Source organism: Ranitomeya variabilis, chromosome 7, assembly GCF_051348905.1.
Source record: "Ranitomeya variabilis isolate aRanVar5 chromosome 7, aRanVar5.hap1, whole genome shotgun sequence".
Classification (NCBI taxonomy): Eukaryota; Metazoa; Chordata; class Amphibia; order Anura; family Dendrobatidae; genus Ranitomeya; species Ranitomeya variabilis.
The window spans coordinates 48,471,918-48,544,006 of NC_135238.1; the positions used below are offsets into that span (position 1 = coordinate 48,471,918).

At 44.3% G+C, this 72,089-nt stretch overlaps 2 protein-coding genes across 2 annotated transcripts; one reads left to right on the forward strand and one right to left on the reverse strand.

The window, feature by feature from the left end:
- Nucleotides 1–830: 830 nt before the first annotated feature.
- LOC143785884 (uncharacterized) lies at nucleotides 831–58,161 on the forward strand. Its single transcript, XM_077275025.1, has 3 exons — nucleotides 831–957; nucleotides 50,539–50,647; nucleotides 54,283–58,161. Exons 2-3 carry the CDS (start codon nucleotides 50,587–50,589, stop codon nucleotides 55,911–55,913), a joined length of 1,692 nt encoding a protein of 563 aa, XP_077131140.1. The 5' UTR covers nucleotides 831–957; nucleotides 50,539–50,586; the 3' UTR covers nucleotides 55,914–58,161.
- LOC143785892 (uncharacterized) lies at nucleotides 30,014–31,084 on the reverse strand. The gene is made up of 3 exons (XM_077275031.1): nucleotides 31,067–31,084; nucleotides 30,826–30,973; nucleotides 30,014–30,746 (listed from the first exon to the last, which is right to left on the reverse strand). Exon 3 carries the CDS (start codon nucleotides 30,722–30,724, stop codon nucleotides 30,101–30,103), a length of 624 nt encoding a protein of 207 aa, XP_077131146.1. The 5' UTR covers nucleotides 30,725–30,746; nucleotides 30,826–30,973; nucleotides 31,067–31,084; the 3' UTR covers nucleotides 30,014–30,100.
- Nucleotides 58,162–72,089: the final 13,928 nt, after the last annotated feature.

Sequence of the window (72,089 nt, forward strand, 5' to 3'; positions counted from 1 at the left end):
TTCAGATCGCAGCATGTCCGAATACCTTGCGGGGATGCAGGTATATCACAGGGCGCTATGGGAGAGAGCGATCATCCCGGATGTGAAGAGTTAACACATCCGGCATGATCGCGTCCCAGAAAGGGGGCGGGGCTTCGCCGCTGCGGCGATACCGCCGTCCATCCTGACAGTGGAAACATACCCTTATAGTCCGAAAAATACGGTGTGTGTGTATATATATATAAATATATATAAAATAGAGGTCCCATGTGTGGGAAAAAAAAAGTGAAAAATAAGTTAGTGAAAAACAAGCCAGAGATTTCCTTTTTTTTCAACACTTTCCCTTTCCATATCAAAGAAAAAAAATATATAAAAAAGAAAAGAATATAAAAATGACAAAAAAGCATAAAAATAAGGTTCATACAAGGAGTCACGGAAAAAAGAGGCAAAAATTATTTGGATGCTGAAATTAGGAAAATATTTTAGAGCTATTAAAGAAAATATCTAAAAAATAGAAAAAAAAAGTGTCTGGTCGTGAAATGGTTATATAACGAACTTTATGACGACTGCAACCAAGCTTTATTAGCGCTTCCTAACCAGACTCAGCGACAGCCAATGGGATTGTAGTACCTCATTGTCACGCTGCCGTCGCAAACTAAAGACATAAGACAACCATAGTTAATTTCTTAAAAGCAGTATCCCTCCGCTCTACAATATAGTCCCTCTCAATGCAAATAGCTTTACTGCAGCGGTTTCACGTACGAATAACGGAGATGGCGAAGATTATTATCAGCGATCTGGGTTATTATTGCATTGTGAAAGATTAGATTGGAAGGTTTTATGTGGGACGTAGAGAACTCATCGCTCGCGCAAAGGCTTCTGGCATGTGGACTGGGCGGGAGACGGCGGAAGGTTCCACTCCTCGTGTCTGGTGCTGGGGCGGGATGCCGGGCCTGTAGCTGTGCGGTGATCGCCACGGTGAGATTTATGACTGGCGCCTTCTGGGGGTGACGGGGATTTTATGTTTCCCGTCCCCATATGATGTGATAATGCTGAGCGGGCGGGCGTGAGGCCGGAGCTCTCCCCGGGGCTGCAGCACCATCCTGCCCGGCTGTACAGGGGACGTGCTGGGGCCGGTGCCCGGGCCTCCTGGCCGGATCTCCCCCCACACCGCGCTGCTCCCACTAGATGGCGCCTGTGTTCCTCATAGTGTGAAGGAGGAAATGCTGCAGTAATAAGCGCCATAAGCGGGGTCTGGAGGCCTCTCCTCACAGCTGTGGGCGGAGATTAGCAGCGATTTGTTCTGTTTCTGTTGATGTTTCCAGTTGTCACCGTCTGTTCTGTGCCCCATACACTGCGGCCATCTGCTAGTAAAGTATTCTCCATGTGGGGGGCTGGAGCCTGATTATAGGGGTATTCCCGGCTCCGAGATCCTGCCCCAATATGGAATAATATTCGCTAATACCTCCAGACATCTAGTACAGTTCTTCTGATTAGCTATGTCGCAAGGCATCCCTCGTGCAGGCATTGCAGTAGTGTAGCGATTGCTCTCACGTCAGCTGTTGAAAACAGCTGACGTCACGGCCCGCTGGAGTCTGCCGGCTGACGTACTATCCCGTCAGCTGGCAGAAAAGGGGTTAAAGAGAACTTGTTGTTAGATTTATGCTGTATGATTGCAGCCAGGTATGTTTTATTCTAAAATGCTGCTGCGTTTCTGACAAAATCTAGTTTGACCCCACCCGGCTTCAGATGACTGACAGGTCTCTCCCTATGTACGCACATGAGACCTGTCAATCACCTGGATCAGGCTGGGGACCGCATCAAAGTCGGTCTGTGAAATGGCTTCTCAAGCAAAGGAGGCGATTCGTCAAAGTTTTCTCACAAGTCTTTTGCTCAAAAAAAAAATATAATTGTGACTTTTTGGTGTCCTCACTCCATTGTCACCCAGCTCTGAAAAAGTGGCTGCCCCCCACTCATCAAATTCATTACTTGTAGCGGTCGCTTCACCACAAGTCTTAAGGTACCTTCACACTAAACAATTTTACAACGAGAACGACAACGATCCGTGACGTTTCAGCGTCCTGGTTTGCGATATCGTTGTGTTTGACACGCAGCAGCGATCTGGATCCTGCTGTGATATCGCTGGTCGGAGCTGAAAGTTCAGAACTTTATTTGGTCGTCAGATCGGCGTGTATCGTCGTGTTTGACAGCAAAAGCAAGGATGCCAGCAATGATTTACATGGAGCTAACGACCTGTGACGACCTGTGAGAACGATAAGTGAGTCGCCATTACGTCACAGGATCGCTCCTGCATCATTCTGGAGCTGCTGTGTTTGACGTCTCTACAGCGACCTCCAGCGATCGGCTCGTTGTCTATATCGCTGCAGCGTCGCTGAGTGTGACGGTACCTTTACTCCAGCAGGGACTGGAGTTAGATTTGCAGTGAGGTGCACACCGCTACACACCTCGCCTGATATATGAAGTACACCCCTTAACCCTGCTGTTCTGTTAGGTCAAAAATGACCGTTTTTGAAATTCTATAATGTTATAAAAATTCAGCGTGTGATTCTGAGACTTGAGGCTCCCTGACTTTTCGTCATTAGGGGGGTACTCTCTGTGGGAATTTTTTTTTTTTTTTTAATTTTTGTTTACTTTATTTGGTACAATTTTTTTTACACTTGTACTGTTCGGTCAAAAATGACCGATAGGCCTTTATTCAGCTCTCCAGACAATTTTTGACAAAAATAAAGGTGCTATCACCTCATTTTGAACTATATATTGCATCTACTACTATTTATCAATGTATCTGACTACTTTTGGTCAGAACAGATTTACACATACCAACATTTTCAAGTTGCGATACAGCCGACGGATTCGCTTCCAGTATAGCTATGCGCAATTTATTTCACTGGTTTTTATTTACCCTGCTGTTCATATAGATCTAGTTCCATTCAGTTGTCAACATTTCATATTGTAAATCATGATTTTCTGATTTTCCATGTGTTTGCTGGTTGTACAGTATTACACTGTACATAAATGTTAATTTATTTGATTCAAAAAATAAAAGTTTTTGATTTCATTTTTCATCTGATTATTGAAAACCATGTTCACATACAGTAAAACAATGCAACAGGTAATCAAATAACACTTGAATTAGGTACAAATCACAACTTTGTTAGGTCCGGTCAAAAATGACCGGGAACAGTATAAGTGTATAAAAAACAACGTTTTTTGCCATTTTATAGAGAAAAAAGCTTTTTTTTTTTTTTTTTTTTGCCTTTGAAAAAAGTATATCTACATAATGTTTGATATTATTACTTATAGTTAACATTTAGATCAAGATTTTTTTTTTATCTGCAAAAATAATCAATTTTTACAAAAATCGAAAAAATACCATGTTCCCTTTTGGATATAAAAAAAATATAAAACAAGCTTTGTATTTATTTTTTTTCTGGTATTTGAACAACCATCTTCACAAGCAATATAATAGTGCAAAAACTGTTTAAAAAAACCACTTAGATTAGCTAAAAATGATTATTTTATAAGGACGGTCAAAAATGACCGGGAACAGTACAAGTGTATGTGAAATCTAAACAGAACAGCAGGGTTAATGAATCAGGAGGGTTTGCTCCAATTCCCCCATTCATCAAGATCAGTGAGAAAATGGCTGGCTTTGATGAATCAGAGCTAATAATAATCTTTATTTTTTATATAGCGCTAACATATTCCGCAGCACTTTACAGTTTGCACACATTATCATTGCTGTCCCCGATGGGGCTCACAATCTACATTCCCTATCAGTATGTCTTTGGACTGTGGGAGTTCATGCAGCCCAGGAATTTACAGGAACTGGAGGCATTATGCCAAGAAGAGTGGGCAGCTTTACCATCTGAGACATCAAATACTTTGAATTGTATCCTGTAATGAATGGGTAGCCAGTGTAATGACTGGCGAAGAGCGGACTCGTGTGAGTAATGATTAGCTAGATAGACAACCCTGGCTGCTGCAATAAGGATAGACTGGAGAGGGGAAAGTTGAGTGAGGGGGAGGCCAATTAATAGAGCATTGCAGTAGTCCAGGCGGGAGTGGATCAGGACAACAGTGATGGTTTTTGTTGTTTCTATAGTGAGAAAAGGGCGGATTCTAGATATGTTCTTTAGGTGTAAGCGGCATGAGTGGGCAAGAGATTGTATATGGGATGTGAAGGAGAGATCGGAGTCAAACGTAACACCCAGACAGCGCGCCTGCTACCAGGGTGTTATTATGGTGCCACCCACGTAGAGGGAAACGTCAGGTTTAGGGAGGTTAGTAGAAGGCGGGAGCAGAAGAAGTTCAGTTTTGGAGAGGTTGAGTTTCAGATAGAGAGCGGACATGATGTCGGAGACTGCGGACAGTCAGTGGCGTTCTGTAGTACAGCGGGGGTGAGGCCAGGGGATGACGTGTATAGTTGTGTGTCGTCGGCATAAAGATGGTACTGAAAGCCAAATCTGCTGATGGTCTGTCCAATTGGGGCTGTGTAGAGGGAGAAGAGAAGGGGGCCAAGGACTGAGCCCTGGGGTACCCCGACAGTGAGAGGAAGAGGAGATGAAGTGGAGCCAGAGAACAGAACACTGAAGGAGCGGTCAAAAAGATAGGAGGAGAACCAGGAGAGAGCAGTGTCCTTAATGCCTAGAGACTGGAACCTAGAGAGTAGGAGAGGGTGGTCAACAGTGTATATAACAGTAGGTATATGACCGCTACTCTGAGGGAGAGGGGACGGAAGAGCCTGATGGTGTGGACCTCAAAAGAAGGGAATGAGAGTGATGGAGTTGGTGGGATGACCTGGAAGGTGCATTGTGGGGAGAGGAGTATGCCGACCCCACCACCAGGTCTGTTTGTGGGTCTCGGGGAATGGGAGAATTGTAGGCCACCATGGGAGATGGCAGCAGGGGAGACAGTGTGAGAATCCTGGATCCAGGTTTCAGTGAGGGCTAATAGATTTAGAGAGTTGTTCAGAAAGTAGTTGTGCAGGAAAGGAAGCTGGTTACATACAGACCGTGGATTCCAAAGGGCACAATTAAAAGAAGGAGATGAGGGACTGCAAGTAATATTAATAAGGTTAGAATGGTTTTGATGTGAGGTAGGGTAGCAGTTGAGGTTGTGGGATGGTGGACCACTTTTTACCGCACTGATATAAATTTCTATTTTATACCTGGAATTTGGAGGATTTTTTTTCTTTCGGATCTGTACAGCATGGAGTGTAGCAAGAGTGGCTTCCCCTGTACTGAGAATCGTACTCGTATAGCAGGGGTGAGCTGTTTTTTTTTCTATTTTTGCAATTTTAGTGGCAGATGATTTCTGAATATCACATCCATCATCTGCTGGCAGAGATGTGGGCTCAATTATTGAGCTTGTATCAAGGTCATAGTTGTCAACAGTCTGTAAATTTACAAACAGTCCATAAAAACCTGATGCTTTTCTCTGCTGTCCGTTGCCTCTGGCAGAAATAAACACCGTCCAGTGAATTTCCTTCCCCACCCCTGAAGTTTGTACTGTACATGCGCTAAAAAGGCTGCCATGTGCAGTACAAGCAGGACCTGTCCTGGAAGAAGACTAGAGTCATGTGGGAGCCTGAAGGGTGGTGGCAGAAAATGGCGGAATTCTGCTGCAGACCTTCCTGCTGCTGCTCCCGGCTAGGTGAGCTGATGATCTGGGACTCGGTGCACTACAGGTAGGGGGGCCCGAATCCGATGCCAGCGCGCTGGTGTCCACTGCTCCTGTCTGCTTAGCGTCATTCTATCTCAGACGTCTCAGTGCAGAGGTCACGTTGTCACTACAGCGCTCTCTGTGCTGAGACGTCACAGAGAGTCAGAACTTAGAATATACTGAGGAGACCTGACCGGAGCAGTGGACTCTGGAGCTCTGGCAGCGGGGAATACAACAGGGAGAAAGGAGTATTTGTGTTTTTTTTTTTGTTTTTTTTTATAGATGGAGCAATATATGGGGCAATATATGGGGCCCATTATTCTGTGTTGAGAAATATATGGGGCCATTATACTTTAAGGAACATTATATGGGGCCATTATACTGTATGGGGCAATGTATGAGGTCCATTATTCTGTATGGAACATTGTACAGTTGTGGCCAAAAGCATTGACACCCCTGCAATTCTGTCAGATAATACTCAGTTTCTTCCTGAAAATTATTGCAATCACAAATTCTTTGGTATTATTATCTTCATTTAATTTGTCTTAAATGAAAAAACACAAGAGAATGAAGAAAAAAGCAAAACATTGATCATTTCACACAAAACTCCAAAAATGGGCCAGACAATCCATCAATGAGTTTCTTACAATGCTCTGCTGCAATTTTAGACCATTCTTCTTTGGCAAACTGCTCCAGGTCCCTGATATTTGAAGGGTGCCTTCTCCAACTGCCATTTTTAGATCTCTCCACAGGTGTTCTATAGGATTCAGGACTGGGCTCATTGCTGGCCACCTTAGAAGTCTCCAGTGCTTTCTCGCAAACCATTTTCTAGTGCTTTTTGAAGTGTGTTTTGGGGTAATTGTCCTGCTGGAAGACCCATGACCTCTGAGGGAGACCCAGCTTTCTCACACTGGGCCCTACATTATGCTGCAAAATTTGTTGGTAGTCTTCAGACTTCATAATGCCATGCACACGGTCAAGCAGTCCAGTGCCAGAGGCAGCAAAGCAACCCCAAAACATCAGGGAACCTCCGCCATGTTTGACTGTAGGGACCGTGTTCTTTTCTTTGAATGCCTCTTTTTTTCTTCTGTAAACTCTATGTTGATGCCTTTGCCCAAAAAGCTCTACTTTTGTCTCATCTGACCAGAGAACATAATTCCAAAACGTTTTAGGCTTTTTTCAGGTAAGTTTTGGCAAACTCCAGCCTGGTTTTTTTATGTCTCGGGGTAAGAAATGGGGTCTTCCTGGGTCTCCTGCCATACAGTCCCTTTTCATTCAGACGCCGACGGATAGTACGGGTTGACACTGTTGTATCCTCGGACTGCAAGGCAGCTTGAACTTGTTTGGATGTTAGTCGAGGTTCTTTATCCAACATCCGCACAATCTTGCGTTGAAATCTCTTGTCAATTTTTCTTTTCCGTCCACATCTAGGGAGGTTAGCCACAGTGCCATGGGCTTTAAACTTCTTGATTACACTGCGCACGGTAGACAGAGGAACATTCAGGTCTTTGGAAATGGACTTAAGGTAGCTTCACACTCAGCGACGCTGCAGCGATACAGACAACGATGCCGATCGCTGCAGCGTCGCTGGAGAGCTTTCACACAGACCGCTCTCCAGCGACCAACGATGCCGAGGTCCCCGGGTAACCAGGGTAAACATCGGGTTGCTAAGCGCAGGGCCGTGCTTAGTAACCCGATGTTTACCCTGGTTACCAGTGTAAAATGTAAAAATACAAACAGTACACACTCACCTTCGCGTCCCCCGGCGTCCGCTTCCTGCACTGACTGTGAGTGCTGGCCCTAACAGCAGAGCGGTGACGTCTCCGCTGTGCTGTGCTTTCACTTTACGGCCGGCATTCAGTCAGTGCAGGAAGCGGACGCCGGGGGACGCGAAGATCAGTATGTACTGTTTGTTTTTTTACATTTTACACTGGTAACCAGGGTAAACATCGGGTTACTAAGCACGGCCCTGCGCTTAGTAACCCGATATTTACCCTGGTTACCAGTGTAAAACATCGCTGGTATCGTTGCATTTGCTGTCAAACACGACGATACACGGCGATCTGACGACCAAATAAAGTTCTGAACTTTAATCAACGACCAGCGATATCACAGCAGGATCCTGATCGCTGCTGCCTGTCAAACTAAACGATATCGCTAGCCAGGACGCTGCAACGTCACGGATCGCTAGCGATATCGTTTAGTGTGAAGGTACCTTTATAGCCTTGAGATTGCTCATGCTTCCTCACAATTTGGTTTCTCAAGTCCTCAGACAGTTCTTTGGTCTTCTTTCTTTTCTCCATGCTCAATGTGGTACACACAAGGACACAGGACAGAGGTTGAGTCAACTTTAATCCATGTCAACTGGCTGCAAGTGTGATTTAGTTATTGCCAACACCTTTTAGGTGCCACAGGTAAGGTACAGGCGCTGTTAATTACATAAATTAGAGAAGCATCAAATGATTTTTCGAACAGTGCCAATACTTTTGTCCACCCCCTTTTTTATGTTTGGTGTGGAATTATATCCAATTTGGCTTTAGGACAATTCTTTTTGTGTTTTTTCATTTAAGACAAATTAAATGAAGATAATAATAGCAAAGAATTTGTGTTTGCAATCATTTTCAGGAAGAAACTGAGCATTATCAGACAGAATTGCAAGGGTGTCAATACTTTTGGCCACAACTGTATGAGGCCATTATTCTCTATGGAACATTATACGAGACCATTATTCTGTATAGAACATTATATGTGACCCATGGGGATTGAGAATTCATAATACCAAATTACCCAGAGGGTAAATAAGCCCTAATTAAGGAGGCATTAAAACATGGATTTTATTATACTTTGTTAAAAAAAATAGTGGTACATAAATTAATAAACACCCAGCAGTGTGCCTGTGCAATCTCACTATTATAATCTCTATAAAAAAATGTATAGCCCCAACCCTATCAGGAAGCATGTTGGGCATAACTAGTTTTAGATAGCAGATGTGATGCCTGTTTATCCTAGGGATAGAGACTCTAACCCATAAACTGCAGTCATGGTGGATATAGTATTGCTCTGAATAGGGATTATATATATATGGGCATATAGCCCACTAACAACAAACATAACAAAAGTTAAAATTGAGGAAGGAAAAGGAAACCAGGCATCACTACAACCAGGAGACCTCCATAACAACATGCAAATATAGCAAATGAGGTTTAAGCTGAATAACGAACCCTGTGCGTGTGTAGTAAAACTCTGCAGAAAGAAGTATTGTCGCACAGGGAAAAATGTCACAAAAAGAACTTACCCCAATCAGATATCGTAAAGATCATATGGACATGTAAGGGGTATGAATCAATCCCATTTACCATATGCTTGACACGATCAGGGAAGGAAACAGCTGCTCACATTGCATGAGATGCTATAGTGCTTACCCATGTGGGGAGGAGGAGTCGAGTGAGGAGTGCACGCTAACCCTGACGTGTGTTTCACGTAGTTGGCTTCCTCTTGGCGGTATAGATCACCTGTGCATGCGAGATATATATAGTCACAAGTGTTCAAAATTAGCACCGCATTAATTGCGGTGCATGTGCAGTGTGGTCGCAGCTGAAAAGCGCGTCGCCTCCGGCCGTCTTGGCTATAGAGCAGGTAAGGAGAAAACTTCCTGTGACGTCATCTACCCGCACCGAGCCAACAGGACGCCTTCAATGACGCGAGGCGGCAAGGGACCCACCGCGCATGCGCTCAATGCCGCGCCATTTTGAATGTGGGCAATAAATTAAAGCATGCCTGGTAAGTATATTAATGCAGTATGCAAAGGATATTTATGAAAAAGATAAAAAGCAATTAATGAAGGAACAACAATATAATGAACATAGATGATGAAAGACAGAAGATAGTCTTCAGCACATAAATTAATAAATATCTTCACTATTCCATACGATGTCCGTCCACTACATGATACTGAAGTCCATTCATTAAATAGGAATAGAGAACCATCTAATGAAGTGGTGAAGATCCACTAGATGTTCCTAGTGATATAACACTTTTAAAAAGATCATAAAAAGAGAAGAAAAAAAACATACAACGTTAGTGGGGGAGAAAAGAAAATGCAAAAACCATTTATAAACCAAAAACAGAAAGAGGTACATAGGTGAGCATAAATAATGCTAACTAGTGACTCCTAATATAGGCCATGAAGGAAATGCAGCAGTGTATTCATAAAAAAAGGAACAAAGGATAATTTCTCATTGAGACCAAGCATGGACATCGTGCCCAAAGTAACAATCCAATGGCATTCAAGCTGCGCCAGGACCCGCTTCAAATCCCCACCTCTCGTACCACAATGCCCCTTATCTATCCCACGGATCTTTAATGCGGTCAGGTCAGAGTAATTGCACAGTTTGAAATGCCTAGGAATGGTTTTGAGCTCAACATCTCCATTGAACTGTTTGGCCGCCACGGTGTCACGGGGAGACTAGGTTCACAAGAGCTAAATAACCCGGGCCCCTTCAATTTCCCTCAGACTAGGGAAATCCTGACTGACCCTCTACCTGAAGTTTACACTGAAGGTGTGCATGTCCAGGCCTTGAACCTCACCCTGTCTCCTGGACTCAACCCTAGGCTGAGACCCCCGCCCACAACCCAGTGAAGAGACAATACACAAATACCCACAGATATCACAGACAAGGATAACAGAAAATATATGCCATGCTGCAGTCACTCAGGAATACACTATAAATGTGCAGGGCAAAATAAATACAAATATAGGAAGGAGTAAATAAGACAAAGGAAGATACACCACCAGCAACGAATCTCCAACTACCAGCTCACCACTCCAGACCGAGATAACAACGCACAAGACTGAAGCTATAATCGGCGACGCCCAAAGTTCAAGAAAACTATTTAAAGGCAATGGGCATGGCCCAGCTTCCAATCCGAGCATGAGGTAAATTAACCCCAGAACAGCTAGATAAAATCTAGCCGACGCCAATTAGCACATAGTGGTCAAAAGCGGAATTACCGCTGTCTGTCGAACGACCTGGTCTGAACAGCGTTCGACATGACAGTACCCCGCCTTCTACGAGGGACCCCAGGGCCCTCACGGCTTATAGGACCCGGCTTGTCTGGATGGCGACGATGAAAAACCCTGACCAGCCGATCCGCATGAATGTCCGAGGCTGGTACCCAGGACCTCTCCTTAGGCCTATAACCACGCCAGTGTACCAAGTACTGTAAAGTGCGGCACACTACACGAGAGTCAACCACCCTGGAGACCTCAAATTGCAAATTACCATCCACCAAGACTGGAGGTGGCATAGGTGCCGCATCCACAGAACCCACCACCTTCTTAAGAAGAGACCTGTGGAACACGTTGTGTATCTTATACACTGTAGGGAGCTCCAATCGGTACGCTACAGGGTTAATGACGGCGGTGACCCTAAATGGACCAATAAACTGTGGACCCAATTTAAGGGATGGTATTTTGAGTCTTATGTTTTTTGTGGATAACCACACCCAGTCATCCACACTCCGGTCCGGACCTGGCACACGCCTACTGTCAGCCACACGTTTGTACCTGGCACCCACACTCAACAGACGCTGTTTAACTCTCCTCCAGACTGATGACAATTGTGCTCCTAACTGGTCCTCCTCCGGAACGCCGGAAGAGCCCCTCTGACTCAAAGTACAAAATTGAGGATGTAGCCCGTAAACACAAAAAAACGGAGACTCCCCAGATGACTCCTGGCGGTGATTATTGATGGCAAACTCAGCCAAAGGAAGAACGGTAGACCACTCCCCCTGATTATCAGAGACAAAGCAGCGCAGGTACTGTTCCAAATTTTGGTTCATACGCTCAGTCTGACCATTTGACTGAGGATGAAACGCCAAAGAATGAGACAACTTGATCCCCATCCGTGAGCAAAAATGCTTTCCAAAACTTTGCCACAAACTGAGTACCCCTATCAGACACGATGTCAGACGGAACCCCATGAAGTCTGACCACCTCCTGCACAAATACCTGAGCCAGAGTCTTAGCGTTAGGCAACGAAGGCAAAGATACAAAGTGCGACATTTTTGAAAACCGATCAACAATCACCAAGATGACCGTGTTCCCAGCTGATGAGGGCAAATCAGTGCTGAAATCCATGGAGTTTTCCGTCCATAGTTTACTAGGTACCTCAAGAGGAAGTAGTGTGCCCACAGGACGAGAGCAGGGCGTCTTATCCCTAGTGCACGTGGTACAAGCTGACACGTATGAGACCACGTCCTGTCGGATCTTGGGCCACCAAAACCGACGTGACACCAACTCCAAAGTACCTCTAACCCCTGGGTGGCCAGCCAGGACAGCATCATGATGCACCTCCAACACCTTTAAGCGCAGATGCAGCGGTACAAAAGATTTGTTGATTGGAAGCTCAGATGGTACCTCCTCCTGAGCCTCAGCAATCTCTGCCTCAACCTCGGTAGTGAGAGCTGAAACCACGACACCCTTTTGGAGGATGGGTACCGGATCCTCCAGAGGTTCTCCCCTAGGAAAACACCTGGACAGAGCATCCGCCTTAGTGTTTTTAGAACCAGGTCTGTAAGTGACAACAAAGTTGAACCGTGTGAAAAACAATGCCCAGCGAGCCTGCCTGGGGGACAGACGCTTGGCTGACTCCCAATACAGCAGATTCTTATGATCGGTAATAACAGTAACCTGATGTACCGACCCCTCCAAGAAGTGTCGCCATTCCTCAAAGGCCAACTTAATAGCCAACAACTCCCTGTTGCCGATATCGTAGTTACGTTCGGCGGATGACAGTTTCTTGGAGAAATAGGCGCACGGACGCAAACCACTCAAAGATGAGCCTTGAGATAGTACTTCCCCTACACCAACCTCAGACGCATCGACTTCCACCACAAAAGGTTTTGATACGTCTGGCTGCACAAGAATGGGGGCTGAAACAAAACTGTTCTTAAGAAATTCAAATGCGCGCACAGCAGCCTCAGGCCAAACGGAGAAATTGGTACCCTTTTTAGTCATGTCAGTTAGCGGTTTAGCAATGATGGAAAAATCCTTGCTAAATTTCCTATAGTAGTTAGAAAACCCAAGGAACCGCTGAAGTGCTTTCAGGTTATCAGGACCTTCCCAATGCAACACCACTTGCACCTTAGCGGCGTCCATTTTAAACCCAGAAGCAGACACCATATAACCCAAGAAAGGCAACTCTTGAACAGAAAATACACATTTCTCAAGTTTGGCATATTGCTTATTCTCTCTGAGAAGCTGTAACACCTGCCTGACATGATCTAAATGAGTCTCACGGTCGCGAGAATATATGAGAATGTCATCTAGGTACACGATAACGAATTTTCCCAAAACATGCGAGAACACATCATTAATGAAATGTTGGAACACTGCAGGTGTGTTAGTCAACCCAAAAGGCATCACCAAATTTTCAAAATGACCCTCAGGGGTATTAAAAGCTGTCTTCCACTCATCACCTTGACGAACTCTTGTGAGGTTGTACGCCCCCCTAAGGTCAAGCTTGGTAAACCACTTAGCACCTGCCACCTGGTTGAACAAATCTGGTATCAGTGGCATAGGGTATGGATCACGAACCGTAATCTGGTTCAACTCCCTGAAATCCAGACACGGGCGTAGTCCGCCATCTTTCTTAACAAAGAAGAACCCCGCTGCCACAGGCGAGGATGAAGGCCTGATGTGCCCTTTGCTCAAACTTTCAGCAATGTAATCCTTTAACGCTTGTCTCTCCGGACTGGAGATGTTAAACATCCTTGCTTTAGGCAATTTGGCCCCTGGTTTAAACCTGATAGAACAGTCATAGGGGCGATGTGGCGGTAACTCTGAACAACCCTTCTCAGAGAACACATCCGCATAATCCTGAAGTGACTCCGGGACACTTGAAGTCACAGCGGCCACACATGTGGCCAGGCAATTCTCCTGACAGAACTCGCTCCACTGAATTATGTCCTGAGTTTTCCAGTCAATTACCGGGTTGTGCGTAGACAACCATGGAAAACCCAAAACCACCTGTGCAGGAAGATTCCTGAGCACCTTACATGTAACCTGCTCAGAATGTAGAACCCCAATGTGGAGTTTCACCTCAGCCACAAATTCAGTAATCTCCCCCTGAGAAAGAGGAGCAGCATTGATGGTGACCACTCGGATAGGATGAGGCAGTTTTTCAATCCTAAAACCTGCTGTGCGCGCAAACTCCTCATCAATGAGATTTGTGTTGTGAATTCCGTTCTCAGGCTCCCTCCTGTGGTCATGAGTGGTACTGTGTGAGTTCTGTTCTTGGGCTCCCTCTGGTGGCTTTTAGCGATACGGCTGGTCTGTAGCTGGGCTCCAGCTGCCTCGTTTCTGGCTCCTATTTAACTCCACCTGGACCTTTACTTGTTGCCTGCTGTCGTTGTATTCAGTACTGGTTCTGGTCTCTCTTGGACATCCCTTGTGACCTGCCTCCTCCAGGAGAAGCTAAGTCTTGCTAGTTCATGTTTGCTCATTGTTTCCTTGAAAATGTTTCTCACTATATGATGAGTTCAGTCCAGCTTGCTTATATGTGATTTTCTCGCTTGCTGGAAGCTCTGGGGTGCAGAGTTGCTCCCCTCACATCGTGAGTCGGTGTGGGGGTTCTTGTATTCTCTGCGTGGATAATTTTTGATAGCATTTTATACTGACCGCACAGATTCCTTGCTATCTTCTGACTATTTAGTGTTAGCTGGCCTCATTTGCTAAAACCTGTTTTCATTTCTACGTTTGTGTTTTCCCCTTAACTCACCGTTATTATTTGTGGGGGGCTGTCTAAACTTTGGGGTAATTTCTCTGAGGCAAGTGAGGCTTTGCTTTCTCTCTAGGGGTAGCTAGTTTCTCAGGCTGTGAAGAGGCGTCTAGGATTTTAGGAACGCTCCACGGCTGCCTTTAGTGTGTGTTGATAGGATCAGGGTTGCGGTCAGTAAAGTTCCCACATCCCCAGAGCTTGTCCTAATTTCTGTTTACTTATCAGGTCAGTTTTGTGATCCTAACCACCAGGATCATAACAGTACAGCAGGCCGTAAAGTGTTAATGCATCGCAAAAGAGGGATAAGAGAACTCCTGAGTTCTTTTTTTTTTTCCTCTGCAGTGTGTCTAGCCTCTCTCCTCCCCTTAATCTCTGGGTGGTTCAGAATTCAGCTGCAGATATGGACATTCAGAGTTTGTCCTCTAGTGTTGATCATCTCACTGCAAGGGTACAAAGCATTCAGGATTATGTAGTTCACAGTCCTATGTCAGAGCCTAAAATACCAATTCCTGAGTTCTTCTCTGGAGATAGATCTAGGTTTTTGAACTTTAAAAATAATTGCAAACAATTCCTTTCTCTGAGACCTCGTTCCTCTGGTGATCCTGTTCAGCAAGTTAAAATTATTATTTCTTTGTTACGTGGTGACCCTCAAGATTGGGCATTCTCCCTGACGCCAGGAGATCCTGCATTGCTGAATGTGGATGCGTTTTTTCTGGCGCTTGGATTGCTTTATGAGGAACCTATTCTAGTAGACCAAGCAGAAAAGGTTTTGCTGGCTCTCAGGGTCAGGATGTAGCTGAGGTTTACTGTCAGAAGTTTAGGAAATGGTCTGTGCTCACTCAATGGAATGAGTGTGCCCTGGCAGCGATTTTCAGAAAGGGTCTTTCTGAAGCCCTTAAGGATGTTATGGTGGGGTTCCCCACGCCTGCGGGTCTGAATGAGTCCATGTCTTTGGCCATTCAGATTGATCGGCGTTTGCGGGAGCGCAAACCTGTGCACCATCTGGCGGTATTTTCTGAGCAGAAGCCTGAGTCTATGCAATGTGACAGGATTCTGACCAGAATTGAACGGCAAAATCACAGACGTCAGAATGGGTTGTGCTTTTACTGTGGTGATTCTGCTCATGTTATCTCAGATTGTCCTAAGCGCACAAAAAGGTTCGCAAAGTCTCACCATTGGTACTGTACAGCCTAAATTCATTTTGTCTGTTACTTTGATTTGCTCTCTGTCATCCTACTCAGTTATGGCTTTTGTGGATTGGGGTGCTGCCCTGAATTTGATGGATTTGTCATTTGCCAGGCGCTGTGGTTTTGTCTTGGAGCCTTTGCAGTTTCCTATTCCACTAAAGGGAATTGATGCTACGCCATTGGCCAAGAATAAGCCTCAGTACTGGACTCAAGTGACCATGTGCATGACTCCTGCACATCAGGAGGTGATTTGCTTTCTTGTGTTACTTAATTTTCATGACGTTGTCGTGTTGGGTCTGCCATGGCTGCAGGTCCATAATCCAGTCCTGGATTGGAAAGCGATGTCTGTGTCAAGTTGGGGTTGCCAGGGGATTCATGGCGATGCTCCTTTGGTGTCAATTGCTTCTTCTACTCCTTCTGAAGTCCCTGATTTTTTGTCGGACTACCAGGATGTATTTGATGAGCCCAAATCCAGTGCCCTACCTCCTCATAGGGATTGTGATTGTGCTATAAATTTGATTCCTGGTAGTAAGTTCCCTAAGGGACGACTTTTTAATTTATCTGTACCAGAACATGCCGCTATGCGGAGTTATATAAAGGAGTCTTTGGAGAAAGGGCATATTCGCCCGTCCTCGTCCCCTTTGGGTGCGGGGTTCTTTTTTGTGGCCAAGAAGGATGGTTCTCTGAGACCCTGTATAGATTATCGCCTTCTAAATAAAATCACGGTCAAATTTCAGTATCCTTTGCCACTGCTGTCCGATCTGTTTGCTCGGATTAGGGGGGCTAGTTGGTTCACCAAGATAGATCTTCGAGGAGCTTATAATCTTGTGCGTATAAAGCAGGGCGATGAATGGAAAACAGCATTTAATACGCCCGAAGGCCATTTTGAGTACTTGGTGATGCCTTTTGGGCTTTCTAATGCCCCTTCCGTGTTTCAGTCCTTCATGCATGACATCTTCCGAGAGTATCTGGATAGATTTATGATTGTGTACCTGGATGATATTTTGGTCTTTTCTGATGATTGGGAATCTCATGTGAAGCAGGTCAGGATGGTATTTCAGGTCCTGCGTGCCAATGCCTTGTTTGTGAAGGGCTCTAAATGTCTCTTCGGAGTCCAGAAGGTTTCCTTTTTGGGCTTTATATTTTCTCCTTCTACTATTGAGATGGATCCAGTCAAGGTCCAGGCTATTTATGACTGGACTCAACCTACATCAGTGAAGAGTCTTCAGAAGTTCTTGGGCTTTGCTAATTTTTACCGTCGCTTCATCACTAATTTTTCTAGTGTGGTTAAGCCTTTGACAGATTTGACCAAGAAGGGTTCTGATGTGACGAATTGGTCTCCTGCGGCCGTGGAGGCCTTTCAGGAGCTGAAACGTCGGTTTTCTTCGGCTCCTGTCTTGCGTCAGCCGGATGTCTCTCTTCCTTTTCAGGTCGAGGTTGATGCTTCTGAGATTGGAGCAGGGGCTGTCTTGTCGCAGAGAAGCTCTGATGGCTCTGTGATGAGGCCATGTGCTTTCTTTTCAAGAAAGTTTTCGCCTGCCGAGCGGAATTATGATGTTGGTAATCGGGAGTTGTTGGCAATGAAGTGGGCATTTGAGGAGTGGCGACATTGGCTTGAGGGGGCCAAACATCGTGTGGTGGTCTTGATGGATCACAAGAATTTGACTTATCTCGAGTCTGCCAAACGGTTACCGTATTTTCCGGCGTATAAGACGACTGGGCGTATAAGACGACCCCCCAACTTTACCAGTTAAAATATAAAATCTTCTTAAAAGTCGGGGGTCTTCTTATACACCGTATGTCGTCTTATAGGGCCGGTGAATATGTGCCTTTTGGGGGGGGGGTGATCCTGATGATGACGAGGGGGCGTCTCACAGGAAAGTGAGTATCCCCCATTACCTTATCGTAGCGCTGCAGCGTGGGGGTCTCTGTGCTGGGAGCGGCGGCTGCTGTGCTGTGGTGCGGCGGCTCCTCTTCTGTGTGGGGCCTCTGTGCTGTGGTGCGGCGGCTCCTCTTCTGTGTGGGGCCTCTGTGGTGTGGGATGGCGGCGGCGTATCTTTATGCAGTCGGGGCTCCTCCGGCATCTCCTTAAGCCCTGGAGGCCCCGCCGGCAACTCCATCGGTGCAATGCAGCGGCCATTTTCCCGGAGGCAGCTCAATAGGTGCGATGCGGTGGCCTCCGGGAAAATGGCCGCTGGGGGCTGCGCATGCTCAGATTCAGATCTCGTCCCGAAATCTCGGGACACGAGATCTGAATCGGAGCAGCGGCCATCTTCCCGGAGGCCACCACATTGCACCGATGGAGTTGCCGGCGGGGCCTCCAGGGCTTAATGAGATGCCGGAGGAGCCCCAACTGCATAAAGATACGCCGCCGCTCCACAGCACAGAGGCCCCACACAGAAGAGGAGCCGCCGCACCACAGCACAGCAGCCGCCGCCGCTCCCAGCACAGCCGCCGCCGCTCCCAGCACAGAGACCCCCACGCTGCAGCGCTACGATACGGTAATGGGGGATACTCACTTTCCTGTGAGACGCCCCCTCGTCATCAGGATCACTCCCCCTCCCCACCCACCATATACACCCGGCGTACAAGACGATTCCCGGCGTATAAGACGACCCCCGACTTTTAAGAAGATTTTCAGGGGTTAAAAAGTCGTCTTATACGCCGGAAAATACGGTAAATCCTAGACAGGCTCGATGGTTGCTGTTTTTCTCCCGTTTCGATTTCGTGGTTTCATACCTTCCGGGTTCGAAAAACGTGAAGGCTGATGCCCTTTCTAGGAGTTTTGTGCCTGACTCTCCGGGAGTTTCTGAACCGGCTGGTATCCTCAGAGAGGGGGTGATTTTGTCTGCCATCTCCCCTGATTTGCGACGGGTGCTGCAGGAATTTCAAGCCAATAGACCTGACCGTTGTCCACCGGAGAGACTGTTTGTCCCGGATAGATGGACCAGTAGAGTTATTTCCAAGGTTCATTCTTCGGTGTTGGCGGGTCATCCTGGGATTTTTGGTACCAGGGATTTGGTGGCTAGGTCCTTTTGGTGGCCTTCCTTGTCGCGGGATGTGTTGTGATCCTAATGGCAGAGGATCTCAGGGTCTTCAGCAAAGTCTGCAAACATAAAAACTAGCTCTTAGGGAGGTGGTAACTGAGCTGACCACATACCTGATCCTAGCCCACAACTAATAGCAGCCGGGGAACGTACCTACGTTGGTTCTAGACGTCTCGCGCCAGCCGGAGATCTAACTAACCCTTTCAGAGAAAATACAGACCTCACTTGCCTCCAGAGAAAGGTACCCCCAAGTAGATACAGGCCCCCAACAAATAATAACGGTGAGGTAAGAGGAAAGGACAAACGTAAGTATGAACTAGATTCAGCAAAGAGAGGCCCACTAAATAATAGCAGAAATATAGAAAGCGGACTTATGTGGTCAGCGAAAAACCCTACAAAAATATCCACGCTGAATATCCAAGAACCCCCGTACCGACTAACGGTATGGGGGGAGAATATCAGCCCCCTTAGAGCTTCCAGCAAAATCAGGAATCACATTATAAACAAGCTGGACAAAAAACAGAATAATACAAATAACAAAAAAACAAGAAAGCAGGACTTAGCTTATGTTGCAAAAATCAGGACCAGTAGACAAGAGCAACCAGACAAGGACTGATTACATGGATGCCAGGCAATGGACTAAGACTCCAGGAAGTTTAAATAGAAACACCCAGAGTGTTAACGAACCAGGTGACTACCAACCTGGGGAAAGAGTATACAAGAGCCATACCGCGAGTGACCACAAGAGGGAGCCCAAAAGTATAGTTCATAACAGGGATGTGCGTTCCTTTGTGCAGTCCTGTGGGATTTGTGCTCGGGCCAAGCCTTGCTGTTCTCGTGCCAGTGGATTGCTTTTGCCGTTGCCTGTCCCGAAGAGGCCCTGGATGCATATTTCCATGGATTTTATTTCGGATCTTCCAGTCTCTCAGAGGATGTCTGTCATCTGGGTGGTTTGTGATCGTTTTTCTAAAATGGTCCATTTGGTGCCCTTGCCTAAGCTGCCTTCCTCCGATTTGGTTCCGCTGTTTTTTCATAATGTGGTTCGTTTGCATGGTATTCCGGAGAACATTGTGTCTGACAGAGGATCCCAGTTTGTGTCCAGATTTTGGCGGTCCTTTTGTGCTAAGATGGGCATTGATTTATCTTTTTCGTCGGCATTCCATCCTCAGACGAATGGCCAAACCGAACGAACTAATCAGACCTTGGAGACTTATCTGAGATGTTTTGTTTCTGCTGATCAGGATGATTGGGTGACATTTTTTGCCATTGGCTGAGTTCGTCCTCAATAATCGGGCTAGTTCTGCTACTTTGGTTTCACCTTTTTTTTGTAATTCTGGTTTTCATACTCGTTTTTCCTCAGGTCAGGTTGAGCCTTCCGACTGTCCTGGGGTGGATTCTGTGGTGGATAGGTTGCAGCAGATTTGGAACCACGTAGTGGACAATTTGACGTTGTCACAAGAGAAGGCTCAGCGCTTTGCTAACCGCCGTCGCTGTGTGGGTCCCCAACTTCGTGTGGGGGATTTGGTATGGTTGTCTTCTCGTTATGTTCCTATGAAGGTTTCCTCTCCTAAGTTCAAGCCTCGTTTCATCGGTCCTTATAAGATTTTAGACATTCTTAACCCTGTGTCATTCCGTTTGGACCTCCCAGCATCGTTTGCCATTCATAATGTGTTCCATAGGTCATGGTTGCGGAGGTATGTGGTGCCTGTGGTTCCTTCTGTTGATCTTCCTGCTCCGGTGTTGGTCGAGGGAGAATTGGAGTATGTGGTGGAGAAGATCTTGGATTCTCGTATTTCGAGACGGAGGCTTCAGTACTTAGTTAAATGGAAGGGCTATGGTCAGGAGTACAATTCCTGGGTTGTCGCCTCTGATGTCCATGCGGCCGATTTGGTTCGTGCCTTTCATTTGGCTTGTCCTGATCGGCCTGGGGGCTCTGGTGAGGGTTCGGTGACCCCTCCTAAAGGGGGGGTACTGTTGTGAATTCCGTTCTCGGGCTCCCTCCTGTGGTCATGAGTGGTACTGTGTGAGTTCTGTTCTTGGGCTCCCTCTGGTGGCTTTTAGCGATACGGCTGGTCTGTAGCTGGGCTCCAGCTGCCTCGTTTCTGGCTCCTATTTAACTCCACCTGGACCTTTACTTGTTGCCTGCTGTCGTTGTATTCAGTACTGGTTCTGGTCTCTCTTGGACATCCCTTGTGACCTGCCTCCTCCAGGAGAAGCTAAGTCTTGCTAGTTCATGTTTGCTCATTGTTTCCTTGAAAATGTTTCTCACTATATGATGAGTTCAGTCCAGCTTGCTTATATGTGATTTTCTCGCTTGCTGGAAGCTCTGGGGTGCAGAGTTGCTCCCCTCACATCGTGAGTCGGTGTGGGGGTTCTTGTATTCTCTGCGTGGATAATTTTTGATAGCATTTTATACTGACCGCACAGATTCCTTGCTATCTTCTGACTATTTAGTGTTAGCGGGCCTCATTTGCTAAAACCTGTTTTCATTTCTACGTTTGTGTTTTCCCCTTAACTCACCGTTATTATTTGTGGGGGGCTGTCTAAACTTTGGGGTAATTTCTCTGATGCAAGTGAGGCTTTGCTTTCTCTCTAGGGGTAGCTAGTTTCTCAGGCTGTGAAGAGGCGTCTAGGATTTTAGGAACGCTCCACGGCTGCCTTTAGTGTGTGCTGATAGGATCAGGGTTGCGGTCAGTAAAGTTCCCACATCCCCAGAGCTTGTCCTAATTTCTGTTTACTTATCAGGTCAGTTTTGTGATCCTAACCACCAGGATCATAACAGATTTGTGGCTGAACCACTATCCACAAAGACAGTGAGGCTATGTTCACACGATCCTTTTTTTGATCCTTTTTTTATCCTTTTTTTTTCAGGTCCTGATTTGGAAAACCCGCAGTGCAAAACTGCACTGCTGATTTTCCTGCAGTTTCTTCTGCAGATTCCTCTGCGGGTTTTCAACAGCACTTTCCTATTGGTGCCTGTTGAAAACAGGAGCTGAATCCGCAGAAAGAAGTGACATGGTACTTCTTTTTTTCTGCAGGCAAATCCGCGCAGATTTGCCTGAGAAAAAAAGGATAGTGGGCACAGCAGCTTTTGTTTTCCATAGGGTAACATTGTACTGTACCCTGCACAGCGGGTTTTCCAAATCAGGACCTGAAAAAAAAAAGGATCAAAAAAAGGATCGTGTGAACATGGCCTAATTGGCAGCTCACTGCCAGAGATAAAAACCTTAGCAGGAAGCATGCATTGAGAAACCACCATGGAGGATATACATAAGCTCAGACTGGTCTCCTCCACACCCTCTGAGCTTAGAAGTTTTCCGCCGTTGCGTTTTTCTTAGACAGCAGAGGACAGATGTTAATAAAATGACCAGTTTTACCGCAGTAAAAACAGGGTCCCTGCTTCCTGAGCTCAGGGGCTCGACGCTTCACATGTGACACCCCTGCAATTTGCATAGGTTCCGTGGGCTCATCTGCAGCAAACTCAATTGAACCTAAACCTTCTCCCATAGGCGGTGTCTCATGCTCCCCCTGACGCAAACAGCGAACAATGCGGACAACCAGACTCATAGCGGAATCTAGAGAAGCAGGAGTCTCGTACATCAGAAGGGCTTTTTTAACCCTTCCAGAAATCCCATGAATAAACTGACTCCGCAACTCCGCAATGCTGGATCATTCCATTGTGTATCGATCGCCCAGCGACGAAATTCAGAACAGTAGTCTTCTGCTACACGCTCCCCTGGCGAACAGTGCGTATCTTAGATTCTGCTAGAGCCATTCTGTCAGGCTCGTCATAAATATTTCCATGAGAGGAAAAATCCAGCGAGTCAAATGCAGCAGAATCGGATGGCAACGAAAATGCCCATGCTTGGGGATCTCCGCTTACCAATGACAACACCAGGCCCACACGCTGAGCCTCATTACCCGAGGAGATCGGGCGCATACGGAAATATAGTTTGCAAGCTTCACGAAAGGAAACAAATTTACTGCGTTCCCCAGCAAATTTTTCAGGCAAAGGAAATTTCGGCTCAGCAACTTTACCTGTAACTCCGGCTTGCACATTAGACACTGCTAGTCCCTGTTGCTGCACTGCCCCCCTCAACTCAGTGACCTGTAGGGACAGCGCCTCCAACTGGCTGGTTATGTATCCCACCTCCAATTGGCGGGTTATGGAAGTCATGGGATCCATGACTAAAAAAAAAAAAAGAAACACTTTTTTTTTTTTTTTTTTATTAGACCGATTATAATGTCACGGGGAGACTAGGTGGACAAGAGCTAAATAACCCGGGCCCCTTCAATTTCCCTCAGACTAGGGAAATCCTGACTGACCCTCTACCTGAAGTTTACACTGAAGGTGTGCATGTCCAGGCCTCGAACCTCACCCTGTCTCCTGGACTCAACCCTAGGCTGAGACCCCCGCCCACAACCCAGTGAAGAGACAATACGCCAATACCCACAGGTATCACAGACAAGGATAACAGAAAATATGCCACGCTGCAGTCACTCAGGAATACACTATAAATGTGTAGGGCAAAATAAATACAAATATAGGAAGGATATATAAACATAATCCAATAGCACCCTAGTATGATAGAATGGAGAGAGATAATCCCTCCCTAGATGCCTCAAGGGCATCCACTCTCCGGAACAACTCCCAAAATAGTATGACAAGAACAAATGGAGTAAAACAGTCCCAAGCACCATAGTAATAAAGGACAAGATTTTATTTAAACAATAACCATAAAATCAAACAAACATATATAGATATATGTATGTCTGCTGTATGCAGCATACATTTAAACAGGAATATGAAAAATGAAGGACATAGCAGTACAACAGGTACGGCGATATGGCAGGAAAACCATCCCTATGGTGTGCATAATAATAGGTAGTCAAATGCCAGGCTTAGAGGGACGGCAATTAGTAGCTCCAGGAGCAGTGACCCAACATATTGAGCCGTTCCTCCATCAATAGCCCTACAGCAAAATGTAAACCAAAATAAATGCACACTTACCCATGTAGATAAGGGGTACCCTGCCTCACGCCACCTGGAGACCCTGGACGCGCGTTTCGCGTTGAGCTTTTTCAACAGGGAACGTTATGTTATGCGTCTTTGGTGTTTATATATAGATTATACCGGAAATGGGGTCGGAGGAGATCGCGCATGCGTGGTCGTAACTCACACGCTAAACTCCTCCCCCTGCACGGCCGTCAAAAGCAAAGCGCCCATGGGCGGAATGCCGCCTGATGACGTCAAGGTAATATGGGCGCGCCGCCTCTATGATAGCCGCTAGAGGGGGGTGAGTATCAAGCGCAAACAACCGCGCATGCGCACCTCCGGTCGCCATTTTACCGGAGACCAGGAGCGCGATCATTGAAAATGCTACAATACAGGTGCATTCTAGTGACTAAAAAACAGAAATTACCAAATAGTACCTAAAAGTACAAAGTGCCACCATATGTAATAATACAATTATAGAATAAAGTGCAATTAGTGCAATATCAGTGCAATATGACAAAAGATTCCATAAAAAGACATATGAATCAAGACAATATACAAATAAAGGTTTTAAGCGTGCCAACAATATAATATATGTGAATAAATTAAGTAGAGTATCTCGATTGTTCATGATAAATACACCGTCTTCAGGTGTGGGGTGAGCAGCCAAATGAATAAAAAAACTCCGTTTGTAGCCTGCAACCTCTGGACACCGTAAGTTAATGAAGAAAGGGAGAAGAATACTAGAAAACACAAAAAGACAACATAAATACAAATATAAAAAAACTGATTAAAATTGAGTGGAAATGAGGAGACACATTAACAGGGAGAGGAGCACCATTCTAAAATGAATTTAAATAAATTTACTTAACATGGAATGCTGCACAGAAGAACAAACAGGGCGGAAAAATATGGAATCCATACTATATTTGTTAACAAATTGAGTTATAAAAATGGGCTAAAACTAAGTTGTTCATTCAATCCTTTTGGGGTTAGGGTGTCAAGGATGACAATCCACCTGCACTCACGTTGTGCCAAAATCTTGGTTAGATTGCCACCCCTGACACCCCCATGGACTCTGTCTATACCCCTCACCCTCAGGCCGCTAGGGTCAGATCCGTGATGTATCCGAAAATGTCTCGGCAAAGTTTTTAGACTAGACAGATCTGTGGCCCCCTTGGCGGCAGCAATATCACGAACATGCTCGCGTGTCCTAACTTTGAGCTCTCTTGACGTGAGACCAACATATATTAGGGAGCAGGGGCATGTGGCATAATATACCACAAATGTGGAACTGCACGAAATATATTCGCGGATCTTATACTCCCTGCTCCCATCCGATGTTCTAAAGGTCCCACATCTCAGAATGTTAGGACACGCGACACAGTCACCACAGGGGAAACACCCCTGTCTAGGTTTGCCGACGCCAAGGAAGCCCTTGTTTTTAGCCACATAATGACTCCTCACTAAGTCATCTTTAAGGTTTCTACCTCTCCGCTGTGTCATCAGGGGGAATTTAGGGAGTTGTGCTGCCAAGACTTTGTCAGTCAGCAGCACAGGCCAGTGTCTATCAAGGCTCTCCCGGATCCGACCCCAGTGGCAATTAGATGCAGAGATGAACCTAACTCCAGACTCACTGGATGCCTCCATTTTCTTGGAATACGACAGTAAATCCTCCCTGCGTGTAGTTTTAGCCCGTTTATATCCTGCCCTGATACAACGATGACTGTACCCACGGTCTTCAAACCGCCTTGTGAGGATGGCCGACTGCCTCTCAAAGCGGGCCTCAGTGGAGCAGACCCGCCTGTTCCTCAAAAATTGTCCAACTGGGATGGCCTTAATAACTGAATAATTATGTGCCGATGATGCGTGCAAAAACGAATTAACTGATGTTTCTTTTCTAAATAAATCAGTTTCAATAAACCCATCCCTACCAACATGTAATGTGATGTCCAAAAAATTAATTTGACTCTTGTCCCATGTGTAAGTGAATTTTAAATTGAAATCATTATTATTGAGTCCCTGCATGAAACTGGATAGGCTGGTCTCGCTACCATTCCAAATCATGAATACATCGTCGATGTAGCGAAACCAGCCCACCACCTGGTCTGCGGCATGTGCCCCGTCCCCCTGAAAAATGTGTCTCTCCCAATAACCTAAAAATAAATTTGCATACGACGGAGCACATGCCGCACCCATTGCAGTACCCTGCAACTGTAAATAAAATCTATCTCTAAACACAAAATAATTGTGCGTCAAAATAAATTCTAATAACTCCAAAATAAACTCAGAAAAATGACCATCCCAGTTGGTACAATCGAGGAAAAAACGGGCCGCCCTCAATCCATCAGTGTGTCTTATTGATGTGTATAATGATTCGATGTCAATAGTTACCAAAAGCATACCCGCCTCAAGAGACAGCCCATCCACCCTCCTCAAGACGTCGGTTGTGTCTCTGACATAGGAGGGCAATGTCTCCACCAAGGTTTTAAGGTTAAAATCAATGAATTTGCATACATTTTCACAGAGCCCCCCCATGCCAGAGACAATGGGCCGACCTGGTGGGTTAACAGCATCTTTGTGTATCTTGGGCAGGATATAAAATGTGGCGACCCTGGGAGAACTGGGAAGAAGGCCATCCCTAATTTTTCTGGGGATGAGACCTGATTCATAAGCTGCCTCTATCAGCCGCTCCAGATCATTTTGGAACGTCTGAGTGGGATTTTCGGACAAGACCCGGTATGGAAAAGGATTGAATGAACAACTTAGTTTTAGCCCATTTTTATAACTCAATTTGTTAACAAATATAGTATGGATTCCATATTTTTCCGCCCTGTTTGTTCTTCTGTGCAGCATTCCATGTTAAGTAAATTTATTTAAATTCATTTTAGAATGGTGCTCCTCTCCCTGTTAATGTGTCTCCTCATTTCCACTCAATTTTAATCAGTTTTTTTTTATATTTGTATTTATGTTGTCTTTTTGTGTTTTCTAGTATTCTTCTCCCTTTCTTCATTAACTTACGGTGTCCAGAGGTTGCAGGCTACAAACGGAGTTTTTTTATTCATTTGGCTGCTCACCCCACACCTGAAGACGGTGTATTTATCATGAACAATCGAGATACTCTACTTAATTTATTCACATATATTATATTGTTGGCACGCTTAAAACCTTTATTTGTATATTGTCTTGATTCATATGTCTTTTTATGGAATCTTTTGTCATATTGCACTGATATTGCACTAATTGCACTTTATTCTATAATTGTATTATTACATATGGTGGCACTTTGTACTTTTAGGTACTATTTGGTAATTTCTGTTTTTTAGTCACTAGAATGCACCTGTATTGTAGCATTTTCAATGATCGCGCTCCTGGTCTCCGGTAAAATGGCGACCGGAGGTGCGCATGCGCGGTTGTTTGCGCTTGATACTCACCCCCCTCTAGCGGCTATCATAGAGGCGGCGCGCCCATATTACCTTGACGTCATCAGGCGGCATTCCGCCCATGGGCGCTTTGCTTTTGACGGCCGTGCAGGGGGAGGAGTTTAGCATGTGAGTTACGACCACGCATGCGCGATCTCCTCCGACCCCATTTCCGGTATAATCTATATATAAACACCAAAGACGCATAACATAACGTTCCCTGTTGAAAAAGCTCAACGCGAAACGCGCGTCCAGGGTCTCCAGGTGGCGTGAGGCAGGGTACCCCTTATCTACATGGGTAAGTGTGCATTTATTTTGGTTTACATTTTGCTGTAGGGCTATTGATGGAGGAACGGCTCAATATGTTGGGTCACTGCTCCTGGAGCTACTAATTGCCGTCCCTCTAAGCCTGGCATTTGACTACCTATTATTATGCACACCATAGGGATGGTTTTCCTGCCATATCGCCGTACCTGTTGTACTGCTATGTCCTTCATTTTTCATATTCCTGTTTAAATGTATGCTGCATACAGCAGACATACATATATCTATATATGTTTGTTTGATTTTATGGTTATTGTTTAAATAAAATCTTGTCCTTTATTACTATGGTGCTTGGGACTGTTTTACTCCATTTGTTCTTGTCAAAATATAGGAAGGAGTAAATAAGACAAAGGAAGATACACCACCAGCAACGAATCTCCAACTACCAGCTCACCACTCCAGACCGAGATAACAACGCACAAGACAGAAGCTATAATCGGCGACGCCCAAAGTTCAAGAGAACTATTTAAAGGCAATGGGCATGGCCCAGCTTCCAATCCGAGCATGAGGTAAATTAACCCCAGAACAGCTAGATAAAATCTAGCTGACGCCAATGAGCACATAGTGGTCAAAAGCGGAATTACCGCTGTCTGTCGAACGACCTGGTCTGAACAGCGTCCGACATGACAGGTGTCCCTCATGCTCCCGTGTCCTAATCTTAGGCTACTTTCACACACAGCATATTTGCTGCGTATTTTTACGCGCGCGTATTTTGCTGCTGCTATACCTGCGTTTTTTTACGCAGGCAAAAAACGCAGCTGCTTTCACACACTGCGTTTTTTGCTGCGTTTTTTGCAGCTGCGTTTTTTTCAGCATTGTGTACTGAAATTAAAGTTTGTTTGAAAAAAAAAAAAAGGGGAAAAAAAAGAGTCATTGAGGTCATTTCCTGTCTTTATGACTCAGAATACAATACACACTGGAGTTAACACTGGAGTTTTCCGGTACTCCACATTGTTTGCTGTACGTTATTCCTGACACTCCTGTGAGTTCTTCTACCATAGATATAGAGTGCCTTCTATTCAGCAGTTCCCCTCGTAGTATATCTGATTTCTAGGGGGTGTCCTCTATTCATGGCAAGTGGGTGTTATGTAATGTGTATTTTTTGCCATGGTCGACAAATCAAAGAAGCAGACTACATCATAGTTAAAAGTTCAAATATTTATTTGTAGTAACTGTCAAAATTGAAAAACTTTTCTAATAAAATTGAGAATAGAATGATTTGTTGTTTTTTTTTGTTATTAACAAAATTCCACACGTAAACACTGTAAACATCCCCAAAATGGGATTATAAACCTGTGGATGTCCAAGTCCACTCATTAATTGCCGCCAGGAGGGCATGCTTCCAGCTTTCATTAGTATTGCGCAAGGCCCTTTCCTCGTCACCACTGACGGTGAGTCATTCGGCACTTGCGCAACACTAATCAGAGCTGGAAACATGCCCTCTTGGCGGAAACTGAGGAGTGGACTTGGACATCATGGCGTTTTAAACATGAAAAGCAACATTATGCCTACTGGTCCTCATATAGGCTTTGTGAATATGAGTAGTAGCTCCAGTCTGGATAACATCCCCAAAATGGGATTATAAACCTGTGGATGTCCAAGTCCACTCATTAATTGCCGCCAGGAGGGCATGCTTCCAGCTTTCATTAGTATTGCGCAAGGCCCTTTCCTCGTCACCACTGACGGTGAGTCATTCGGCACTTGCGCAACACTAATCAGAGCTGGAAACATGCCCTCTTGGCGGAAACTGAGGAGTGGACTTGGACATCATGGCGTTTTAAACATGAAAAGCAACATTATGCCTACTGGTCCTCATATAGGCTTTGTGAATATGAGTAGTAGCTCCAGTCTGGATAACATCCCCAAAATGGGATTATAAACCTGTGGATGTCCAAGTCCACTCATTAATTGCCGCCAGGAGGGCATGCTTCCAGCTTTCATTAGTATTGCGCAAGGCCCTTTCCTCGTCACCACTGACGGTGAGTCATTCGGCACTTGCGCAACACTAATCAGAGCTGGAAACATGCCCTCTTGGCGGAAACTGAGGAGTGGACTTGGACATCATGGCGTTTTAAACATGAAAAGCAACATTATGCCTACTGGTCCTCATATAGGCTTTGTGAATATGAGTAGTAGCTCCAGTCTGGATAACATCCCCAAAATAGGATTATAAACCTGTGGATGTCCAAGTCCACTCATTGCTGCCAGGAGGGCATGCTTCCAGCTTTCATTAGTATTGCGCAAGGCCCTTTCCTCGTCACCACTGACGGTGAGTCATTCGGCACTTGCGCAACACTAATCAGAGCTGGAAACATGCCCTCTTGGCGGAAACTGAGGAGTGGACTTGGACATCATGGCGTTTTAAACATGAAAAGCAACATTATGCCTACTGGTCCTCATATAGGCTTTGTGAATATGAGTAGTAGCTCCAGTCTGGATAACATCCCCAAAATGGGATTATAAACCTGTGGATGTCCAAGTCCACTCATTAATTGCCGCCAGGAGGGCATGCTTCCAGCTTTCATTAGTATTGCGCAAGGCCCTTTCCTCGTCACCACTGACAGTGAGTCATTCGGCACTTGTGCAACACTAATCAGAGCTGGAAACATGCCCTCTTGGCGGAAACTGAGGAGTGGACTTGGACATCATGGCGTTTTAAACATGAAAAGCAACATTATGCCTACTGGTCCTCATATAGGCTTTGTGAATATGAGTAGTAGCTCCAGTCTGGATGGTGTTCTTCAGACTGGGCTACTACTCTGGATGTTGGTGCACCTGCAGCAGCACTTGGAGCAGATGGCAGAGGTCTATTGAATGCTGCTGCAGGTGCAAGAGGAGTCGGCGTCGGTGGATGCCAGATGTGGTTTAGTGAACAAACCATTTCTTCAAAGGTTGGATTTATATGCGGATACTTCTTAAAACATGTCACCGCCATTGAAATATACGTCATGCAGGAGTCCTGGACCTCGGGGGACAGAGTACGCATTCTGGAAGCTAGAGTGGTTCCATATGCTGAGAATTGATCCTCTTCAGGTTGGCGATCAATTAGAGAAATTGCCCTTGCCAAGGCAGCCGTCTCCTCATCCTCCTTTGAAGAGCCTCTTTTCCTCTTCCTCTGTGTTGAGGCTGGAGGTGGAGGTGGTGTTGGTGGCGGCGGCGATGCCAATGAACTAGTCTCGGAGAGGGGCAGATCATCATTTTGGGTAGAAGGGTCAGGCCTTGGCTCATTTGGAAGAGAGCTGGTAGCAGGCTGTGAAGCATGTTCATACACTGGAGTTGTTGCTGTGGCCGGGATTTCGGTCATCGGCTGGACATTGCCTATGGTTCTGTAAAGAGAAACATCAAAACAATAGTTTTAATACATTTTATTTTCTATTCAAAATTAAAGACGTTACTGATACTTACGGTCGGTAATGTAGACTGCCGTTTAAAAATTGGAGTTCCTGTTCAAAACGCCCTTGAGAAGCAGGTGCCGCAGAGCCACTTGGTGCTTCTGACCGTGACCGTGTAAATCTGTCCCTCACCGACCTCCAGCGGGTTCTCAAGGCTGAAACTAAAAAGTGAAAAATTGAACCTATTAATATACTATTCAACTACATACAGACAAGAAATTCAAAAATACTCCTCCAAAATGGAAAATATTTACCAATTTCTTTTTGCCGCTCCTTTGGGTATGACTCGTACAGGGGATAGAGGGTGACACAGACCTTGTGCCAGGAAGCAGTTTTTGTATATTTGTTGGAAAACTCCCGGCACCCCTTATCCCAAAGACATAGCCCGGTTCACTATGTATTGATTTAGGCCTTCGCCGGAATTTTTTGGAGAGTCTGAAAACTATACATTTTTGGAAAGGTTATAGTATAAGCAATACGAAAAACAATGTTTCCATTTGCCCCGAGTCCCACGTGACCGCCATATTGGATTTTACAAAATGGCTGACGTAAAACCAATTTTCGTTAATATCTCAGCTTATAAATAACATAAAAATAAAATTTGACAGCTAAACATACATTTTAGGGCTAAGAAATGCAATATTACTAGTTGCAGATGTGTTTTAGATATTTACTACAGCAGTTTTTTATAATTAATTAGTATTGACATAATAATACATAATGACAGGAATCACATGTTTTTTTTTTCTTTTATTACAGGAGTTGAACATGACAGACAAACCACAAGCTACTGAAGTCACTTGTGAAGGTGAGGCACCTATCAACTGGAAGCTATGTATGCTCTGTCAGTCTTCCAATGGCAATGAGAAGTTGGTGCAAAATCCTCGGATACAGTCTTACCAGCGCGTTTTGGACATAGTAGCAGAGAGGGCAAGTTTACAAGATGGCAACTATGTTGATATCCATCGACGGATTAGCAACAGGAAAGACACAATCGCTACACATCAGGCAGTCTACCATCGAAGTTGTTACACAAATGCAATTAACAACGACCAAATACAACGAGCCCGGGACCGTTATGCACATGCATTAGCTACTGGTAGCCACATTACCAAGAAACGAGGATTAAAAAGAGGACGTGCTGAAATGGACGAATCAGGTTCATTAACATCTGACTCTTCATCACCATTCACGAGGTCACATACATGGCCACTGGATAAGGAAAAATGTTTCTTTTGTCAGAACGATGAGAATGAGAAGCTTTATAATGTGAGGACAGTCAACGCAGGGAAATCGTTGAAACAAGCTATTGAAACATCAGATAATTTAACACTGAAAACAAGACTGAACACATGCATTGCACCAGGGGATGCACATTCTATTGACGTCCGGTACCACAAAAGCTGTTGGACAAAGCATGTTTTTCATGGACAACGAGAACGTAGTACCAACAGAACAGACCACAAAGAACCCTTATTACAACGTGCAAGTCTGCTAGAGTTGCTAAACCTAGTGGATATTCAAACACAGAACCAATCATATCTATCTATACAAGATATCGAAACCACTTATTTGAATATGCTTGGTATAGAAGGCGTGGAAAATCACAAACCTACATTCACTAGAAAGTGGCTCAAAGAAATTATAATGAATGCCTTGCCACATCTGAAATCCTGTCTTTCAAAAAACAGAAGGGAATCAGCAGTTCTTTATTCACCAGAAGCCTGTGAGGAAATCATGGTTAATTCTGCAATGGAATGTCGTAGTGATGATGCAGACAACATGCAGACAATCTACAAAGCAGCACAGTTAATTAGGAAAAGCATTGCTAATTTTACAACGGAAGTCAATGATAAAAACACCATAACGGTCACTAGTGACATACACGACGTTCCAGCAGAATTATATTCCGCTATCCGTTGGATCATAACAGGGCCGATTAACAGCCTTGAAACTCAAAGAAGGACCAAAATTGTTGACCGAGCAGCACTCACTATGAGTCAGAACATCATGTATGAATTCAAATCAAAACGCCAGGTCAACTACAAGCCAAAAACCGAATCATCAGTATTCAGACAACCCAACGCACGAGAAAACCCACAGGTCCTGGGGCTAGCTCTGACTGTTCATCACACCACTCGCGATAAGAAATTAATGAATCTTCTTAGTTCACATGGGTTTTGTGTTCCCTATGGCCGTACCCTACGAATGGAAACTGCTTTGGCTAATGCTGTTGTAGAAAACACCCGAGAGTTAAAAGGTCTTTACGTGCCACCATTCTTGAAGAAGGGTACCTTTGTGTTCTTTGCAGTTGATAACACAGACTTTGCAGAGGATACCCCTGATGGGAAAGGAACCACACATGGAACTATTACTGCTGTATATCAGCAAGTAGATGCTGTTGGAGAACCAGTTGCACCACCCTTGAAGATAACAGATGCCCACACTTTATCTGTCACTCCATACCATGTACATATGTTGCACTGTGACAAGCCAAAAGTACAACATACCCAAAGATCAGAACACTTTGTCACAAACAAGGAAATATCAGGTTCTTCCCAACTTTCACAATTTGGATGGATTGTTGCTACTGCTGTATCCAGAATGCAGCAACTAGAGAAAGCATCGAGCAAAATTCCTGGATGGTCAGGATACAACTCACTGTTGTCCGAAAGCAAGCGATTTACCAACGTTGGAGCCTTACCACTGCTACCAGAGCTAGCACACGAGTGGTCAACCTTGCTGACTGTGATCATGCAGGCAAGTGAACTGAGGAAGTTGACTGTTGGTGAAGATCATCACACTGTTATTTCATTTAATATGGCTCTGTATGAGAAGGTTGTCCAACTTCTAGATGCAAGACCTGATCTGAAACGCACCGTTGTTCCACGACTGGGAGAGCTACATGTTGTAATGGCTGCCCTGCGCGCTCTGGGTACCTCTACGGAGAACTCGGGTATTGATGATGCATGGATAGAAGGTGATGTGTATGGGTCTGCAACAACAAGGCAAATACTGAAATGTACCCATTACAAGCGTGCTCTTCGTGCTCACACATATACATATGTTGCTCTGTATGAACTGTTGCTGGACGAGTTCTTCATTGATAATCCAGAACTAAAACAGGTGTGTTTGATGGCAACAGAGGGAATTGAAGCTGCCTGTTCTGAGGAAAACAAGAACACAAAAAGTAAGTCAGTGAAACAAGCAAGCACTTCCCTACTAGAGGCCTTGACCACTGCTGACATAATCACAGTCTTTCAAACATGGGTGAAACAGAGATCCAAAAATGCAATGTTCAAGTCAATGATGAACTACCTACAGCGAGTGGAAACAATCCTTTTATTTGTTGCTGCAACCAGGAATGCAGACCTTGAGCTTCATCTTCAAGCCGGAGAGCAGCTCAGCAAGCTCTTCTTTGCATTTGACCGGATGAAATACAAGCGATTGTGGCCAAGGTATATCACGGACATGCATGACCTTAAAATAAATCACCCTCAAACATGGGAAGAAATGAAAGCGGGTAACATTTCAGTCACGAAAAGTGCTATCCCATTTGTATCCATTGGGGCGGACCATGCATGCGAGCATCTGAACAAGCTGATGAAAATCCATGCTGGCATAGTCGGCATCTCGAACAATGCCAATGCTCGTCAGAGATTCTTCATGGCCACACCTGAACTCTCCCGAGTTGTCAAAGAATATACCAGACAGTTTGATTTAGAACGTGACAAAACCAGAGAGCATCACGATCTTGGGCCAAGTGCAGTCAAGAAGTGTCATCATGTTATTGACAAGATTAAGGAAGCAATTTTGAAACATGGCAACCCATTTGCTGTTGTAGGTGACAAGTTGCACAATGTAATCACCCATGCCTACATCCCTGATGAGTACGTAAAAATGATCCTGAATGCAGATGAGACAGGTCAAAAGCTGTATGAAGACTATGTGTTGGCGCGAATCAATGGGGATGTTAGCCTATGGGCACCAGTAAAGAAGGAGAACAACAGGATGTTCATGTCGGCAAACAAGAAAACCACAGTAAAACTCCGAGACAAGACTGTTGATCTTAAGGAGACCAAGGACTTGTATGGAAGAATGATGGTTTTGGCAAGGTCCAACAGAGACATAAACCAGAAAGTGGCCATTGGGAACTACGAATTCACTCTGACCCCAAGAGCCTTTTTTGCTCCAGATGGTACAATGTTACCATGCCATGACAAATCAAAACTGATCAGTCTCCTTAACAAGTTGGTTATAGTAGAAACTCCACAGAAAGATCTGCAGCCAGAAGATAGGATGGACACAAGATCAGATGCTCCAAGTCGCAAGATAGCCCTGGTAGATGGAATGGTTCTTCTGCAAAAGATGGCCAAGAAACCAGCAACACTAGTGACAGTCAAAGATCTCAGTTACTGCTTCAATGACAGGCTTATGTCTCTCACAGAAAATTACGATGAAATAATCCTTGTGTTTGATACGTATAGGGAAAATTCTCTCAAGGATGCTACCAGGGATAAAAGAAGAAAAGGAAAGGCACCAATTCAGTACCAGGTCAGAGATGAAACAAACATTAATCATATTCCAATGAACAGGTTCCTTTCACATGACAAGACAAAGGCTGACCTGACCAACTATCTTGCTGCAAAGACTCTAGAGTTCAACAGTTCATCACAAAAACTGGTCATCACTTGTTCTTCAGGGTGTACCAGGAGCAACAAAAACTTAGTTTTCGACGACAACAATCACGAAGAAGCAGACACACTGTTGATCTACCAAGCTGTCTTGGCAACACAACGAAACCCACCGGATGCAAGGATGGTTTTCTTCTCCCCTGATACCGATGTACTGGTGTTGGTCATAGCTAACTATGACCTCATGCTGAAGAATACATCGATTTCAATGGTCTCTGGGATGATCGAGATAGAGCCAATAAGGCGAGTCATAGGGGCAGACAGAGCAAAGGCTTTGACAGCCTTCCATGCATTCACTGGTGCTGACACAACTGGAAGGTTCTCTCGAATTGGCAAAGCAATCTGGCTGCAAGCTTACATGAACGCAACACCAGATGTAATCAGTTCTCTGCAGATGCTTTCGACTGAAAAAGAAGTGAGCGAAACTATGTTGTCAACTCTTGCTACCTTCGTATGTTTTGCTTACTCTCCAAAAGGCATTTTTATTAAGAATATTCCCGAACTGCGATGGCATCTATTTTGCAAGCATATGGCAGAAAGTGACAGGTTACCTCCTACACTCGGAGCTCTAAAACAACATGTCCTCAGAGTCCATATCCAAGCCAGAGTGTGGGGACAAGCTAACATTGCTTTGCAGGATTCTCAGCTGGATCCCGAGAAGAATGGCTATCACAAAGGGTTGGATGGACAGTTGAAACCAACCATGACAGATGTTCTTCCAGCTCCAAAAGCAATAATCGAGATGATTAGTTGTCAATGCAAACATGACTGTTCTTCTTCAAGGTGTTCGTGCCGAAAAAATAACTTATCCTGTACCGATCTTTGTCAGTGTGACAGCGAGTGTATGAATGACGAGGACACTCAGACCAAATATGAAACTGATGATGACAGTGATGGTGGCGATATGTAAAGACACTCTGGTTGTTCAAAAGTTAAAAACATTAACTCTCTGCTTTTCGAGTTCGAAAATTTGTTCAAATATAAACCGATACAATTTGTAGTCGTATATAGAGTATTTATTTGGATACCACTGCATTTCTTAGTACTCAAAATGTATGTTTAGCTGTCAAAATTTAAGTTTTACGTTACTTACAAGCTGAGATATTAACGAAAATCGATGTAAATCAGCCATTTTGTAAAATCCAAGATGGCGGCCACTTAGGACTCGGGGCAAATGGAAACATTGTTTTTCTTATTGCTTATACCATAGCCTTTCCAAAAATGTACATATTTGAAACTCTCCAGAAAATTCCGGCGAAATTACATAGTGAACCGGACTAACATGGGAAGTTTTGAACCTAAAAAAGGTAAAACATTAACTACTATTAGTTATACACACAAAATTTGACAAACTTGATAGAGGCAGAAAAAGTAACACAGGCTGCTGAGGAATGACAACCGCAACTGCTTGTTATTACCTTCACACGCATACGGGACACACACGCACAGGGGACACACACGCACAGGGGACAGAAAATCCGGTGAAGAGCGGTTTTTTTAATAAATATTTTGCTAGGTTTAAAACTAAATTGGAAATAAATAGGGATTCAACGCAGGGCGCAGAGAACGCAGCAAGTTGCGTATTTAAGTGCCACGTGCCACGTATTTAAGTGCCACGTATTTCGGTGCCACGTGCCACGTATTTAAGTGCCACGTATTTAAGTGCCACGTATTTAAGTGCCACGTATCACGTATTTCCGTGCCACGTATTTAAGTGCCACGTGCCACGTATTTAAGTGCCACATGCCACATATTTCAGTGCCACGTATCAAAGTGCCACGTATCAAAGTGCCACGTATCAAAGTGCCACGTGCCACGTATTTAAGTGCCACGTATCAAAGTGCCACATATCACGTATTTAAGTGCCACGTATCAAAGTGCCACGTGCCACATATTTCAGTGCCACGTATCAAAGTGCCACGTATCAAAGTGCCACATATTTCAGTGCCACGTATTTCAGGGCCACTTGCCACGTATCAAAGTGCCACGTGCCACATATTTCAGTGCCACGTATTTAAGTGACACGTGCCACGTATCAAAGTGCCACGTATCACGTATTTCAGTGCCACGTATTTAAGTGCCACGTATCAAAGTGCCACGTATCAAAGTGCCACGTGCCACATATTTAAGTGCCACGTATTTCAGGGCCACGTGCCACGTATCAAAGTGCCACATATTTCAGTGCCACGTGCCACGTATTTAAGTGACACGTGCCACGTATCAAAGTGCCACGTATCACGTATTTCAGTGCCACGTATCAAAGTGCCACGTATCAAAGTGCCACGTGCCACATATTTCAGTGCCACGTATCAAAGTGCCACGTATCAAAGTGCCACGTGCCACATATTTAAGTGCCACATGCCACGTATTTCAGGGCCACGTGCCACGTATCAAAGTGCCACGTGCCACATATTTCAGTGCCACATATTTAAGTGACACATGCCACGTATCAAAGTGCCACGTATCACGTATTTCAGTGCCACGTATTTAAGTGACACGTATCACGTATAAGTGCCACGTGTCACGTATTTAATTGCCACGTATTTAAGTCAAGATTTTCCATGGAGAACAGACACATCCAGAGATATGTCTGCTCTCCACGGCTGCAGCAACACACTGCGCATGCGCGAGCGAGTTTACCGGCGGTCATTGACCCCGGCACTCTCGCTTAACGGCAGTGCTGCGTGGGAAAGTTCACACGCAGCTGTACTGCTGTTAACCGAGACGCCGGAGCCATTGAACTCCGGAACAGTACGCGATACACTGCTAGGAGCTTCGCTCCTGGCAGTGTATCGCCGGAGAGCAGGGGATCGGCGTGGGACACTTGTGTTATGGATTCTGCGGACAGGGAGTATGAATTTGGTTTATTATTTTTGGATTTTTTCCTGGAGGATCGAGGGCTTCGCCTACAAGTGTGCTGTTGGTGAGTATATACTCTATGTTATGTGTTGTATGTACTGTACTGTGTGTCATGTATGTGTATTGTGTGTAGGTGTTTTGTGTAACTTTACAATTGTGCTAAGTCGCCGGACACCGGGACAACTCTCCCATCCTAATACCGGATGGGAGTAGTAGTCCCATACGGCGACTTAGCACAATGGAGGCACTAGCGTCGCATGGGGACACACACACATACACACACACACATGCACACACACACACACACACACACACACACATACCGTCTCGATCAGCAGCCCCACGTTTATGGTCATTCTGTTGAATGACTCCATGCTGCTTCACTGGGGGGCGGGGGCTTCCCTCTTCCTGTCCGACGTCACGTCCGGTCCTGGGTGTCAACCCCTCCGTACAAAGACGCCGACACCCAGGACAAAGGCGCTGTGTGTGGACGGTAAGATGGGGCCCTATGGGGACACGCAGACACGCCGCTGCGTAAAGAATTGACATGTCAATTCTTTTTACGCCGGCGTGTTTGCAGACAAAAGCGCCGCGTTTTTTTGCGGTGTGTCTGAACGGCAAAGTGAATTTCTCATTCACTTTGCCGGCAGACGAAAATGACATTGCGCATTTTTGAAAAGCGCCCGCAAAATAGCGCTCAAAAATGCGCTATGTCTGAAAGTAGCCTTAAATTCAAGTAATTTAAGCTCCACATAAATTAGGTTACCGGTGCAGATGGCATAGTACACCATGTGGGTGGTACTACATGTTATATAGCTAGTTATCCGGCAATCCCTACTACCATTAGCTGTTGTAAATGATATAGCTTGGACAATATTCCAGCAAGCTGAATGAGAGCAACAAGGATAACAACTCCATTTTTGCTTACCTGCTCCGAAAGTACTTGGGGGTTGGCCACATTGTGGCTTCTAACCAAAATATCACACAAATTTCTACCTCACCTCGCGGTTAGAAGCGGATGGACCGGAATCACTCATTTAAGAGTGGGTTCTGTTTTTAACACTGGCTAATCTTTCTGTAGAATCCTACAAATGGATTCCCATTGATCCTTAAATGTGGAAATAAAACGCAAAGGCAGATCCTTTTTAGTGCTTGTCTTTGTTGAACAGAGAAGTTGATCTCTCGGTGCTTTCCTGGCCCATTGGTAACCCTGTTTAATGCTCCTATTGCTGTAACCTCGATCCCGGAATCTGCTGGAGAGGTCACGAGCCTAGGCCTCAAATTGCCCATCCACTGAGCAAATCCTCATCCGTAGGAACTGCCCATTTGAGACAGCTCGTATTGTAGAGGAGACGTGCACTAGACACATGTAATAATGAATTGACCGACGTTTTCTTTAGGAATATGTCAGTCTGCACCATATCATCAATCATAACTCTGATGTCCAAAAAATCAATTTCTTTACTGCGATTTTATACGTTAAATTGATATTAGTCATTCTGATTTAGCTGATAGATGAAATCACGAAGCCCATACATCTATGTATCGATACCAGCACTGCGTATGGGAAGAGGCGCGAGCACCATCACCAAGAACCTCCCTCTCCCAGAATCTGAGAAAGAGGTTTGAGTACGATGGAGCACACACCACGCCCATCGCAGTGCTACGTTGCTCGAGAAAGAACCTGTCCTTAAAGATGAAAAAATTGTCAGCACAAATTCCAGCAGTTCCAGGACAAGAGAGCACAGATCAGGGTCTAGATTGCTGGTTTCAAGAAAAAAATTTAACCGACCTTAAGCCATTGGAATGTCCAATATTCGTATAGAGCGACTCCACATCATTTGTTACCAGGAGCTTGTCTGGTTCCATAGTTAAGCCACTTAATTTCCCCAGGATGTCTAGTGTCCCTGACATACTGTAGGAGGGCAGCGTCTCCATCAATGGATGAAGGTAATATTGAATGAATTTACATGTTGGATCACATAGCCCTCCAATGCCAGAAACAACAGGATGCCCTGGCGGAACTAGGGGATCCTTGTGGATCTTGGGCAGCAAGTAAAAAGTAGGGATCACCAGATCTTTGACAACAAGGCCCTCATAGATTTTCTTGGGGATGATGCCCTGTTAAAAAGCTTTTTCCATTATCCCACTAAGGATTGCTGAGAAATCACCAACAGGATTTTTAGATAATGAAATGTCTGCTGCCCTATCCCTGAGTTAGCGGAAAGCCTCCTTTTTATACAGATCCGTCAGCCAGATGACCACATTCCCCACCCTTGTCCGCTGGCTTAATAAACACATCCTTCATCAATTTTAATTCCTTCAGCACCTGTCGATGTTGCCTAGTTAAATTGTCCCTCCTCCTTTAACTCGGGATATTTTGAAAATCTGCCAACACAAATCTCGATTTGTGGACATAAAGAAAAGGAGGAGAACGTGGTAGACCTGGTCAGAACGGACGCTGAAAGGTCCCTTGGGCAGGGGTGGTATTCTCCCTTTCAAGTTCCTCCAGGATAGCCACTGTTTCCCGTTCCATTGTAGTGTCAAGGCAATCTACTCCAGCTGGCCCTTGCTGGACAAGATCATAGTAAGGTTGGAGACCCAGGCCTCTGCCTAACATCAAGAGTACTCATGAGACAGGGATAGTTAGGGACCCAGTTCCAGGGACTGTTTTAGGCCCCTCTCCCTTACATCTGTCATAGCTTGACACCTACATACATTATAATTGGCCCCAAATTGTCCTCCATACAGTGTAATACTTCCATATAGTCCTCCATGCACTATAATGGCCCCACATATCTCTCCATACAGTATAATGGTCCCCACATTAAAAATAAAAATACTCGGCTCTCCCCAGTGCTCCAGACTCGACAGCGAGTACTCTGAAGCTCGTCACTGCTCAGCACAGCTGGAGCGGAATAGTGAAGTTATTGCACCTGCTGCGCTGAGACAGTAGATGCAGAAGGAGAATTATGGCTGAGATCCCTTATTCATTCTCACAAAAAATAGCAGTCTCCCAAAAATACAACATCTCAAGACAAAACATTGCTTAACCTCTTAACGACTGCCGATACGCCTTTTAATGGCAGCAGTTAAGGGTACTTAAACCACAGCACCGTTAATTAACGGCGCTGTGGAAAAAGTGAATAGCGCCCCCCCAGAGTCGGATTTTCTCTGGGGTCTCTGTTGTGATTTTGCTTTTTGCTCCCTCTAGTGGTCATTAGTGATTTGACTCTGGAGCTTCTGTTTTTTCCTATATCCTCACCTGGGCTGTTAGTTCAGGGGCGTTGCTATATAAGCTCCCTGGACCTTCAGTTCTATGCCTGGCATCGTGGAAATCAGAGCTAATCTGTTGTGCTCTTGTCCTATGATCCTGGTTCCTGTATTTCAAGCTAAGTCTGCTTCCTTGCTTTTTGCTTTTGTTTAGTTTGGTATTTTTGTCCAGCTTGTTCCAATCTGTATCCTGACCTTTGCTGGAAGCTCTAGGGGGCTGGTGTTCTCCCCCCGGACCGTTAGACGGTTCGGGGGTTCTTGAATCTCCAGCGTGGATTTTTATAGGGTTTTTGTTGACCAGATAAGTTATCTTGCTATATTCTGCTATTAGTAAGCTGGCCTCTCTTTGCTGAACCTGGTTCATTTCTGTGTTTGTCATTTCCTCTTACCTCACCGTTATTATTTGTGGGGGGCTTGTATCTTGCTTTGGGGTCCCTTTCTCTGGAGGCAAGAGAGGTCTTTGTTTTCTTCTCCTAGGGGTAGTTAGATTCTCCGGCTGGCGCGAGTCATATAGCGATCACCGTAGGCATGATCCCCGGCTACTTCTAGTGTTGGCGTTAGGAGTAGCTATTTGGTCAACCCAGTTACCACAGCCCTATGAGCTGGATTTTTGAATCTCGCAGACTTACACGTTCCTCTGAGACCCTGTCCACTGGGGTCATAACAGTATGCCAGGCCAGTATTAAATGTTTAATGCATTGCAGAAGTGGGATTATAAGAAAGAAAATTTTGAGTTTTTTTTTTCCCTCTCTCATTTTTTTTTTTCTTTTCCCCTTTACCTCAGAGTGGCTTAAGCTTGCTGCAGACATGAATGTCCAGACCTTGATTACAAGTGTGGACCAGCTTGCCGCTCGTGTGCAGGGTATACAAGATTATGTTACCAGAAATCCTAGGTCTGAACCCAAGATTCCGATTCCTGAACTGTTTTCAGGAGACCGATTTAAGTTTAGGAATTTCAGGAATAATTGTAAATTGTTTTTGTCCCTGAAACCTTGTTCGTCTGGAGACTCTGCTCAACAAGTAAAAATTGTTATTTCATTCTTACGGGGTGACCCTCAAGATTGGGCTTTTTCGTTGGCGCCAGGAGATCCGGCATTGGCTGATATTGATGCGTTTTTTCTGGCGCTCGGTTTACTTTATGAGGAACCCAATCTTGAGATTCAGGCAGAGAAAGCCTTGCTGGCTATGTCTCAGGGCTAGGACGAGGCTGAGGTGTATTGCCAAAAATTTCGGAAATGGTCCGTGCTGACACATTGGAACGAGTGTGCACTGGCCGCTAATTTTAGAAATGGCCTTTCTGAGGCCATTAAGAATGTTATGGTGGGTTTTCCCATTCCCACAGGTCTGAATGATACCATGTCCCTGGCTATTCAAATTGACCGGCGGTTGCGGGAGCGCAAAACCGCAAATTCCCTCATGTTGTTGTCTGAACAGACACCTGATGTGATGCAATGTGATAGAAAAACCGCAAATTCCCTCATGGTGTTGTCTGAACGGACACCTGATTTGATGCAATGTGATAGAATCCTGACTAGAAATGAGAGGAAAATTCATAGACGCCGGAATGGCTTGTGCTACTACTGTGGTGATTCTACACATGTTATCTCAGCATGCTCTAAACGTATATCTAAGGTTGTTAGTCCTGTCACCGTTGGTAATTTGCATCCTAAGTTTATTCTGTCTGTAACTTTGATTTGTTCACTGTCATCTTATCCTGTCATGGCGTTTGTAGATTCAGGTGCTGCCCTGAGTCTTATGGATCTCTCATTTGCTAAGCGCTGTGGTTTTATTCTTGAACCGGTTTTATTCTTGAACCATTAGAAAATCCTATCCCTCTTAGGGGTATTGATGCTACGCCATTAGCAGAAAATAAACCGCAGTATTGGACACAGGTTACCATGTGCATGACTCCTGAACACCGCGAGGTGATACGTTTTCTCGTTCTACATAAAATGCATGATTTGGTTGTTTTGGGGCTGCCATGATTACAGACCCATAATCCAGTCCTTGACTGGAAGGCTATGTCAGTGTCTAGTTGGGGCTGTCGTGGTATTCATGAGGATTCCCTGCCTGTGTCTATTGCTTCTTCTACGCCTTCGGAAGTTCCGGAGTATTTGTCTGATTATCAGGATGTCTTTAGAGAGTCCAGGTCCAGTGCATTGCCTCCTCATAGGGAATGTGACTGTGCAATAGATTTGATTCCAGGCAGTAAATTTCCTAAGGGAAGACTGTTTAATCTGTCGATACCTGAACATACCGCTATGCGTTCATATATCAAGGAGTCTGGAGAAAGGACACATCCGTCCGTCTTCTTCCCCTCTTGGTGCGGGATTCTTTTTTGTGGCTAAAAAGGACGGATCTTTGAGGCCTTGTATTGACTATCGGCTTTTAAATAAGATCACTGTCAAATTTCAGTATCCTTTGCCGCTGTTGTCTGACTTGTTTGCCCGGATTAAAGGTGCCAAGTGGTTTACCAAGATAGACCTTCGTGGTGCGTACAACCTTGTGCGCATTAAGCAAGGGGATGAATGGAAAACCGCATTCAATACGCCCGAAGGTCATTTTGAGTACTTGGTGATGCCTTTTGGGCTCTCTAATGCCCCTTCAGTTTTTCAGTCCTTTATGCATGACATTTTCCGGAACTATCTGGATAAATTTTTGATCGTTTATCTGGATGATATTCTGGTTTTTTCTGATAATTGGGACTCGCATGTGGAGCAGGTCAGGATGGTCTTTAAAATTTTGCGTGAAAATTCTTTGTTTGTCAAGGGCTCAAAGTGTCTTTTTGGTGTACAGAAGGTTCCCTTTTTGGGGTTCATTTTTTCCCCTTCTGCTGTGGAGATGGACCCAGTCAAGGTCCGAGCTATTCTTGATTGGACTCAGCCCTCGTCAGTTAAGAGTCTTCAGAAGTTCTTGGGTTTCGCTAACTTCTACCGTCGTTTTATCGCTAACTTTTCTAGCATTGTGAAACCTTTGACGGATATGACCAAGAAGGGCTCCGATGTGGTTAATTGGGCTCCTGCTGCCGTGGAGGCTTTCCAGGAGTTGAAACGTCGGTTTACTTCGGCGCCTGTTTTGTGCCAGCCTGATGTCTCGCTTCCCTTTCAGGTTGAGGTGGATGCTTCAGAGATTGGAGCAGGGGCCGTTTTGTCGCAGAGAGGCCCTGGTTGCTCTGTTATGAGACCTTGCGCCTTTTTCTCTAGGAAGTTTTCGCCTGCGGAGCGAAATTATGATGTGGGCAATCGGGAGTTGTTGGCCATGAAATGGGCATTTGAGGAGTGGCGTCATTGGCTCGAGGGTGCTAAGCATCGTGTGGTGGTCTTGACTGATCACAAAAATCTGATGTATCTCGAGTCTGCTAAACGCCTGAATCCTAGACAGGCCCGCTGGTCATTGTTTTTCTCCCGTTTTGACTTTGTTGTCTCGTATTTACCAGGTTAAAAAAATGTGAAGGCCGATGCTCTTTCCAGGAGCTTTGTGCCTGATGCTCCTGGAGTCGCTGAACCTGTTGGTATTCTTAAGGATGGTATTATCTTGTCAGCTATTTCTCCAGATCTGCGACGTGTGTTGCAGAGATTTCAGGCTGATAGGCCTGATTCTTGTCCACCTGACAGACTGTTTGTGCCTGATAAGTGGACCAGCAGAGTCATTTCCGAGGTTCATTCCTCGGTGTTGGCAGGTCACCCAGGAATTTTTGGCACCAGAGATCTGGTGGCCAGATCCTTTTGGTGGCCTTCCTTGTCTAGGGATGTGCGGTCATTTGTACAGTCCTGTGGGACTTGTGCTCGAGCTAAGCCTTGCTGTTCTCGTGCCAGCAGGTTGCTCTTGCCCTTGCCTGTCCCTAAGAGACCTTGGACACATATCTCCATGGATTTCATTTCTGATCTTCCGGTGTCTCAAGGCATGTCTGTTATCTGGGTGATATGTGATCGCTTCTCCAAGATGGTCCATTTGGTTCCTTTGCCTAAGCTGCCTTCCTCTTCCGATCTGGTTCCTGTGTTTTTCCAGAACGTGGTTCGTTTGCACGGCATCCCTGAGAATATTGTGTCAGACAGAGGATCCCAGTTCGTTTCCAGATTCTGGCGATCCTTTTGTAGTAGGATGGGCATTGACTTGTCGTTTTCGTCTGCTTTCCATCCTCAGACTAATGGACAGACGGAGCGAACTAATCAGACTTTGGAGGCTTATTTGAGGTGTTTTGTCTCTGCTGATCAGGACGATTGGGTGACCTTCTTGCCGTTGGCTGAGTTTGCCCTTAATAATCGGGCTAGTTCCGCCACCTTGGTTTTGCCGTTTTTCTGCAACTCTGGTTTCCACCCTCGTTTTTCTTCGGGTCATGTGGAACCTTCTGACTGCCCTGGGGTGGATTCTGTGGTGGATAGGTTGCAGCGGATCTGGAATCTTGTGGTGGACAACTTGAAGTTGTCACAGGAGAGGGCTCAGCGCTTTGCCAACCGCCGCCGCGGTGTGGGTCCCCGACTACGTGTTGGGGATTTGGTGTGGCTTTCTTCCCGCTTTGTTCCTATGAAGGTTTCCTCTCCCAAATTTAAACCTCGTTTTATTGGTCCTTACAAGATATTGGAAATCCTTAATCCTGTATCCTTTCGCCTGGATCTTCCTGTGTCGTTTGCTATCCACAACGTGTTTCATAGGTCCTTGTTGCGGCGGTACGCTGTGCCTGTGGTTCCTTCTGCTGAGCCTCCTGCTCCGGTGTTGGTTGAGGGCGAGTTGGAGTACGTGGTGGAGAAGATCTTGGATTCTCGTCTCTCCAGGCGGAGGCTTCAGTACCTGGTCAAGTGGAAGGGCTATGGTCAGGAAGATAATTCCTGGGTGGTCGCCTCTGATGTTCATGCGGCCGATTTAGTTCGTGCCTTTCACGCCGCTCGTCCTGATCGCCCTGGTGGTCGTGGTGAGGGTTCGGTGACCCCTCACTAAGGGGGGGGTACTATTGTGATTTTGCTTTTTGCTCCCTCTAGTGGTCATTAGTGATTTGACTCTGGAGCTTCTGTTTTTTCCTATATCCTCACCTGGGCCGTTAGTTCAGGGGCGTTGCTATATAAGCTCCCTGGACCTTCAGTTCTATGCCTGGCATCGTGGAAATCAGAGCTAATCTGTTGTGCTCTTGTCCTATGATCCTGGTTCCTGTATTTCAAGCTAAGTCTGCTTCCTTGCTTTTTGCTTTTGTTTAGTTTGGTATTTTTGTCCAGCTTGTTCCAATCTGTATCCTGACCTTTGCTGGAAGCTCTAGGGGGCTGGTGTTCTCCCCCCGGACCGTTAGACGGTTCGGGGGTTCTTGAATCTCCAGCGTGGATTTTTATAGGGTTTTTGTTGACCAGATAAGTTATCTTGCTATATTCTGCTATTAGTAAGCTGGCCTCTCTTTGCTGAACCTGGTTCATTTCTGTGTTTGTCATTTCCTCTTACCTCACCGTTATTATTTGTGGGGGGCTTGTATCTTGCTTTGGGGTCCCTTTCTCTGGAGGCAAGAGAGGTCTTTGTTTTCTTCTCCTAGGGGTAGTTAGATTCTCCGGCTGGCGCGAGTCATATAGCGATCACCGTAGGCATGATCCCCGGCTACTTCTAGTGTTGGCGTTAGGAGTAGCTATTTGGTCAACCCAGTTACCACAGCCCTATGAGCTGGATTTTTGAATCTCGCAGACTTACACGTTCCTCTGAGACCCTGTCCACTGGGGTCATAACAGGTCTCGGTTACCGAAGGTAGCCGAGACCCCAGAGAACATGATTTGGGGTTTTTTTACCGACCCCCGGGTTGCGATCGCCGGTAATTAACCGTTTACCGGCGGTCGCAAAAAAAACCCAAAACGCGATTTCCCTTTTAATTTCTCTGTCCTCCGATGTGATCGCACATCAGAGGACAGAGAAATGGGGTCCCCGATCGTCCCCCGATACTCACCTGTCTCCCCCGGTGCTCCTTGTTCCGGCCAAAAAATGGCAGGCGCAGTGCGCGCGCCGGCCGACGCCCGGAAGATCTTTGGGGTCTCAGCTGCCGGGGGTAGCCGAGACCCCAAAAAACATGATCGGGGTCGGTTTTTACCAACCCCTGTTTTGCGATCGCCGGTAATTAACTGTTTAACGGAAACCGCAAAAAAAAAAAGCGATGTGTAATTCCAGAGGACTGAGAAATAGGGGGATTCGGGGACCCTGTTATACTTACCGGTGTCCCTGTGTCCCCTCCTCGCCGCCGGCTTCTTCCTCCGGTAAGAAAATGGCGGGCGTATGCGCAGTGCGCCCGCCATGATCTGCCGGCCGGCAGGTAGAGGAGTTGGGGCTAAATTTAGGGTTGGGCTAAAGTTAGGGTTAGGGTTGGGGCTAAATTTAGGGTTAGGGTTGGGGCTAGATTTAGGGTTGGGGCTAAAGTTAGGGCTAGGGTTAGGGTTGGGGCTAAATTTAGGGTTCGGGTTGGGGCTAAATTTAGGGTTAGGGTTGGGGCTAAATTTAGGGTTAGTGTTGGGGCTAAATTTAGGGTTGGGGCTAAAGTTAGGTTTAGGGTTGGCTAAAGTTAAGGCTAGGGTTGGGGCTAAAGTTAGGACTAGGGTTGCGGCTAAAGTTAAGGTTAGAGTTGGGATTAGGGTTTGGATTAAGGTTGGCATTAGGGTTACGTTTGGGAGTAGGGTTAGGGGTGTATTGGGATTAGGGTTAGGTTTGAGGTTAGGGTTGAGATTAGGATTAGGGGTGTGTTGGATTTAGGGTTCTGATTAGGGTTATGGTTGTTTTGGGTTAGGGTTGTGATTATCATTAGCGTTGTGATTAGGATTATGGATCGGGTTGGGATTAGGGTTAGGGGTGTGTTAGGGTTGGATTTCGAATTGGGGTTTCCACTGTTTAGGTGCATCAGGGGTTCTGTAAACGCCACAGCCAATTTTGCGTTCAAAAAGTCAAATGGTGCTCCCTCCCTTCTGAGCTCTGCCGTGCGCCCAAACAGTGGTTTACCCCCACATATGGGGCATCAGCGTACTCGGGATAAATTGGACAACTTTTGGGGTCTAATTTCTCCTGTTACCCTTGTGAAAATAAAAACTTGGGCTAAGAAATCTTTTTTGTGGAAATTTTTTTTTTTTTTTAACTTTCACGACTCTGCATTATAAACTTCTGTGAAGCACTTGGGCATTCAAAGTTCTCACAACACATCTAGATAAGTTCCTTGGGGGGGTCTAGTTTCCAATATGGGGTCACTTGTGGGGGGTTTCTACTGTTTAGATACATCGGGGCTCTGCAAATGCAACTTAATGCCCGCAGACCATTCCATCAAAGTCTGCTTTCCAAAACGGCGCTCCTTCCCTTCCGAGCTCTGCTGTGCACCCAAACAGTGGTCCCCCCACACATGGGGTATCAGTGTACTCAGGACAAATTGGACAACAACTTGTGGGGTCCAATTTCTCTTGTTACCCTTGTGAAAATAAAAACTTGGGGGCTAAAAAATCTTTTTTGTGGAAAAATGTTTTTTTATTATTTTCACGACTCTGCATTATAAACTTCTGTGAAGCACTTGGGCATTCAAAGTTCTCACCACACATCTAGATAAGTTCCTTGGGGGGTCTAGTTTCTAAAATAGGGTCACTTGTGGGGGGGTTCTACTGTTTAGGTACATCAGGGGCTCTGCAAACGCAACATAATGCCCGCAGACCATTCTATCAAAGTCTGCATTCCAAAACGGCGCTCCTTCCCTTCCGAGCTCTGCCATGTGCCCAATCAGTGATTTACCCCCACATATGGGGTATCACCCTACTCAGCATAAATTGCACCATAAATTTTGGGGTCCAATTTCTCCTGTTACCCTTGTGAAAGTTAAAATTTGGGGGTGAAAAGATCATTTTTGTGGAAAAAAAATGATTTTTTTATTTTCATGGCTCTACATTATAAACTTTTGTGAAGCAGTTGGGGGTTCATAGTGCTCACCACACATTTAGATAAGCTCTTTGGGGGGTCTAGTTTCCAAAATGGGGTCACTTGTGGGGGGTTTCTACTGTTTAGGTACATCAGGAGCTCTACAAATACAACATGACGCCCGCAGACCATCACATCAAAGTCTGCATTCCAAGCGGCGCTCCTTCCCTCCCGAGCCCCGATGGGTGCCCAAACAGTGCCCCTTCCACATATGGGGTATCAACGTACTCAGGACAAACTGGTCAACAGATTTTGGGGTCCAATATCTCCTGTTACCCTTGAGAAAATAAAAAATTACAGGCTAAAAAATCAATTTTGAGGAAAAAAAAGGATTTTTTATTTTCACAGCTCTATGTTATAAATTTCTATGAAGCACTTGGGGGTTTAAAGTGCTCACCACACATCTAAATAAGTTCCTTAAGGGATCTAGTTTCCAAAATGGGGTCACTTGTGGGGGCTTTCTACTGTTTAGGCACACAGGGGCTCTCCAAACGCGACATGGTGTCCGATCTCAATTCCAGCCAATTCTACATTGAAAAAGTCAAACGGTGCTCCTTCACTTCCAAGCTCTGCAATGCGCCCAAACAGTGGTTTACCCCCACATATGGGGTATCGACGTACTCAGGAGAAATTGCACAACAACCTTTGTGGTCCAATTTCTCCTGTTACCCTTGTGAAAATAAAAATTTGGGGGCAAAAAGATCATTTTTGTACAAAAAATGTGAATTTTTATTTTCACGGCTCTACGTTATAAACTTCTGTGAAGCACCTGAGTGAAATCGCTTTGCCATGTTGCAGTTACTTACAGTGATGCCTGCTTCTATCACTACATGCTGCCGTACTGACTGAGGGCAGCCCCAGTGATATAGGAGGCGGATATATCAGCATCTTTTGGCGGCTCAGGTGCCCCATGAACTTGTAGTAAAAGCCTCCGTCTAGAACATTCCATGTGAGTTTTCCTTCTGTCTGTGACTTTTTCATTATTACTGTCACAGCTTTGACATCCAGGAAAATATCTGAAGAATATCAAAACTGATGCCATAATGGAGACAGGAGAAAGTGATGTGCGGGATGATGAGTGGTGCAAAGAGGACGTTCCTACAGGTAACTGCCCCAGTGAGGAGTCGCCACTAAATAAAACAGAAGACTCAATATCTCCTCATTCACCGGACCGGACAATTGAAGTTTTATGTTATATGTTTTTTTTATATCCAAGAAGTATCGTTTCTCCTTGCGGAGATTGAAATGCTAAGCATGCCGAGATGAGGAGACTTAAAGCTGCAATGCTCCTCCTGGAAATATGCAAATTGTCTCTTCAGAGAGGAAGAGGACTAGAACTCTAGTGCCACCTATTGGAAGTAGGAATCCTAAAAGTCAATGTCGACCCTTTAACGAGCCTTGTCACATGACTTCAGTACCCTGAAACACAGTATCTGCAAATTGAGATTCTGGTTTGGCTATTATCCTAAGTCATGTGACAAGGCTCGTTAAAGGATCGACATTGACTTTTAGGATTGCTACTTCCAATAGGTGTCACTAGAGTCCTAGTTCTCTTCCTCTCTGATGAGACAATTTGTGGTTTTTTTGGCCACAGATTTCCCCATTCGGCTACAATACAGATTACATAGGGTTGACATTGTGATAGTGCAATATGTAATAAGACCGGTTGTGTATCTATAGTATGGATTTAAGAATAGACTGCGATGATAGATCAAAGACGCGTGACAGACCTCATTGGCAAAGTATCTACTTTAGTGTTTTACATCATATCCATCAAGGTTCTGGTTCCAGGATTAATATATAACCTAAGTAACCTATTTAATATATGGAACTAGCTGGAGATTAGAAAAAAAACTGTTTTAAGGTAATTGTCTCATAGTTACAGCCAGGAGTAGATTATAAGAGAAAGTAGAGAATTGCCTGTGCTTATCCAACTTTATATTTCTCCATGGCCATGGCTTCCTAATACACGACCATACAGCTCCTCTGTTCTGCATGTAGCGGTCAGCGATTGTGTGAGACAGACACCACCTAGTAGTACTGACACCTGAGCATTTCTCTAAGCACAAGTGACACAATATGAGCAAGTCCTGCACTCTGTCACATGGAGGATTGGGTGCCAGTGGTCGATGTGAAGTGTTCAGTGAAGAATAGACATAATTACCACAGCAGTCATTAGAGGATGCAATATGGAATCCAATTATGCTTTATTATTCTAAAACAGTCCAGACCACAGACATAGACATGTAATTATAGATGTTAGTATAGATATTACTTGTACCTGACTCTGCTGACTGCACTATCCGTGAAATCCACCATAGCCATGACGGTTCGGCCAAGCATTCATCTATTATCTATATGGAGAGAGAACAAAGCTGCTCCCACATCATGAATCCATGCTTGTTACAGGTCTATATCTGCCTGTGTAAGTCATAAAGAGAACCTGTCAGCTACAGAAATACTATTTACGTTCACATATATTGGTAACCTGTATTTAAATAGTATTTAAAGCATGTTAGGCTGTTTTACTGGGATAGCGGCTACCAGGAGAAATGGAAATATGTTCCTTGCAGCCGCTCGCTTAAAGGGACACTGTCACCTGAATTTGGAGGGAACAATCTTTAGACCTACGGGCGGGGTTTTCGGGTGTTTGATGCACCCTTTCCTTACCTGCCGGCTGCATGCTGGCTGCAATATTAGATTGAAGTTCATTCTCTGTCCTCCGTAGTACATGCCTGCACAAGGCAAGGCAATCTTGCCTTGTGCAGGCATGTACTACGGAGGACAGAGAATGAACTTCAATCCAATAATGCAGCCGGCGGGTAAGGAAAGGGTGCATCAAACACCCGAAAACCCCGCCCCTAGGTCTAAAGATTGTTCTCTCCAAATTCAGGTGACAGTGTCCCTTTAAAGTCCTTGAGGTGGTGCATGAAGCTCTTAACACAGAGAGGTGACTGCTACAGCCCTCTACGTCTACTGAAGAATAAAATCAAGCGGCTGCAAGAAGAATATAATTTCATCAATGAGCAGTGATTGATGGTACAGAAGGTGATTGGGGCTTTTTAGCTTTCATCTAGATGAAGGAATGATGATTTGTTTCCTTATTTCATGGCTTTTTTATTATTGCAGAACATCCTCAATTTACACAAAGGGGATAATGTGCTGTCAACAACGATCGTTTTTATTTTCATATAAAATATGCGACCAATGACAAATGTTTTATTATTTGATGTTTCCTCTGGCCAACGATTGGGAATGAACATTAGCACAATTGATTCTTTGTGAAATCATCATATCATGTAAATTACACCATTAGTCAGTTAATAATAGCACTTTGCTACACACTTTTCAATTTATATGTATTTTTTATTTTTACTTTTTATATTTAGATAAATATACCGTATTTTTCGGACTATAAGACGCACCGTACTATAAGACGCACCCCAAATTTGGGGTGAAAATTGCCGAAAAAAAGATTTTTTTATAAGATGGGGGTCCGTCGTATTGTCCCAATTTAAGATCTCTTACCTGAGGGCAGGCAGTGGCAGAGCAGGGTCACAGGAGGCATGGTGGTGGCAGAGGTGAGGTGATGCTGAGGTGCGGTGGAACGGCGTGCACCTGAGCAGGGTCCCATCCTGCTTAGGCGGGCGACGCCATGGCCTGGTGTCCATGGGGAGGTTGCTGTGGCGGCGGCAGATGTGCGGTCACTTCCTCAGGTGGCAGCGGCCAGGGTCCCTTCCACAGTTGAGGTGACGCCACAGCAGTAGTGAAGGAGAGCAGCAGAGCTGGGTGGTTTTCCTAGTGGCGGCGGGCTTACCGGCATTGTGGCGGCAACAGAGGTGCGGGCATGATGTGGCACGGTGAGCTGTATGGCGTGAGCAGTGTCCCTTCCACATTTGAGATGACGCCACAGCAGTAGTGAAGGAGAGCAGCAGAGCTGGGTGGTTTTCCTGGTGGCGGCGGGCTTACCGGCATTGTGGCGGCGACAGAGGTGCGGGCATGATGTGGCGCGGTGAGCTGTATGGCCTGAGCAGGGTCCCTTCCACATTTGAGGTGACGCCACAGCAGTATTGAAGGAGAGCAGCAGAGCTGGGTGGTTTTCCTGGTGGCGGCGGGCTTACCGGCATTGTGGCGGCGACAGAGGTGCGGGCATGATGTGGCACGGTGAGCTGTATGGCGTGAGCAGGTCCCATCCATATTTGAGGTGAATCCGCGGCCCGGTATTGATGGAGAGCAGCAGCGCTGGTGAGTTACGGTATTTTCCAATGGCGGCGGCCATCTTGCTGAGGCCGCGCGTGCGCAGATTCACTACTCTGCGTCCCAGGGCTTCAGGAAAATGGCCGCCGCGATCTCCATCTGCGCACGCGCGGCCTCCCGCGGCCATTTTCCTGAAGCCCTGGGACGCAGAGTAGTGAATCTGCGCACGCGCGGCCTCAGCAAGATGGCCGCCGCCACCGGAAAATACCGTAACCAGCGCTGCTGCTCTCCATCAATACCGGGCGGCGGATTCACCTCAAATGTGCACAAGACCCTGCTCACGCCATACAGCTCACAGCGCCACATCATCCCCACACCTCTGTCGCCGCCACAATGCCGGTAAGCCTGCGTTCCGAATATAAGACGCACCCCCCATTTTCCTCACAATTTTTTTTGGGAAAAAGTGCGTCTTATATGCCGAAAAATACGGTAAGTATTAAGGTTATTTGACTCAAAAATCACATCAGTTATATTCTTGACAGATGGTCGTACCAGGAGCTCCAGAATCCAAAAAAGCATTGCACAAAACCCATATGAAGAACATTCTAACATCTCAGACATGGATTCTTTTAAAGTACAATGTCCTAATTCATCACAGACTGTTAAACAAAATAAAAGTCACAGAAGAAGCTTGGAAAATAAAAAAGCTCCCACAAGGAAGAAGCCATTTTCATGTTCAGAATGTGGAAAATATTTCACAGAAAAATCACGTCTTGTTAGACATGAGAGAACTCACACAGGAGTGAAGCCATTTTCATGCTCAGAATGTGGAAAATGTTTTGCTCTAAAACCACATCTCGTCACACATGAGAGAGTTCACACAGGAGAGAAGCCATTTTCATGTTCAGAATGTGGGAAATGTTTTTCAGATAAATCAGCTCTTGTTAGACATGTGAGAATTCACACAGGAGAGAAGCCATTTTCATGTTCAAAATGTGGAAAATGTTTTACAGAGAAATCACATCTTGTTACACATGAGAGAATTCACACTGGAGAGAAGCCATTTTCATGTTCAGAATGTGGGAAATGTTTTATAAATAAATTTTCTCTTGTTTCACATGACAAAATTCACACAGGAGAAAAGCCATTTTCATGCTCAGAATGTGGAAAATGTTTTGCTCTAAAATCAAGTCTTGTTAAACATGAGAGAATTCACACAGGAGAGAAGCCATTTTCATGTTTGGAATGTGGGAAATGTTTTACAACGAAATCAGGACTTGTTACACACGAGAGAGTTCACACAGGAGAGAAGCCATTTTCATGTTCGGCATGTGGGAAATGTTTTTCAGATAAATCAGCTCTTGTTAAACATGTGAGAATTCACACAAGAGAGAAGCCGTTTTCATGTTCAGAATGTGGGAAATGTTTTTCAGATAAATCAGCTCTTGTTAAACATGTGAGAATTCACACAGGAGAGAAGCCATTTTCATGCTCAGAATGTGGAAAATATTTTACTCTAAAATCAGCTCTTGTTAATCATGAGAGAAATCACACAGGAGAGAAGCCATTTTCATGTTTAGAATGTGGAAAATGTTTTAAAGACAATCGAAATCTTTATACACATAAGAGAGTTCACACAGGAGTGAAGCCATTTTCATGCTCAGAATGTGGAAAATGTTTTGCTCTAAAACCACATCTCGTCATACATGAGAGAGTTCACACAGGAGAGAAGCCATTTTCATGTTCAGAATGTGGGAAATGTTTTTCAGATAAATCAGCTCTTGATAGACATGTGAGAATTCACACAGGAGAGAAGCCATTTTCATGCTCAGAATGTGGAAAATATTTTACTCTAAAATCATATCTTGTTAGTCATGAGAGAAATCACACAGGAGAGAAGCCATTTTCATGTTTAGAATGTGGAAAATGTTTTAAAGACAAAGGAAATCTTTTTACACATAAGAGAGTTCACACAGGAGTGAAGCCATTTTCATGCTCAGAATGTGGAAAATGTTTTGCTCATAAACCATATCTCGTCAAACATGAGAGAGTTCACACAGGAGTGAAGCCATTTTCATGCTCAGAATGTGGAAAATGTTTTGCTCAAAAACCACATCTCGTCACACATGAGAGAGTTCACACAGGAGAGACGCCATTTTCATGTTCGGAATGAGGGAAATGTTTTTCAAATAAATCAGCTCTTGTTAATCATGTGAGAATTCACACAGGAGAGAAGCCATTTTCATGTTCAGAATGTGGGAAATGTTTTTCAGATAAATCAACTCTTGTTACATGTCAGGGAATTCACACAGTAGAGAAGCCATTTTATGTCCTGAATGTGGGATATTTTTTTATTTAAAGTCACAACTTGTTAGACATGAGGCAACTCACATTGGGTAAGAAGGCATTGTAATCAATTAGTGACCAAACCTAATTTTTGAAACCTGATGTTACTTTTTGCAGTAATAACGATGGAATGTCTCATATCCCAGTAATTCTGAAAATATTTTTTTCCTTATATGTTGTGCTTTATTTTCCAGCTTTGAATGCTGTGATGCAGCGGTAGCACCGTATGCAGTGAAACAGCAGTGACCCAAGCAAGTTCAAAGAAAACGTTCCTTTAATATGTTACTTCACACAGTCCATTAGAAATACACAGTACACGGCTTCTTCACACAGTCCATTAGAAATGGATAGTGTACGGCTTTAGTTTGAAGTCCATAAACGGGCCAGATTTCCCTTTATCCAGTTTCCCTGGGTGACCGCACGCCGGTACCAAGTCTCTTTACTCACGCTGTGCACCACACGCTAGATCCTTTCGGATTGCAGCCGGGTAAACATAAGACAGCTAGAGACGCATGGTGTTGGTCTCTTTTTTTTTTTTTTTTTTTAAACCCTTTGTATTGAAGGATTCTACAAAATAAGATAACAAACATATGATATATCATAACGTCAAAATAATCCATATATCAACATTCACATTGACATAGATATTACAAAATACCTTCAATAATAAAGTATACAAACAAATAAAACATAACCTTCAGTATAATATATTTTACCGAGCATTGCACTTCCTAATCAACAAAGTTTTTATAAATGTTTTAAAGCTCGTACCAGATCAGGTTGTAATAGACAAATGTTATTATTCCTACATAGATCATAACATTTGTAATCCAGAATAGATATACACATCAGGGACCATGTCGCAAGATTGAATAGACTATAGCACCAGGAGCCAGATGCGTCAATGGCAAGTCACACCACCTTTCCCAAATCTTTTGAAATTTCTGGGGACATCCTCTGTTTCTGTATAGTATGTTTTCATAAGGAATTACATCATTCACAAGATTCTTCCACTGATTAATCGAAGGAGATTTCCCCCCATCCACCTCAATACTATCGCTTTTCTAGCCATAAATAGAGCTTCCTGAAGAAATATTCTATCATGGTGGACCCACATCTCCTCATCCACGACCCCCAGAATTTACAATTCCGGTCCACATTCGATCGGTATCCCCATTATCCGCTCCAATGTGCAGTGCCTTTGTGAAAGTATTTGGCTCCCTGGAACTTTTCAACCATTTCCTACATATCATGCTTCAAACATTAAGATACCAAATGTACATTTTTGGTGAAGAATGAACAACAAGTGGAATATAATTGTGAATTTGAACAAAATGTATTGTTTATTTTAAGTTTTTGTGGAAATTCAGAAACTGAAAAGTGGGGCGTGCAATATTATTCGGCCCCTTTACTTTCAGTGCAGCAAACTCACTCCAGAAGTTCATTGTGGATCTCTGAATGATCCAATGTTGTCCTAAATGCCTAATGATGATAAAATAATCCACCTGTGTGTAATCAAGTCTCCTTATAAATGCACCTGCTCTGTGATAGTCTCAGGGTTCTGTTTCAAGCACAGAGAGCATCATGAAGGCCAAGGAACAAACCATGCAGGTCTGTGATACTGTTGTGGAGAAATTTAAAGCCGGATTTGGATGCAAAATGATTTCCAAAACTTTAAACATCCCAAGGAGCACTGTGCAAGTGATCATATTGAAATGGAAGGGGTATCATACCACTGCAAATCTACCAAGACCTGGCCGTCCCTATAAACTTTCACCTCAAACAAGGAGGAGACTGATCAGAGATGCAGCCAAGAGGCCCATGATCACTCTGGATGAACTGCAGAGATCTACAGCTGAGGTGGGACAATCAGTCATACACTGCACAAATCTGGACTTTATGGAAGAGTGCAAAACCAAAAAAAGAAAAAACTTCACACAAGGCAAGAAGTACCATAAAAGCATATATCTTTATTGTAGAATATTGTATAAAAGTACACGGCAATACCACAAGTACAAGAACAGTGGGGGACCAATTTAAAACTCCCCATGTCCACCTCAGTAGCGCAGCACAAAGCTTGCACAAAATAATTGAACATTAATCAGTAAGGCATAAAACGCCCTCAGTGAGCAAAATAGGACTAGTAAATATACAAATATATACGTAAAAGATTATGATTATATATCAGGCAGTAAAGCTATAAATGCAGGTAGTAAAATACCAACAATCTTTATATAGGGCTAACATATTCCGCAGCGCTTTACAGGTTGTACACATTATCATCGCTGTCCCCGTTGGGGCTCACAATCTAGGTTCCCTATCAGTATGTCTTTAGAATGTGGGAGGAAATTGGAGTACCCAGAGGAAACCCACGCAAACACAGAGAGAACATACAAACTCTTTGCAGATGTTGCCCTTGGTGGGGTTTGAACCCAGGACTCCAGTGCTGCAAGGCTGCTGTGCTGACCACTGCGCCACCGTGCTGCCAAACAACAATGACAAAAGTCCTGTATAAGCACAATGAGGACAGAGTGTAACACTGTCAGCAGCCTATATATACATAACAAACATTTGAACATGAGGCATAGTTACCAATGAGGGAGTATACGGAGGACCCACCACACCCGATGCGCGTTTCGCAAGAAATGCTTCGTCCAGTGGTGGTTAGGTACTGGCCAGTTGAGTGTAAATATATATACACTCACTGGCCACTTTATTAGGTACACCATGCTAGTAACGGGTTGGACCCTCTTTTGCCTTCAGAACTGCCTCAATTCTTCGTGGCATAGATTCAACAAGGTGCTGGAAGCATTCCTCAGAGATTTTGGTCCATATTGACATGATGGCATCACACAGTTGCCGCAGATTTGTCGGCTGCACATCCCTGATGCGAATCTCCCGTTCCACCACATCCCAAAGATTTCATGTTGTTTACGCCAAATTCTGACCCTACCATCCGAATGTCGCAGCAGAAATCGAGACTCATCAGACCAAGCAACGTTTTTCCAATCTTCTACTGTCCAATTTCGATGAGCTTGTGCAAATTGTAGCCTCAGTTTCCTGTTCTTAGCTGAAAGGAGTGGTACCCGGTGTGGTCTTCTGCTGCTGTAGCCCATCTGCCTCAAAGTTCGACGCACTGTGCGTTCAGAGATGCTCTTAGGCCTACCTTGGTTGTAACGGGTGGCGATTTGAGTCACTGTTGCCTTTCTATCAGCTCGAACCAGTCTGCCCATTCTCCTCTGACCTCTGGCATCAACAAGGCATTTCCGCCCACAGAACTGCCGCTCACTGGATTTTTTTTCTTTTTCGGACCATTCTCTGTAAACCCTAGAGATGGTTGTGCGTGAAAATCCCAGTAGATCAGCAGTTTCTGAAATACTCAGACCAGCCCTTCTGGCACCAACAACCATGCCACGTTCAAAGGCACTCAAATCACCTTTCTTCCCCATACTGATGCTCGGTTTGAACTGCAGGAGATTGTCTTGACCATGTCTACATGCCTAAATGCACTGAGTTGCCGCCATGTGATTGGCTGATTAGAAATTAAGTGTTAACAAGAAGTTGGACAGGTGTACCTAATAAAGTGGCCAGTGAGTGTATATATAGCAAATAGCCAATGATAGAGCCGAAAACTAAGAAGTAATTACCCATCACCTATGAGGCATACCAACGATTGGACACCCAGCTTTGCGATAGACCGAGCAGCATTCATTACAGGCGTGCAGCGTCAAACAAACCGGAAGAGGATACATCACTTCCCAGCAATTAAAGCGCGCTTGCGCAGAAAATCCATTCTTGTCCGCAAGTTCAATGCGCCCGCTGTAATAAGACTGCAAAACGTCAGATGCCGTAACAATAGTGTGACGTTCGAGGCGCCACCTATTAGGTACGCCCACAACGTCAGAGCAAGGCGGGCAAGCATAAAAACGTAAGTGGGTGAATGGAACCCAAGGAACCGATTACTAAATAGTAACCATGACATAATTGCCAAATAAGAAAATATTTCAGCCGTCAAACAATGGAAAATATCCGAGTACCGAACCAATGTAAAATATATATAGAAAAAGCCGACCTAAAAAAAGGAAATGAAATTAGGGGTTAATCAGCAATTAAACATAAAAAACAAAGATATAACAACTATATACATATATATAGTGAAGATATGTGTATGTATCTAAAGTGCAATGTGCTCATAATGTGCAAAAAAAAGCTCTGAATAAATGAACTGCAATTAGTTCACTGGAAGCAATGTAAAGAATCACTTCCTATCGGATAATGACATGATAATTTAAAACACCAAATTTTAATGATAAAGAAATAATATGAAAAAAACATAAATATATACATTAAAGGGAATAAAGAGAACCTTAGGCATACCAAGGGCACGTAAAAAAGTACAAATGTAGTGAAGCATATAAAAATCCTATCAACAGGACTAGCTGATGGCTATATACTCAACTGGCCAGTACCTAACCACCTCTGGACGAAGCATTTCTTGCGAACCGCGCGTCGGGTGTGGTGGGTCCACCGTATGTTAGGAGTCGAGTTTCCTCTGCTGCACAAGGGGGAATCTCGATCCGTGTTTGCTGCAGTCTCCCATTCTCCATCGGCCGCAGTGGAGCCTGCTCAGCAGAGACGTCAGTCCCAGCGTCTCACTGAGCTTGATTCTGTGCAAAGGGTTACTGCTGCTTCTCCAGCCTCTGCTATTGTACCCTGCACTGATCTGCGGCGAGCAGGTTTTTCTGGGACTAAGTCCTGCTTTGCACACACTGAGCATGCCCAGGGTAAGATCTCTCAGTGGAGATCAAGGGTGAGATGCTCAGGTACTGCAGCCAAATCTATTGGTCCTTCTAGGAAGGTCCTGTAGGTACACAGGCTCTGTGGCAGTCTCTCATTGGTCCTTTTTAGGAAGGTACTGTAAGTGCTGCAGCTATTTAAGGCTCGCATGGCCGCACGGCCATGCGCTAGTAAATTCCTAAGTTATGTGCTTTGCGCCAGTGTGGTCATGTGCTTGAATGTGTTCAGGGACCCGGCTGAAATCAGCCCCTAGAATGCTGGCACCTCCGACAAGGAGATTGTGTATGAGTGTATTCAGGGACCTGGCTGAAATAAGCCCCTAGAATGCTGGCACCTCCGGCGAGGAGTGTTGTGTGCATGCATGACCACTGACTCCTCTCATCTGGGTAGTTAGCCTGTGCCTCTGTGAGAGTCTAACAGGGCACAGAGCTTTGCTTTCTCGGCCGCTCTGTGAAGCTAACAGAGCTGGTTCATTGTGCCGCCATTCACTTAGCAGCAGGATCTTTCCTGCACGGTGGATCCCGGGTTGCGAACGCACCAATCCCATCAATAAATATATTCGGTGCGTTCCGCAAACCCTAGCACCGTATACTCCCTCATTGGTAACTATGCCTTATGTCCAAATGTTTGTTATGTATATACAGTTATATGAAAAAGTTGTTTTTTTTGCAACAGCTATTTCAGTTTCATATATCTAATAACTGTTGGACACAGTAATGTTTCTGCCTTGAAATGAGGTTTATTGTACTAACAGAAAATGTGCAATCTGCATTCAAACAAAATTTGATAGGTGCATAAGTATGGGCACCCTTATCATTTTCTTGTTTTAAATACTCCTACCTACTTTTTACTGACTTCCTAAAGCACTTTTTTTGGTTTTGTAACCTCATTGAGCTTTGAACTTCATAGCCAGGTGTATGCAATCATGAGAAAAGCTACTTAAAGTGGCCACTTGCATGTTGTTCTCCTGTTTGAATATCTCCTCTGAAGAGTGGCATCATGGGCTCCTCAAAACAACTGTCAAATGATCTGAAAACAAAGATTATTCAAAATAGTTGTTCACGGGAAGGATACAAAAAGCTGTCTTAAGAGATTTAACCTGTCAATTTCCACTGTGAGGAACATAGTAAGGAAATGGAAGAACACAGGTACAGTTCTTGTTAAGGCTAGAAATGGCAGGCCAAGAAAAACATCAGAAAGGCAGAGAAGAAGAATGGTGAGATCAGTCCAGGACAATCCTCAGACCACCTCCAGAAAGCTGCAGCATCAACTTGCTGCAGATGGTGTCACTGTGCATCAGTCAACTATACAACGCACTTTGCACAAGGAGAAGCTGTATGGGAGAGTGATGCTAAAGAAGCCGTTTCTGCAAGCACGCCACAAACAGAGTCGGCTGAGGTATGCAAAAGCACATTTGGAGAAGCAAATTTCTTTTTGGAAGAAGGTCCTGTGGACTGATGAAACCAAGATTGAGTTGTTTGGTCATGCAAAAAGGCGTTATGCATGGCGGCAAAAAAACAGCATTCCAAAAAAAACACTGCTACCCACAGTAAAATTTGGTGGAGGTTCCATCATGCTTTGGGGCTGTGTGGCCAATGCCGGCACCGGGAATCTTGTTAAAGTTGAGGGATTCTTGGATTCCTCTCAATATCCGCAGATTCTTGACAATAATGTGCATGAATCAGTGACAAAGTTGAAGTTACGCAGGGGATGGATCTTTCAGCAAGACAATGATCCAAAACACCGCTCCAAATCTACTCAGGCATTCATGCAGAGGAACAATTACACTGTTCTGGAATGGCATCCCAGTCCCCAGACCTGAATATCATTGAACATCTGTGGGATCATTTCTAGAGGGCTGTCCATGCTCGGCGACCATCAAACTTAACTGAACTGGAATTGTTTTGTAAAGAGGAATGGTCAAAAATACCTTCATCCAGGAACTCATTAAAAGCTACAGGAAGCGACTAGAGGCTGTTATTTTTGCAAAAGGAGTATCTACTAAATATTATTGTCACTTTTCTGGTGAGGTGCCCATACTTAAGCATCTGTCAAATTTTGTTTTAATGCAGATTGCACATTTTCTGTTAGTACAATAAACCTCATTTCAAGGCAGAAACATTACTGTGTCCAACAGTTATTAGATATATGAAACTGAAATAGATGTTGCAAAAAAAAAACAATTTTTATAAAACATTAAGCTTAAGATTAATAGGGGTGCCCAAACTTTTTCATATAACTGTATAGGCTGCTGACAGTGTTACGCTCTGTCCTCATTGTGCTTATACAGGACTTTTCATTGTTGGTATTTTACTACTGCCTGATATATAATCATAATATTTTACGTATATATTTGTTTATTTACTAGTCCTGTTTTGCTCACTGAGGGCGTTTTATGCCTTACTGATTAATGTTCAATTATTTTGTGCAAGCTTTGTGCTGCGCTACTGAGGTGGACTTGGGGAGTTTTTCGTTGGTCCCCCACTGTTCTTGTACTTGAGGTATTGCCGTGTATTTTTATACAATAGTCTACAATAAAGATATATGCTTTTATGGTACTTCTTGCCTTGTGTGAAGTTTTTTCTTTTTTTGGTTTTGTACATGCTAGACTTCATTGCTCTGTTGGGGATTCATTAGGTGTCTTTATGGAAGAGTGGCAAGAAGAAAACCATTTTTCAAAGATATCCATAAAAAGTGTTGTTTAAAGTTAGCAACAAGCCATCTGGGAGACACACCAAACATGTGGAAGAAAGTGCTCTGGTCAGATAAAACCAAAATCGAACTTTTTGGCAAAAATGCCAAACGATATGTTTGGTGTAAGGGCAACACAGCTCATCACCCTGAACACACCATCCCCACTGTCAAACGTGGTGGCAGCATCATGGTTTGGGCCTGCTTTTCTTCAGCAGGGACAGGGAAGATGGTTAACATTGATGGGAAGATGGATGGAGCCAAATACAGGACCATTCTTGAAGAAAACCTGTTGGAGTCTACAAAAGACTTGAGACTGGATGGAGATTTGTCTTCCAACAAGACAATGATCCCAAACATAAAGCAAAATCTACAATGGAATAGTTCACAAATTAATGTATCCAGGTGTTAGATTGGCCAAGTCAAAGTCCAGACCTCAATCCAATCGAGAATCTGTGGAAAGCGCTGACAACTGCTGTTCATAAACTATCTCCATCAAACCTCACTGCTCGAGCTGTTTGCCAAGGAAGAATGGGCAAGAATTTCAGTCTCTCGATGTACAAAACTGATACATACCCCAAGCGACTTGCAGCTGTAATCGCAGCAAAAGGTGGTGCAACAAAGTATTAAGTTAAAGGGGCCAAATAATATTGCACACCCCACTTTTCAGTTTTTCAATTTCCACAAAATTTAAAATAAGCAATAAATTTCGTTCAACTTCACAATTGTGTTCCACTTGTTGATTCTTCACCAAAAATGTACGTTTAGTATCTTTGTTTGAAGCATGATATGTGGGAATAGGTTGAAACGTTCCAGGGAGTCAAATACTTTTGCAAGGCACTGTAGCTACGACCTCACTCCAATATCTCCGAATAATCCTACAGTTCCAAATAAGGTGCCAGAAATCAGCCCCGGATTCCCTACATCTGTGACATTCATCAGTCACCCCTCTACCAAATCTATACAATCTACTTGGGGTCAGATAGGAATGGTAAAGAATATACAACTGTATTAACTTATTTGCAGCATGTGACTCCATCGTATGTGCTTCTAGGATATCGCTCCACTGATCATCAGTGATAGAGGGGATTAGGTGTCACCACTTACTCTCCACTGCGAGCTGAATGGATGCGAATTTAGAGTTTAACAAAAAGGTATAAAGGGAGCATAATACTTCTGTGGGTCCTTGGGTCGAAAGTATTCCTATCAGTAGGTATTTAGGTATTCTCATTCTAGGATACGGGAACTGATATATTATGGTGTGTCTTAATTGCAAATATCTATAAAGGTCTCTTTGGGGAATTCCAAACCTGACATGAATTTGTTCAAACGATAATAAAGTTTCATTTTCAAAAAACTGACTGTGTTATTATTCCATTTTGTTTACAGAAAAATGGGTCCTGTAAATTCTGAAGGTGCAGGAATTCAGGATTATCCCATATCTGAATTTCCCCAATTTGATCAGTAAATTTCAAAATGCGTTTACTTTCTCTCCAAATTTGTATTGCTAAGCTATGCTCAAATAACAAACCTTGGGGTGGTCTATATGAACCCTCCAATATTGCCCACGGACTATTTCCGCCAAAAAAATGCACGAGGTGGACTTCTGCATTATTAAGTTCACCCTGATTTACCCAGTATTTTAAGTAGCGCAGCTGACCAGCCAGATAAAACCAATATAAGTCAGAGACTGCTTATCCACCTTGGTTTTTGGGCCTCTGCAGGGATCCAATACTTAATTTAGGTCTTGACAGACCCCATATAAATGCTGCCATCATACTATTCATTTTTCTAAAAAAAAAAAACTTTTAGAGACCGATAATGATGTGTGTTTCAGCATATATAAGCATTTAGGAAGAATTATTATTTTAATTAATCCAATTCTTCCCGCAACAGATAAGGGAAGTCGGGACCATATCCCAAACTTATTCCTCATTAGATTTTCCAAAGGGTATATATTTAAGGTCTCTAATCAGATTTTGATTAATTACGGTGCTTAAATATTTAAATTTTTGTACTACCTTTAAACCACATAGCACGGGTTCAGTTATGTTCTCTATTAATGGCATGATCACATACTTACTCCAATTAATTTTAAGACCAGGTAGTTCCCTATAATAATAAGATCAACTGCTCTTAAGAGATTGCTGTACTTTATCCAGAAAGAGCACTAGATCATCAGCATATACAGTAATCCGACCTTATCCACTCTAGAGTTGATATTTATTTCCTCCATTATAGGGTCCTGTCTAATTGCAAGCACAATTGGGTCGATTGCAAGAGCAAAGAGCATTGGGGATAGTGGGCAGCCCTGTCTACACTGTGTTCCAAATTATTATGCAAATTGGATTTAAGTGTCATAAAGATTTAATTGTTTTGTTTTTCAAATAAACTGGTGGATGGTATTGTGTCTCAGGGCTCAATGTATCACTGAAATCAATCTTAAACACGTGATAATTGGTTTTCCAGGTGATTCTAATTAAAGGAAAACTACTTAAAATTTTTCAGTTTTCAAGTAACTTGGGAAAAAAAAAGGATCTCTCTGCTGCCGAAAAGCATCAAATAGTGCAATGCCTTGATGAAGGGATGAAAACATTAGAGATTTCCCGAAAACTTAAGCGTGATCATCTTAGGGTACTGTCACACTGTGCAATTTTCGTCGCTACGACGGCACGATCCGTGACGTCGCAGCGTCGTATGATTATCGCTCCAGCGTCGTAGACTGCGGTCACACTTTGCAATCACGGCGCTGGAGCGATGCCGAAGTCCCCGGGTAACCAGGGTAAACATCGGGTTACTAAGCGCAGGGCCGCGCTTAGTAACCCAATGTTTACCCTGGTTACCAGCGTAAACGTTAAAAAAAAAACAGTACATACTCACATTCCGGTGTCTGTCCCCGGCGTCTCAGCTTCTCTGCACTGTGTAAGCACCATAGCCGGAAAGCACAGCGGTGACGTCACCGCTCTGCTCGCTTTCCGGCCGGCAGGCGCTCACAGTGCAGAGAAGCTGAGACGCCGGGGACAGACACCGGAATGTAAGTATGTACTGTTTGTTTTTTTAACGTTTACGCTGGTAACCAGGGTAAACATCGGGTTACTAAGTGCGGCCCTGCGCTTAGTTACCCGATGTTTACCCTGGTTACAAGCGAACACATCGCTGGATCGCTGTCACACAACGATCCAGCGATGTCAGCGGGTGATCAAGCGACGAAAGAAAGTTCCAAATGATCTGCTACGACGTACGATTCTCAGCGTGATGTCTGATCGCAGTAGCGTGTCAGACACAGCGATATCGTAACGATATCGCTAGAACGTCACGAATCGTGCCGTCGTAGCGATCAAAATTGCACTGTGTGACAGTACCCTTAGTGTTAAGAGATTTGTGGCTGTATCTGAGCACAGATGTGTTTATGCTGATAAAGGCATAATGAGGAAGATTTCTGCCAGGCAAGTTCATCAGATTAAGAGAGCAGCTGCTAGAAAGCCATTACAAAACAGCAAACAGATATTTGAAGCTGCTGGTGCCTCTGGAGTCCCTCGAACCTCAAGGTGTAGGCTCCTTCAAAGGCTTGCTGTGGTGCATAAACCTACTATTCGGCCACCCTTAGGCTATGTTCACACGGTGCGGTTTTTGCTGCGGATCCGCAGCGGAATTGCACTGCGGATCCGCAGCAGTTTTCCATGTAGGTTACAGTACAATGTAACCCAATGGAAAAAAGGACCCGCTGTGCCGACGATCCTTTTTTCCACAGGCAAATCCGCAGCGGTTTTGCCTGCAGAAAAAGGAAGTACCATGTCAATTCTTTCTGCAGATTCCGCTGCGGGTTTCCAGCAGCACCAATAGGAAACTGTATTTGGAAACCCGCAGTGGAATCCGCAGAAGAAAAAGGATCAAAAACCGCAGCTAAAATCAGCGCTGAATTTAGCTGCGGTTTTTCAAAACAGGACCTGAAAAAAAAAGGATGAAAAAAAGGAACGTGTGAACGTAGCCTTAAACAGTGTTCACAAGCAGAAATGGTTGCATTGGGCCCACACATACATGAAGATTAATTTCCAAACAGTCTTGTTTACTGATGAATGTTGAGCAACCCTGGATGGTCCAGATGGATGGAGTAGTGGATGGTTGGTGGATGGCTACCATGTCCTAACAAGGCTGCAACGTCAGCAAAGAGGTGGAGTCATGTTTTGGGCCGGAATCATGGAGAAACAGCTGGTATGGCCCTTTAAGGTTCCTGAAGGTGTGAAAATGACCTCTGCAAAGTATACTGTATAGAGTTTCTGACTGACAACTTTCCTCCTTGGTTTAAAAAGCAGAAATGTGCCTTCAGGAGCAAAATCATCTTCATGCATGACAATGCACCATCTCATGCTGCAAAGAAAACCTCATTAGCTGCTATGGGCAAAAAAGGAGATAAACTCATGGTGTGGCCACCATCTTCCCCTGACCTCAACCCTATAGAGAACCTTTTGAGTATCATCAAGCAAAAGATCTATGAGTGTGGGAGGCAGTTCACATCAAAACAGCAGCTCAGGGAGGGAAGATATACAAGTAGAAACTCTCAAAAAACTCACAAGTTCAATGAATGCAAGAATTGTGAAGGTAATATCAAAGAAGGGTTCTTATGTTAACATGTAACTTGGCCCGTTAGGATGTTTTGGAGTTAAATAGCTTTTTTGTTCAGTGAATGTGACCTCCTAATGCTGCTAATTCCACAAATGAGCATTTTCAGGTCTTTAAAACATATCAAATGTTTAGAAATTCTACTGTGCCTAATAATTTGGAACAGTGCATTTTAAGTTTCTATTCATTTTGGAGATTATACTGTTATCATTGGGAGGTTTCTTCAATAAAATTCGATGTATACTCTTAACGGGTGATTACTTTTATTAGACTGACTGTCATTTGCACCAAACATTTAGGAAAATCCAAGAAAAATGTCAGTTGCATAATAATTTGGAACATAGTGTAGTTCCTCTACCCTGGTCAAAATAATCCGACAGCAAGCCATTAACAAGAATATTAGATCTGGGCATATAATAAACTACTTCAATCCACTTGCAAAATTTGTCTGCGAAACCAAATTTCAAAAGAACACGTTGCAAAAACTTCCACGCTATTGAACCAAAAGCCTTCACAGTATTTAGAGAAGGAAAGATTGTGGAAACCACAAGAAAGAGACACTATGATCCAAAAAGTAAATCCAAAAAATCTTTATTAGAACATGAAGTGGAACTACTAGGGAACATGTGCAAATGGCATGCAGAAAGTGCAATCGTGCAAAAAAACGATTGGATAAGGATCCACCATATATAATGTTGTTTAACATAAATCACATGTAGTATTCGGCAAAAAGTCACTAAAGATATTGCAGGAAATCCCCACAAACACACATGGGAGAAAATACACAGAGACAGTGCAATATTAAGGTATGGATTAAATAAGTGTCCAAGATCTATCTGCCTATAGCTTAATCCAATAACCATATTGTAGTAATGATAATGATTGGGCAGCTGTCTCAAAGAAAACCTGTCATTACAGGTACAGTACAGACCAAAAGTTCGGACACACCTCATTTAATGATTTTTCTGTATTTTCATGACTATGAAAATTGTACATTCACACTGAAGGCATCAAAACTATGAATTAACACATGTAGAATTATATACTTAACAAAAAAGTGTGAAACAACTGAAAATATGCCTTATATTCTAGGTTCTTCAAAGTAGCCACCTTTTGCTTTGATGATTGCTTTGCACACTCTTGGCATTCTCTTGATGAGCTTCAAGAGCTAGTCACCGGGAATGGTCTTCCAACAATCTTGAAGGAGTTCCCAGAGATGCTTAGCAGTTGTTGGCCCTTTTGCCTTCACTCTGCGGTCCAGCTCACCCGAAACCATCTCGATTGGGTTCAGGTCTGTGGAGGCCAGGTCATCTGGCATAGCACCCCATCACTCTCCTTGGTCAAATAGCCCTTACACAGCCTGGAGGTGTGTTTGGGGTCATTGTCCTGTTGAAAAATAAATGATGGTTCAACTAAATGCAAACCGGATGGAATAGCATGCCGCTGCAAGATGCTGTGGTAGCCATGGTGGTTCAGTATGCCTTCAATTTTGAATAAATCCCCAACAGTGTCACCAGCAAAGCACCCCCACACCATCACACCTCCTCCTCCATGCTTCATGGTGGGAACCAGGCATGTAGAGTCCAGTTCACCTTTTCTGCGTTGCACAAAGACATGGTGGTTGGAACCAAAGATCTCAAATTTGGACTCATCAGACCAAAGCACGGATTTCCACTGGTCTAATGTCCATTTCTTGTGTTCTTTAGCCCAAACAAGTCTCTTCTGCTTGTTGCCTGTCCTTATCAGTGGTTTCCTAGCAGCTATTTTACCATGAAGGCCTGCTGCACAAAGTCTCCTCTTAATAGTTGTTGTAGAGATGTGTCTGCTGCTAGAACTCTTGTGTGGCATTGACCTGGTCTCTAATCTGAGCTGCTGTTAACTTGCGATTTCTGAGGCTGGTGACTTAGGATAAACTTATCCTCAGAAGCAGAGGTCTTCCTTTCCTGGGGCGGCCCTCATGTGAGTCAGTTTTTTTGTAGCGCTTGATGGTTTTTGCAACTGCACTTGGGGACACTTTCAAAGTTTTCCCAATGTTTTGGACTGACTGACCTTCATTTCTTAAAGTAATGATAGCCACTCGTTTTTCTTTACTTAGCTGCTTTTTTCTTGCCATAATAATACAAATTCTAACAGTCTATTCAGTAGGACTATCAGCTGTGTATCCACCAGACTTCTGCACAACATAAATGATTGTCCCAACCCATTTATAAGGCAAGAAATCCCACTTATTAAACCTGACGGGGCACACCTGTGAAGTGAAAACCATTTCTGGTGACTACCTCTTGAAACTCAAGAGTGTGCAAAGCAGTCATCAAAGCAAAAGGTAGCTACTTTGAAGAACCTAGAATATAAGACATAATTTCAGTTTCACACTTTTTTGTTAAGTATATATTCCATATGTGTTAATTCATAGTTTTCATGCCTTCAGTGTTAATGTACAATTTTCATAGTCATGAAAATACAGAAAAATCTTTTAATGAGAAGGTGTGTCCGAACTTTTGGTCTGTACTGTACTTCCCTAATGGTTGTAGCTGTAGCACATACCGTCAAAGGAAAAAACTAATGGTGAGGAATTACCTGAATGCCGAGAAAGTGGGGATCCTGAGCCGCTCGTCAGCCCCGACGCGCGTTTCGGAGACTTGCTCCTTCGTCAGGGGACATGTATGAGTGAGGAAGAGTGGCCGGTTAAAAATACGCTGGAGCGGAAGGAGTGGTGACGCGCATCGGAAGTGACGCACCCGCTACCATGGCTCCCAGAGACGCCGCGTGGCATCGGCGTCAAGCGGAGGTGTAGTCATGGGAACCATGACAACCACTCAATGAGACGCCGAGAGCTGCACAACGTATCGGGACCTGGTGCCGGTGCGTGCATGGTTGCGTCACAGCTAGCTCCGCCTACAGCTGTCGCGCTGAATGCTACTGCCCTAACTGGGTAAAGAAGAATGCTGGTGCTGCTTGACATGGGATATAAATACAAAATGAAAAATGTTAAATAGGAGGAAAAAATGAGAAATAAACAAGATTGAACAAAAAAGGAGAAATACCATGCCCCAACATACCTAACAATGTCTATATTAAGCTTATAAAAGATGTTCAATGGTCATTAATTAATAAATAATGATTGCCCTGGACTATATAGAAGCTGATATCCTAGCATTCAATTTTATAATCTTACATATATTGTACATATACAATACATATCATTAAATATTATTTTATATTGATAGTACAAATTTCAACATGTATAGACTAACATGTCTCAACTACATTCAATGTAATACATGTCAAACAGGGCAATTATGACATTATACACTACATTGCATGTAGTTGAGACATGTTAGTCTATACATGTTGAACTTTGTACTATCAATATAAAATAATATTTAATGATATGTATTGTATATATACAATATATGTAAGATTATAAATTGAATGCTAGGATATCAGCTACTCACATATGCTTTAAAGGGCCACTGTCACCCCCTCCAGCCGTTATAAACTAAAAGAGCCACGGGTCCTCACTCTAGCCAGGGAGGACCTGCCTCCCTGGCTAGAGACAGGTAATTTGGCTAAGTTTCAAAACGCTTTATTTTAGGAATACTTGCACCAAAAACTAAAAGAGCCACCTTGTTAGAATGCAGCATTACTGCTGGACAAGGTGGCTCTTTTAGTTTATAACGGCTGGAGGGGGTGACAGTGGCCCTTTAAGTGTATCCCGTACTACCAATCTAGCAGGAAAGTCAGCATGGTCTGTTAAAATATGGTCAACTATTCTATCTTGTTCCCCTATAAGGGATAACAAAAATGGGTGTATGCGGAACCTCTTGGGTCTGTTGGGGCAGCCTAAGTGAAGGCATATCACCAATGGGGCATGGTCTGACACCACCCTAGGGAG

Bases quoted from the DNA above. Each gene is read 5' to 3' on its own strand.
- LOC143785892 (XM_077275031.1), bottom strand. From the start codon at position 30,724: ATGACCGAAATCCCGGCCACAGCAACAACTCCAGTGTATGAACATGCT.
- LOC143785884 (XM_077275025.1), top strand. From the start codon at position 50,587: ATGGAGACAGGAGAAAGTGATGTGCGGGATGATGAGTGGTGCAAAGAG. The intron at 50,648-54,282 runs GTAACTGCCCCA...TATTCTTGACAG, and splicing joins CAAAGAGGACGTTCCTACAG to ATGGTCGTACCAGGAGCTCC.